The sequence below is a fragment of the Eptesicus fuscus genome, chromosome 12 (assembly GCF_027574615.1).
Source record: "Eptesicus fuscus isolate TK198812 chromosome 12, DD_ASM_mEF_20220401, whole genome shotgun sequence".
Lineage (NCBI taxonomy): Eukaryota > Metazoa > Chordata > Mammalia > Chiroptera > Vespertilionidae > Eptesicus > Eptesicus fuscus.
Genome location: NC_072484.1, coordinates 91,104,772 through 91,176,860, shown reverse-complemented (window position 1 = coordinate 91,176,860; position 72,089 = coordinate 91,104,772).

Here is a 72,089-nt window from a genome sequence, read left to right as displayed (position 1 = left end):
TCAAAATTGGTGGTTTTCAAACCCAGATCCACCTGATTTCCAAGTTCATGCTCTTGGCGTAGCTGTGAGCCAGTCCTGCGGCCATGCTCTCCGGAGCTGGGCACAACGTATGTCCTTGGCATAGCCAGTTAGCACATGGGACATGCTGTGCCTGCCAAGGAGTCCGTGTTCCAGAAAAATGGAAGACATGCTATGAGCTAGAGCCCAGCATTCCTTATGGGCACAACATGATAGACAATGAGCACATGTCACCCCCACCCTACCCCATCCCCAGGGAAGAAAGAGCAATTGAAGACTGAACTGTAGCAATATCCTATTTTTACATCCAAAGGAACTGCCGTAGACCCATGATGAACATTTAGCTCTCATAATTCTCCTGTTTTTTATTCTGTGTTTTTTTTTTTTGGAAAGGTTTTCTGTTTCTGACTTGACAAGCCATCTGCCTTGTTAGTTTTGCTTCCTTTTTCAATTTTCCTTTTTACCCTTAAAACTAAACCCTAGAAGCAGCCCACGGTAAGGCAAAGAAAACTAATGAAGATAAAAACGTGCAAAGGACCGCTGCTACCAACGTCCATCCCTGGTGCTTTTAATTTGTCAGTTTGTTTTGCTTGATTGAAAGTCCACCAAATGAGAACATAATTTTGATGATGATGCCTGTATGCAAATACAATTATTCACTATTTCTTAATACAAATTTGCAAGATGGCTTAATTTTACAAACCCAAAGGGAAATGTAATTATACAATGAAAACAGTTTGTCTTTTCCAGAGAAATGTCTTAATAACTTTTATTTATATACTACTTTGTAATTGTCAAAGCACTTTCATCTATCTCATTTGATTTAATCCTCATATCTTCCTACTCCGGGATTAGACTGGGTTGTAGTTGAGGGTGTGATGGTGGCTTGCACAGGATTTGGGAAAATTTCTATGGATTCCGCCAAGTGATCCTTTCCCTTTGGTTAAGCACTGGGACTGCAGGAACCCGCACACATCTCCTCATCTCTCCCGTGGGCCACAGGTGAAAAACCGCGTTAGCTACAGGGACAAAACAGACCAACCTGCTCCTTGGTCAACATTTGCATTTTAAGTACATTCCATTATCTGAGAAGGTCTGCCCTTGACCTTTTCAGACTCGCCAAGAACTTGTGGGACAGAAAACCATCCGTGAGCATGCAATGAGAAGCCTTAGGCACACTGCTTCATATTTAAAGGCTGGAAAATAATTACTTTGGCTACAGTATTAGCAAATTTTTGCTTATATCCCCTGTGATCTAGGAGCAAATTACTTTATTAGGAAATCATTAGAGTATAATTTGCTCCTATATGCTTCTGACATCAATTTTCATTTCTTGTAATGAAACTACAAGTTCTCATGATATATTATTACTGTAAATAGTATGTTGACAGATATTGATTAGGAATTGTCATTAACCCTAACACCTACACCTTTCTTAAAAAGTGTCTTAATTTACCAAGGTTATGCCCCAGCTCAGCCCCCTTCACCTTACCTCAGCATAAATCGATCTCTCTAAGGGCAGACTAAGATGAATCTCATCTGAATTTCCATAAATATTTCTCTTTGTGTTGCTTGTTTTTATTCTTGAAAGACAGGAAAACCCAGCTGAATGTGTGTGGATCATTATGAGTGAGTTTCTTACTGATACTGGGATATAATCTGAGCAAAGGCAAAGTCATAGAGTTTCAGAAGGTCAGAATTAGTGGGGAAGCACAGTACTCCCCCTTACCTGTGGGGGATACATTCCCAAGACTCTCAGTGGATGTCTGAAACCATGCATAGTACCAAGCCCTATACACACTGTGTTTTTTCCTATCCTTACACACATTCCTATGAAAGAGTCTAATGTTCAAATTAGGCTCAGGAAGAGATTAACAAGAACTAATTACAAAATAAAACAATTATAACAATCTATCTATACTAATAAAAGGGTAATATGCTAATTAGGATGGACATCTTCTGGATGACCTTCCGGATGTCCTTCCGGACAAAGCCGCAGCAGCTGTGAAGGGCCCAGGCTCAGGCCGGCAGTGGCAGCAGCAGCGGGGTAATGGAGGTGGTGCCTTCCCCTGATCTTCCAGGTCACCTCCTGCAGAGGGAGGCCAGACTGTGGCTTAGGCTGGGGCCGAGGCAGAGGTGGTTAGGGGTGATAAGGCCAGCAGGGGAGCAAGTTAGGGGTGATTAGGCCAGCAGGGGGGGCAAGGTAGAGGTGATCAGGCCGTCAGGAGGGCAAGTTAGGGGTGATCTGGCTGGCAGGCAGAGGCAGCTAGGGGCAACCAGGCAGGCAGGCAGAGGGGTTAGGGGCAATCAGGCAGGCAGGCAGGCAGGGAAGCAGTTAGGAGTCAGCAGTCCCAGATTGTGAGAGGGATGTCTGACTGCCAGTTTAGGGATCGGGCCTAAACCGGCAGTCGGACATCCCCCGAGGGGTCCCAGATTGGAGAGGATGCAGGCTGGGCTGAGGGACCCCCACGCATGCACGAATTTCATGCACCAGGCCTCTAGTATATTATAATAAAATTATGTGAAAGTTGTCTCTCTCTCAAAATATCTCATTGCACTGTATTCACCCTTCTTCTTGTGATGACAAAATGCTTATGTGATGAGATGGAGCGAGGCGAATGATGGAGGCATTGTGACAGCATTAGGCTGCTGTTGACCTTCCACTGATAGGTCAGAAGAAGGTCATCCACTCCAGGTGACCCTGGATTATGGAGCTGTGACCACGTCGATGGTTGGATGTCAGAATGTCCAGGACAGACCATGTTGATAGCTGGGGAAATTTAGTATTTTCAGACAGTGGTTGATTGTGGATAACTGGAACTGCAGGAAGTGAAACCGCACGTAATCAGAATTAACGTATGTAATTGTTAGAAGGAAGGCTGAGAATCAGGACTTTTAAGGGGCAAGAATGCACAGAACCCCACACTTAAATGTCCTGTTACAATCCTAGTCTTGTCATCAAAGATATTCCTTAAAAGAGAAATACGTCTTGTTTTTCCAACTCTACCAAAACTTTTACCTAGCTGTGATTTTCAATATATTTTGTCCTTAGTAGATTACAATTCTCAGGAAGCTCAGCCCAAGAAAAAAGGAAGGAATTCAATGATGAGCCCTTCAGTTACTTGACAAATAGAAATCTGAATGAGAAAAAATTATTATTTCAGAATGCATACTTGTTAAGAAAGCATGTGGATGTGATGAGTTCAGACTAAATGGTCTGTCTTCTCCCACACTATGCTTTTAAATTCATTAATTTGTTCAAGGTTGAAAAATAAGTTTGCACATCCTCCTGTTCTTCATTGGCCCTGCTTCCACTTGGCTAGTCAGGTAAAAATGGGGCCCCTGCCCTCTTAGCAGCAAAGCACGATTAGAGTAGAAAGTAGGCCTGTTAAACATCTGCTCATCTCCATTACTTGGGATTCAGTTGGTGTCTTACTTCAGAAACCCTTGAAATTCAGCAGTTCTTGACAATCTGTAAAAACCCCATTGCCTCTTACAAGAAGCTGTAGCTTATATCTTATTATTTTCTTAGAGGCACATGAGTTCATGAAGATTTTTTAAAATATGTATAATAGGAACTTGGCTTTTTATACCTTCCCATGTGTCACTTGGTCACGGAAATCATTAGATAGCTTGCTTTGTGGTTCTTAGACTCTAGATGGAAGAAGAAAATGTGCATATCTATACCCAATTCTCTCTTTCTGCAATGAGGAAAGGCAAGCTAAAAGGCAGTCATTTAGCTCCTGAGAGAGCTGGAAATAAAATGCAACCTTCTTCGTGATGAGACTATTATCCACTATAGCACGCTGTCTCATAAATGCACCTCCTGAAAAAGGACGTCCAGGAAACGGAAACTGGACCCTCTTCTCTGGAATCTCCTCTTGGGTAACCTTTCTTCCAGCCCAGGTCCCCAGCACTGGTGTCCCCAACGCTGGGGGGGCCCAGGCTCTCCTCTGTCCAGGAGCTGGAACAGCATTCCAACTCCTTTTATGGGGTAGCATGAGTTCAGACCAGTATTACTCATAAGCACAGATACAATATTATTGAAGTACTAGAGGCCTGGTGCACAAAATTCGTGCATGGGGATGGGGGTCCTTCAGCCTGGCCTGCACTCTCTCCAATCCGGGACCCCTAGGGGATGTCCACCCACAGGGATCGGGCCTAAATCAGGAGTCAGACATGCCTCTCGCAATCCAGGACTGCTGATTCCTAACTGCTTGCCTGCCTGCCTGCCTGCCTGATCACCCCTAACTGCTCCCCTGCCAGCCTGATTGCCCCTAACTGCCTCTGCCTCAGCCCCACACCCGGGACCCAGGATTCCCTCCTCCAGTTGGCCACAGGCACCTGGGACCCGGGCTGGCTTTGCTCAGGTCAGACCGTGGGTGGGCAGCTTCACCTGGGCCGCATCCTGGGCCGCAGCTGCAGGTGCTGGTGCCCGGGACCATGGGTCAAGTGGCTTGTCCCAGGCCTGGCTTTGTTAGGAAGGACATCTGGAAGGTTGTCAGGAAGACATCCAATCTAATTAGCATATTACCCTTTTATTTGTATAGATTCTTAAGTTGAATTCTAAAATATCTAAGAACAAAATTTTCATTATGTTCCAGTCACAGGAAATAAAACTGGCTTGTTACTCAAAAAACCATTTACTCTATTTCAGCATGTCCTCAAAAAAAAAAAAGAAAAGAGAGAGAAACCCTTATAATTAGTATAATCGACACAGGAAAAGCATTTGACAAAATTCAAGGTTTATTCCTAAAAGATGGTAAGCTAAGATTGGATGTGAATCTGTTAATCTGCTAAAGACCATCTAGGAAAAAAAACAAACAATCACACTGAATGGTGAATTCCAGGAATAATCAATTTTCTTGAAAATATTGGAAATTTATTTGTGTGACCAGCTGACAGCCTCATGTATTCTGGACAACGGTCACAATGTAAAACAAATGCTGATAAGTGGGTGATCAGTTTTCCATCTGAAAGTTTTTACTACTTAAAAAAATTGTTTTAAGACTTGGAAAAATATATATGGTAACAAAGTTATTAATATTTGTTGAGAACTCACCATATTCTAGGCACTATAACTGATTTATGCACATCATCTTTTTCCATTTTTCTGACATATCTTATGGAGTAAGTTTTATTGTCCTCACTTTAGAGATAAAGAAACTAAGAATCAAAAAATTTGTTTACCCATGGAGGCAAAGCTTGGAAATGAAAGAGCTGTGATTCACACCCAGATCCTGTGACGGTGAAACACTATGGCATGTTACATTTACACTAGTGGCCCTGCGCACGAATCTGTGTGCGAGTAGCTTGCTGCCGCTTGCCTCAGCTGGCCACCCGCCCACCGCCAATGGCAGCTCTCCACTGCTGGTAGCTCCCTGCCCCGCCTTCCTGGAGCTCTCCGCCCTCTGCCCCACCCTCCTGGAGCTCTCCCCCCCTCATAGCTGGCTGCCCTGCCCCCTCCTGTAGCTCTCTGCCCCCTGCTTGTAGCTTGCTGCCCTACCCTCCTGCTGATTAGTGATCTGGTCATTACGTGGTTGTCGTTACGCCTCAGGGCGTAACAGATAATTAGCATATTCCTCTCTTATTATATTTGACTAGAAGCCCGATGCATGAAGATTTGTGCTAGAATGAGCTTTCCTTTCCCTGGCTGCCGGCACCACCATTCCACTCCTGCCCAGCCCCTTTCTGCTCAGGCCCCAGAGCTGCCTCTTTCTGCTCCAGGAGCTGCCTCTTTCCACTCTGACCCCACCTTCCCAAGCTGCCCAGAGGCCCTGAGAAACTGGGGGTGGGGCAGAATGCCTGTGTTGTTGCCATGGTGATGACACAAGAGTCCAGTCACTCGGCGCCTGTGTGTGCAAATTAACCACCATCTTTTTTGGGTTAATTTGCATATCACTCCTGATTGGCTGATGGCATAGCAGAGGTATGGTCAATTTACATGTTTGTCTATTATTAGGTAAGATGCTTACCAGAGACTGTTGTCAATGATATACATTCATTTGTTCACTCCACAAATACTTGAGTACCTACTACATACTCAAGTGCTTTTCATTCTATCCTATAGCTCATTTAGCCCTCAGAGCAACCAGGAGAACTACTTTTTACTATCCTCATTTTACAGATAAGAAATTGGCTAAGAGGGTGTGACTTACAGCAGTCTATGGCTAGTAAAAGGCATGGACCAGCTCAAGCCCGGATCTGTTTTACTTCACAGCTTATCTTTATATCAAAGCTTTTCATTACATCATGTTCCTTTTTGTACTTGGAGAATATTAAGGAGAAAGATATGCTGGGGAACTTCTTTTGTTTTCCCATAGGATCATGTACTAGAGCCTGGATGGGTGGCTCAGTTGGTTGGAGCATCATCTTGTGCACCAAAAGGTTGTGGGCTCAATTCCCGGTCAGGGCATATACCTAGGTTGTGGGTTTGATCCCTGGTCAAGGAGTGGGAGTGTATGGGAGGCAACAAATAGATGTGCCCTCTCACATCTTTCTCTCAAAATCAATATCTTTGGGTGGGGGGGGGATGTTAAAAAGAATGATGTCCTAGGTGACATTAATAATTTGCCGTAATTCCCTCTCGGTGTCTTGTCTCCCCATCTTTCTTGTGTGGCTCCGGAAGGCAAAGGCAGTCTGCATCTCAGCATCTGGCACATGTCCAGGCACAGGGCTGTTGCATAGCATGTTTCATGATTGAATGCATTCGGTGAATTTTCCAACTAAAAACACCAGGAAAGATAGGTAAATAAATGTTTCTAGAATATTCGAGGAAAGAGTTTTTGTCTACTTGGTATCTAAAGAGGGCAGACACCTGGAATAAGAATCAGTAACTCAGGCTGTCATTTCTACAGGATAATAGAGTCTCAAGGAAAAGAAGTAGAGTGGAGTCTAGGCAGATTCTGAGTGTGCTCTCCAGGGCCCAGAGATGAACATGCATCCCTGAAGGCAGCTTGCTCCGGGCATTTACAGGAAGATTCGGAGGGAGCTGCAGAGAGCTGGGCCCCCCTTCTCCCCAGGAGATGCACATGAGGGAGCAGAGGGAGCTGAGAGGCAGGCAGCGCAGTCGGGGCTCTCAGCGGGCCCCTTTCTCTGAGGCCGCATCAGTCCTGGCTGTAAATGCAAGTGGGGGGCTCTGAAGCTCTGAAGCGGGGGGCTCTGCCTGAGGCGATGGAAGGGGAGCAGGACTGAGCAAGGCCTTTCAGGATCGGAAAGTGAGAGCCTCAGAGGAAGGGTCTGGGGAGGGCCTGAGAATAGAAATGGGGTCAAAGGTCGTCGCTATAAAAAACGTGGCATAGGAGACAAAGCAAGTGCTTCCAGAGCTTGTGGACAGTCATTCTCATGCCTGGTAATTCTTGGCACCCTAATATAAACAGTGTCACACTGAAAACGGTCACTCGCTGGCGCTGGAAAATGCAAATGTATTCCAAGTGCCGCGAGCAGTCACAGTCAAAGGCAAAGATCACTCTCCAGTTAGACCGTAAGGCCTTTGAGGGCAAGAGACCATGACACGTGACTTCTGTCTCCAGGAGCGTACACAGTGCCTAACACATTAGAATAAAAATCCACATATACACACATGCATGCATGCACACACACACACGCATGCTCACACACACGTGTGCACACACACACACAGGAACCTGGAGAGAGAGCAGATGCCCGTGAAGCATATGACAGTTGCTGCTCTCAGAGGGCTTACAGGAATGGAAGCAGGAAATAGATGTTTTGCTGGGTTGCTCTCGGTAACACTGACCAGCAGTTAGACTGTTCCTCAGGGAGCAGGGGCTTCTTCACGTGGGGAAACAGCCTCTCCCTGAGCGTGAGCTAACCAGCAGCGACAGACAAAGGGAACGCCGTGACCCTGAGTGAGCAACACGAGTGTGAACGGCGGCGTCAGGGGCAAAGCCAGTGATCCGACGGGAAGGGCACAGAGAGGGCCAGGGGCAGAGGACCCCCCGAAGATGGGACCCAGAGCAGAGAGCGAGCATCAGAGGAAGCAGGGAGCCGAGTGTGGACACCGCGGGCAACAGAGCACACAAAACACGCGGAGGCGTGCACCGGGGAAATGGGTGCACGTGGGATTAGCTGACCGAACTGCGAAGAGAGTTTGCCAATTTTCTGCAACAAATAATAGAGCAAGCCCATGGAACAGGAAAACCTAGAACACCAGAGCTGAGACATCAAACCCATAAGCCCTGCCCAGGGAGCGGTCACTGACCAGGAGTGAGACCCTCAACACTTAACTGATCACCAGGCTGACGCGGACAGGGAGGATGGTTCGGTGAGAGTTGTAGAAAGTGAATAAAGCTAAGATTAGTAACAGTGCGTTTAACTATAGAAATGCTCCTGGTCACCCACAGCGTGAGGACCTCACAGTGAGGTATCAGTACACAGCGACCAGAGAGGCTCAAACACAACAAAAAAGGCAATAACCCCGCCCCTGGGGAGGATGCAGAGCAGCCGGACCACCTGTGCGCTGCTATGGGAACGCAAAGGGATACAGTGACTCCGGGAAAAGCTGCGAGTTCTTCACAAAGCTAGCATATGCTTAGGGTGGTTGCCACCGTCTAGCAGTTGCACTCTTGGGCATTTATCCCAGAAAAAATGGAAACGTGTGTTCACACAAAACATATTCTTGAATGTTCACAGCAGCTTTATTTAGCGTCAACGTGGAAACAAACCCAGTGTCTTTCAGGGGTGAATGGTTAAACAAACTGTGGTACATCCATACCGCACAACACTCCTCGGCCAAAAAAGGCACAGGGTATTGAAATATACAACTTGGATGAGTCTCAAGGAATGGGAATGAGCGGGGGGGAATAAGCCAATTTCGAAAGGTTACTACGGCATGAGTCTTATTATCTAGTATTCTTGAAATGCCAAAGGCAGAGATGAAGAACAGATTAGTAGTTGCCAGGGACGAGGAAAGGGGTCAAGAGGAGGGGCCTGTGGCTGTAAAACATTTATTTACCTCTCTTTCCCGGTATTTTTAAGTTGGAAAATTCACCGAATACTTCAGATAGAACTGTTCTGAACTTTGGCTGTGGTGCTGGCCACACAGATCTGGACATGTGATAAGCTTGCATTGAACTACAGACACACACACACACACACACACACGTAAGTGCACAGGGAAAAAGACCATGGAGTTTCAGACAAGACCATCCCAAGGTATTTTTTGTTAGGAGCAGCTGTTACCACACTGTCCACAGAACAGCATCAATGCACAGAGGTGGATTCACATAGAAGATCTATGTAACGGTTGATTTGGGACAGAAAAAGAACTAGGTCAAGATCTCCCGACTGCTAGGTGTGAAATGGCGAGGCCATTTTAAAAAAGCAAAACCAAAAGAAATAAAGCAGCGTCCCTCCCAACGTTCTCATTCCTTTCCTTCCGCTCAGCACTGTCCTGCATTCCGCCGTGACCCTGAAGTCACAGCAGCGGGTGGCCCCCTGACGCCTTTCCTGACACCCCAGGAAAACTCCGTGTGACCTGCACGGACCCTCCTGGCCAAGGGCAGCTTCTCCAGCTCAGTGACATCTACCAAAGCATTTCCAAGGTTTTGTGCTTTTTTATTGAATTCTGTTTAGCAGGAGATCTATTCTAACGCATATAAACCCCTTAAAAGAAAACCAGACATAAAATAGTATGTTACTAATGAAGATTGCATTCAACGTGTAAGAATACCTGAGTGTTAGGAAACAAAGAAATTGTGTTCGTTTTATTTCTAGGTGTTAAGAAATACTGTGTCATTCAAGAACATGTGACAGTCTAGTTTGAAAAAAGTATATAACAAATGAAAGGGAGGCTACTCAAGAGAGGTTCATTTCTGAAAAGGTCAGCTATAAAAAAAGAGAGAGAAAAGATTTCTTACTCCCAGGATCACCAAAATAACACCATTTCCTTGTCAGGATGCCCATGTGTGAAGTTTTATGGCGCTCACCACTGAATGGAACAAATACAGTTAGAAGACAATAAAGTTAGAAAAGAATCAGTAACAATGTTATCGGCAATAATAACACAGAAAATTGAATTTTTTTGCCCTTTTCCAAATACATATTTTACTTTGTTTTCTAGGTCAGGCACTTTAGGAGAGAAGGTAAAACGGCTTTAAAAAAGTGCTTCATGAATATGTATAACAGAGGTGTTTAAAATATAATCTTCCAGAAAATGAATGGCCTACTATTCCTATGAAATTTGCAGGAATGTCTTTGATGAATGTTTCTCATTCTGCAGACCTAATTGCCTCCTCATCTATCCACTGTTAAGAACAGAATATAATGAAATCTATTCTTTTTCATTTAAAAGGGCCCCTTTATTTTTGCAGATCACTATTGTAAATTACTTGGGCATCAATTGAGGAAATAGCTGGGAACACATTCTTATTTTAATGTAAGGGATACAGATTTGCAGATGAGGGGAACGGGTAATGAATTCGTAGAAAGGGTCTGAGCGTTGCTCTGAGCACGTAGCAGATCTTGTTCTCCACGGAAGGTGTATTTTTAACACACAAGACCATAAGTCATGTGTAGATGTGTCTTCAGGTTATCACGTTTGAGTTTGGAGGGCGTCCTGAGCAGACATTTCATTCAAGTTTATCTCTAAGTTCTCATCATTGGACCTTTGGGTATAAATTCATGACCCTTGAAAAGTGTATTCAAATTTCTAGGAAAACAGGTCTATGTCAGTGTTAGACTTGCTCTGTCCTGGGAGCAACCTCTTAGGGTCCTGGGAGCCCCAACAGGGCCCTCCTTTGTTCTTAGTTGATGGCTCAGGTTCATTGAAGAGAATGAATGAAATTCTGTCCTGTCAGGTTTCTCCCAGGAGCTGGAGAGTCCCCTAAACTGTATGGCAAACAAGAAGCAGGGAGGTGGGGCTATCTGTTTAATGGGATAGAATCTCTATCTTTTATCCCCAGTTTGAATTAAATATTTTATTTTTTTAATATATTTTATTGATTTTTTTTTACAGAGTGGAAGGGAGAGAGATAGTTAGAAACATCGATGAGAGAGAAACATTGATCAGCTGCCTCCTGCACACCTCCTACTGGGGATGTGCCCGCAACCAAGGTACATGCCCTTGACCGGAATTGAACCTGGGACCCTTCAGTCCGCAGGCTGATGCTCTATCTACTGAGCCAAACCAGTCAGGGCTGAATTAAATATTAAAGAAATGTTTTAGAGCGAATAAACTCATGGACTTTAGGGCACTGTTGTTGTTCATTGTGGACACCTTTTGTTGTCACTAGTTGTGAAACTGGTATTAGTTGCAAGTACACATAAGCTTAGCGAAGTAGAGCAAAATAAAAGTATGCAGGTGTATAGTTGATTTGCCAGAAAATCTAAATCATTCACAGCAAATCAAAGGAGGGGGGAAAGCATAAAAAATATTGGTCTGACTCCTGAAAATTTTGGATGATGAAATCTGTGTCGATCAGGGCTTCAGAAAAAACTAAAGGGTGCAATTTATCAGCGTCAGGACAATTATAAAGCTTGGTAGTGTCCAGGTATAAACATAAGATGGGGAAGTCCCTGAATCTAATTGCACTGTTTTAGCTTATTGATGCCCACTGTGGATGGAAAGGGGCCACGTACTAGAGCTGACTAGCTCAGGGGAGGCATGCGTGGCAGCCTTACACACTCGGACCTGAAGTAACCATGTAGGATGGTCTAAAACGAAAACTTCCTCCCTGAAAGGGAGCCGTGTCGGGCAGTCATGTCCCAGGCCAGTATCTTTCTCCTAATTTCTTTCTTTTTTTTTTGTGGTGTTGTAGGATTTATTCCAGTGAGAATAGAAGGCAGCCCCTGGGTTTCCAATGTCCCATCTTTGTCCATCCCACAATGGAAAAAACAAAAAACAAAACACAATCTTGTCTTTTTCGAGGCCAAACAAAGGCCAGTGTCTAAAGTTTCTGTTTGAGATTAAAGCTTTGGAACCAAGGGTCTGTCACGGGCCTCCAAGGCTAGTCTCTTCCTTGACAAAGGTCCGTCTTTACCTTACCTGAGCCTGTTCCCTCTGCATCTCTGATGAGAGACCTCTGGAAGGTCAGAGTAGCCCCTTCTCCCAGCCCCTCAGGGCACAACCCCCAGAGCAGGAGACCTCAGAACCCCTCATTGTTATCTTGTCCCCCACCCCATGCTGCCTCTCTGTGCTGTAACTTGTCACCTATCCTGAACCTACTCGTGTATTAGTAAAAGATTTCATGGAACCTTCCTTAGGGCTCCTTCCTTGACTGCAACGTGTAAAATAAGGCGCAAAACTGCATTCTCTGGAGCATTCTCTCAAACTGTTGAAATTTTGCTTCCTGACAATTGTCATCAGTTTTACTCAAATAAGCTCAGACACATTCTTAGAGGTTTGGGCTTTTCTTACATCAACACCATTGATTACATTTCTTTCCCACAAATGGTGTTTCTAAGATGCTACCCCTGCGTCCTCAGATGGCACCATTTGCCTCCACCAATCGGGTGCCCTCGGCAAGGCCGCCCTCCGCCTGGGCACTGCCAAGCTCAGGTGCAGGGTGCTGGTGCCTTAGCGATTTGTGGAGCATTTTAACCTGCTCCCTGCTGTGGTCCACTGAGGCGCAGTTTGTTGATACACGATTGAGTAATGACACCGAACAACTGCTTTTCTAGAGAACGGAGCCCATAACAGAATTCCTTAAATTCACATCCTCAATTATTTGCTACAGAGACATGTAGATTCACTTTATTGCTCTATTAGCGGCGCCCTGCCATGCCTGTGCCACCCTCCAACCTGCTTCGCCAAAGAGGAATTACGTCTATACATTCAAACTCTCAGGGCCCCGAGGAGTGTCCATGTATAACATTTATTTTTAAAACAACCAGAATGTGGGGAAACAGTCTTTGAGATGCAATGTGACAGATGGACAGAGAACTTCACTAGCATGACGGACGGGTCCTTTCTGCTGCCCTCTGTGAGTGGCTGCTGATCACAATCGCTTCTGTAGCCTGCCTGCAACAAAAGGATGGTTTCTTTTGTCCTGAAATCTCAGGATGAGCGCATTTGTTCAGAGAATGAAGGGGGGCAAATTAGACCGAGCCACCGGGGCATCATAAGTTCACAGCAATCACAAGCCCGTGTTCTTTCATTTTTAAGACACTATCACTTTAAAGATGCTGATCCTCTCACAGTTAGCTCCCTTAGCCTTTTGTCCTTATTGAATTAACTGCCTTTTCTTTTAACCTTGGCTCCGGAGGGGACCTCAATTTAAATCTTTTCCGTTTAATTCCTTTAATTGGCATATTGTCTGGTCTCACGTTCTCCTCCTGGGTCTTGAACTTACGCTCCTTTCAGTCCTTAAACTCCTGAGCTGTATTTTGCAGCTTTGAGTGACAACGAGCTGCATCTGTAGACAAAGCATGTGCGTCCTTATCTTGCACTTCCAGGCGGATGTTCAACAATGAGCCCGCAATCCCCGCAGTTTATCAGCCCATTAAGTAAACCTGAGGGCAGAGCGGCTTGATGTGAAAGCCATCACACTGACATCCGGGGGTATTGGTTCACTAATTTGAGCATAATTTAAGAGCTCACAATTCCAAACGATGCTAACTGAATCAAAAGTAGATGTGATTTGTCTTTTCAGGTCCTCCTGCTTAGGAATGAGACAGAGCTGGGGTCACACCACCTTGGATCTGTGTCTCACCTTCACTATTTATTAGCCAGGTAATCTTGGGCATCTAGCTCTCTAACCCTCAATATTCTCTTCTATAAAATGGGAGTAAGAAATAAAAGTTCACTACAAAACATAGTTTTGTGATGAGGACTTAATGCAATAATCCTTGTAGAACGCACAATATAATATCTGGCACATGGTAAGTAATCATTGCTGGCCATGGTTATCATCATTGCAGCTATGGGTGGTGTATTTATATCCTAACTGCAAAACACATTTAAATCCCACCTTAGCTGAGAACTCAAAATTAGATGGAGAATGTCATCTTGAGAGATTGGCTTTGCACAACTTTTTTGTCACTGTGTATGAACATACTAACCCTGACAAGCTCAGAGGCCTGCACGGTGGGCCTTACAAACTCGGAAGTGGAAAGTAACCACATAGGACGATCTGAACACAATAACTTCCAATTAAAAGTGAGTCCTGGCGGTAGTCACATTCTAGGCCTGTAGCTTCCTTGACAAAGGTCAGCCTTTACCCTAACAGAGCCTGTCCGCTCTCTTTTTGCATGGAAGATAACATGCCCTTGGGACGTCAGGGTTTCTTCAGACCCCTCAGGGGACCACCTCACACCACACCAGGAGACCTCAGAAACCCTCGTGGTTATCTTGTTCCCGCATACCATCTCTCTGTGCTGCACACGTGAACTATCCTGTATCCATCAATACAAAAGAAGTACATGTCTTTCCATTTTAGTCTTTATTCAGTCTCAGAGACTTCCCCCACTTTGCTTTCTCCTGCCTCTCGGATCTATCACCAATGAATTTCATATAACCCCTCTCGCTAGTATGTCTCCTTTTTTGATTCTAATGTGTAAAGTAACCTGTAAAACTGCCATTCTCCAGACCATTTTCTCAGTCCTTTGAGATTTTGCTTTCCAGCAATTGCCGTCAGTTTGGCTCAAATGAACTCATAAAAATTCTCTACAGGTTTGGATGTTTCTTACGTCGACATCACTCCCATAGAGAGACCACATCATACCTCTTTACAAACTCAGGCTCAGAACAATGCCTTCTGCCCCCAGAAAAGGTGGTATAACCATTTATTATCAACAATAAATATATGAGAAATCAGGTTTTATTTTCAACTTATTTTTAGGAAGAGACCAAACCTAAAAGCAGATGGTGGGTTATTGCAAAATTGTGAAGCTAATTAGAAGGGGGAAGCTAGGGAAAGAAAAGGAGAGATGAATCTATATTTGAGCCAGTATTGATTACCCATAGAAAATAAAAATAAGAATTAAGTGATAAACACAGATCATAACGCCCACCCACACAAAGTTCCACTTAATATTTAAATGACCCCATTGCATTCAATTATGAAGTACTTTAAAAATGAATTTGGAACATAATGTTCCAGAAAATAATCCATGAGAGAAATTGATATCCAGCCCACTGATAATTGTCAGATGCTTCAGTGATAACATATTCGAACAGGATGCCAAGCTGTGTTTCATCACCGGGACTATGAAGATGATTGCAATGGACAGTGCCCTTAAGGATTTTATGTCAGAGAGGTCAGAATCCTCAGGAACTCCAAGCTCATTCAGTTTCCTGGGGAATCTCTGGTGATGACAGAGGACAAAACTGGATTGACAGTGCTGTTTGAGAATCCAAGTGGTCGCCAAATTTAAATTGTAGGGGTTAACCCAAGTTCCGTCTATCAGAGGTTCAATCTTATTTTTACCTTCATTTCTTCTCATTAATATATGTCTTGCCTTATAAAAATAACAACATCTGAAACTGAATTCAAAGATTCATAGCATCTATAGGAAATAACACACTTGTGATATTACAACTACTTGAATGTAACTGGATTCTGGCCCTTGAAATCATATTAGAGAGTTATCTTCTTGCAACTTCACATGGAAGGCAAAACAACCATCATATAAATATAGTGACTCTAGGAAGAATAAATTATGGTAATCATGCCTCAGGCCAATCATTTCACAAACTCAAGAGCCTAAGCTAATGAAATTAACAAGTAGGACATAATCCTCAGGTAAGTAAGTCACCTTGATTTTATCCCAGGGCTCTGCCCAAAAGCAAATGGTCATCTGGATTTATCTATATAATAAAAACCCAGTGGTTGCAACGCTGTGATGACCAAAGACCGGTCACCAGGAGGTGCCTTGACACTGTGTCCCGCGGTGTGCCAAATCTGGGTCTCGTGCGATTTCGCATGCTGGGCCCCTAGTATGGATAATAAATACAGGTACGAAAGTCTACTGTGATTTAGAAAAAACACACACAAATTTTACTTACAGTCCTCAGAGATGCCAGACCAGGATTGTTACCTATGAAATGGAAGAAAATGAAATAAGTAAAGCATTATAACAATTAGGGTTTTGTTTAGTTCTGTGTAACAGAAGCGCAAGTAGTATATCTTCACTGAATAGACCTTTAGTTTCCTCACACAGGAGATGGCCAGAAGTAGGAAGCCCATGTTTCACACAAGGACTCTACAAAGCCCCAGGGAATCAAACGCCTCCTCCCATCCTGCTTCTCCAGCTTCCATCCTCATGGTTGCAAGTTGTCTGCTCCACCTCCAGGGATCTGTCCCTCCGGATATGACAAAAGGAGGAGGACAAAGTCAAAGGGCAAATGCAAAAAGATATGTCATTTGAGTATTTCTCCTCAACAAGTTTTCCCACAAGACCATTCAGTGACTTTCACTTACGTGCTGTGTGGCTTCCTGGCCTGGTATCTTGGGAAGCTGAGTTTTCCAGTAAGGAGGAACGCGTCTAGAACATATTATGGGCTGGTGAGGAAAGGGAAGGAGAGAAACTATTCTAGAGAGGCAATGAACAGTGTCTATCAAAAATTATTTTTTCTCAACATTTTTTTTCAATAAGCAGTATTTTAAAATTATTTCACAAGTCATATAATTTTGTGAGTAATAGATTCAGAGATTCAAATGGAAATAAGCTTGAATGCCCTAACTTACGTAGGCCACAGGAGTTATCTTGCTCTTTAATGTGCAACTAAAACCTTCAAATCTCATAATGACTTTAGGAACTCTAAATTATTTACAGGGAATTTGTCTTCCATTATTATTTTTGAGAATCCAAAAAGATCACTTATCTTTTTCACAAATTATTTTTGGTTTGTCTCCTGCCATAGACTCCCTTTTCTCTTTTTGTCACTTCTAGGTAGTTCATAGTGGCTTTTTCAGACATGCACACATTGATTCTCCAAAGCACAGTTAATGCAAGCTTATAGTTTTAATCTTTGCTGTTTTTTGTTTGTTTGTTTGTTTGTTTGTTTTTAAATTGATTCTTGACTTAGCATAAGAGACTTAAGCTCAGAAATGGACACCTTATGTGAGATAGCAGACATCACTTCTGGAACCCAGCAGTGTTCATTCACTAGCTACCTCTCTTCCAACTCCATTGCAGAGGTTAGCTCATTTCTTATCATAAAAGCTTTGTGCTCATAATCTCTTCTCCTTAAGTCTAGAAAACCCTTTACCTTTTCTAACCTACTTAAAAGAAGGTTAAAGCAGTGATCATTATAAGAATCTAGGCATGGATGCCCTGATACTAGAAAACTATGAAGTACATTTTAAAGCTGATTCTCTGAAACTTAGTCTTAACATCTACATTTAGATCACTTTCCCCATCCATGGCTTTCCCAGGAGTAATTTGTGGGGGGTGAGGGGGGAGAGCAAATGAATATTTTTACCTTGAAATTTATGAATAGAACTAAATAGGACCCTCCTAGAATAAATCGAGGGCTTGCCTCAAGAACCAATTCCAGCTTAGCTCTGTAATATAGAAATTCCTTAACACCTCTCAAATATCAATTTTCCAGCTGCCACAATTTCAAGATTATTTTAAGGCTCTAACTTGAATAGAAAAACAGCATTAGCTTCTGTAAAAATGCAGCTTATTCACCTGTTCAGGAGTCTGCAATGCTATTAACATCCGATGTCAAAGAATCTTGGCCCTGCATGGATCACAGACACCTTCTAGTTGGGTCATTTATTTCAATTTGCGACAATTAAACCCTGAGAGGGTACCTAAGATCACCTGATGAATCAATGATCCAACCAAAATGTAGGCCCTGGAGTTTTAAACCATTGTTCATTGACAGTCATACCTAAGGTGACGGTGAGCTCTCACTCTGGCTTCTAGAATGTCCAAAGGCTGTACTTTTGGGGCAGAGGAAGAAACTAGGAAGGTCATATCTATGATAGAGCTCCTTCTGACCCCAGCGCTCCTCAACAAGTCAAGAAAAAAGTCATTAGCCGAAACCGGTGTGGCTCAGTGGATGGAGCGTCGGCCTGCGGACTGAAAGGTCCCGGGTTCGATTCCGGTTAAGGGCATGTGCCTTGGTTGTGGGCGCATCCCCAGTGGGGGTGTGCAGGAGGCAGCTGATCGATGTTTCTCTCTCATTGATGTTTCTAACTCTCTATCCCTCTCCCTTCCTCTCTGTAAAAAATCAATAAAATATTTTGGAAAAAAAAAAGAAAAAGAAAAAAGTCATTAATCATGGGACTCACAGAGTTAGGGTTGGGATCCCACTGATTGGTTGGTGCTAGGGTAGGGGGTACTTCATCATTGCATCTGGTCCTGATGCTAGCCATGGAGTTGTTCTGTCCAATTTCGCAAGGGTTTGTGCTATGGGACCATTGTGCTCTCCTGGGTCCAGAGCTAAAAACCTGGACCCGGGCCAAGATGTCACGTTTAGTTGGATTGAAAACTCTGTCTCAAGAGTCAATAGATCCAGGACCTTGCTTCTACGCCTCTGGGTGCTGACAAGACCTCATTGTCCCGAGGCTTCAGGGTTAAACAAGCGAGAGGGAGGTGGATGGGTCAGTTTGAGTCTAAAGAAAAAAGTCAAAATAAAAGGCCAGATTAAAGAAAATACGGTTTCTGAGTGGTTTTAATTTTCTTGCTAATTGTCTCTATCTCTTCTCTCCCTTAGAAAGTCAGCTGCATGTAGACAGATATTTTTGTCTCCTTTGTTCACTGCAGAGTGAGCAGTACTGCGTGTAGAGTTAGTGCTTCATAGATGTTTGAATGGATAAGGAAATGAATGAAGGGATTGCAGTGATTACTAATATAGTGATTAGTCCAATTAGTTATTAGACAATCTGCCCCTGAGTACCCTGGGCTGGTAAACACAGCCTTGAGTTTAAATGATGGGTTTTTCCAGGAGGGAGGTGCTGTCACTCATCGGATGCTCAGGAGGCCGAATTCAGTTCCGCCATGTATTAAACACATGAAAATATGTACTTTTAAATGCTGGTTTAGAAAACCATCTGAAAATGCATGGCTTTTCATATATAGTGGGTGCTTCTGAGGAGGTTTTGTGATGATAAAATCTCCAATAGCAATTATGCATTTGGCTAGAAAACTTGTCTGAACATAACCTTCCAGAAAAAGATGCACTTTAGACCATCTAATAAATAAAATGTACCTGAATTTAAACTTTTTTCCTACCAAAGAAACCCCACAAAAAACCCACATTAAAATGAAAGGTTTCTAAACATAAATCCAGTGCCCAGGTGAATTGGCTGCAGGTTTATGGTCAACAGTAAAAGCTGTCATCTGGCTTGTCAATTACCCACAAACGGGAAGGTCCTCGGAGGTCTTCTCACAAAGGACCTTAATGACTCACAAAAAGGCTGCATCAGAGTACGTGTCAAAGAACAGCTAATTAATAAGTGCCTGGGAAGGGAAGACCCACATTAGTGTAAATCAATGACATTATGGAGTACAGTGATGATCTGCAACTGAGGATTTGCATAATCAGTCATTATAGTTCCCCGTTGCCTCTCAGGTCAATAATGTGCAGTTTTAAGACATGCTAATACATATTTACTCATTAAGCCACAGCGCTTTGTCAGAGACCAAGCAGGTCTCTGGCTGAATTAATTTCTATTTAAAGTATAATAGCAGATAACTGCTTCACAGACTGGAAGTAAAATACGTAAATTCAGAGACGTAGATGAAAGATAGATCATTTAGCAACATCTTTGTGTTTCTGATTTGTGTTCTATAGACAGCCTATGAGCTCCGAAAACATCATCATAATTAGAGGCTCGATTGAGACAAGGTCTTAGATCTGTATTTGCCTCGGATTACGTAAAATGACTGTGAAGAGGCTCTCTGGCACGCCTGGAGGAGGCAGAGGGTGGGAAATAGGATAGGAGGGATTAACTTGTTACCTTTTATTTGGTCACAAACACACAGCGGTCTCAAAGCAAAAGGCCAACAGTGATGAGAACAAATCATTCCAGGCCCTCACTATTCCCTATGACCCTTAGAAGTGAAAAATCGCTAAATGATAATTACTTTGACACTTTCAAGTGATGAGTCTAATGCTTTTGCTTCTAAAGTATCACAATCTATCACAAAAATGAATGCAAAATGAGGCTGGCCACTTGGATGGGGCCAAGCACATTGACCCGTGCGTCTATGGGAATGGAACACTCCCTAAACCATGTGTTGGCCGGTGGGACTTACGGGAAAGATGTATGGTTAAGTGTTAACAGTGCCTTTGGTCATTGCCAAAGTCACCTGTACGTGGAAGCTACACACTATCTCACTGCTGGTGATAGAAGCCAAACTTTTTTCCTTCCAAATGATAGGAGAAAGTTTATTTGGAAAGATACCTACCAAGGTGGTAGAAGTCAGCCTGCTGGAACATGTCCCGGGAGCAAAAGCAGGGTCCTTGGAGCTTAGGAGAGAGATGGGCACAGGGGCCTGGAAGGCGAGGGCCTGCTCCTGAGGAAGAGAGCACGCCGAGCCCCTCCTTGTAAGATGCACACAGTGGGGTGGCTTTCTCTCAGAAGCCTGTGGAAACGCTTCAGGTTCCCAAAGGGCTCTGTCTGTGGGGATGAATGGCCCTCCCGCTTTAGTGAGGCCACAAGAGATAACCCTAAAATTGTGGCCCACCTGGGGGAATTCATCACGTCCTGATGGCAAGGCAACCCTGTCGCAGCGTTTGGGGCACCGACACTTCATTTAGGGAGTCCTGTCAATCCCTCATTTGCATGGACACTCACTTCTCTCCCGAAAGACTTTCATAGGAGCTATAAATCCGCCTTTTCCTTGCGAACACCATGCCGAGGTGTAAGGCTCTGTGGACGGATTACATGGGGATTGCTTTGGACAGTCCGTCCATGTGTGCAGTCAGCACCTCTCAATGACCCTCCCTGTCAGAATTTGGTAACTCAAAGGCGGGACAAAGGACACAGGGGAAAATATAATAGAAACGAACCAAAGGTCAGAGAAAGCTGATACATAAAAACATTACCTCAGTTGACTGTGATTGGGAAAGATGGCATAATATGTTTTTATGTTGTCTGAGAACTTCAAAATCTGGCCCAGAGAAGAATTTGGGGGGATGTGATAAAATGGGTTAAAATCTATAATTTTGACTTCTAGAAAAAAAAATGGTGTGGGATCAAGTGCATTAGAAAATTTTAATTAGTAAGTTAGATAAACGTAAGGGCTGTGGCCCAGGTGAAATGGTTTCGTTCTATGTTAATTCGCCATTTTAAATTGCAATGGGACACATGTTTCCTAAGAGAGAACCAGAGAAGGGAGGAAATGGTGTAGATGTTAGCCTAATCCCCACAGAACTTTTTTCCGTGGGCAATGAATTCGTCACTAAAAATGAAACATCACGTGAAATCAGCTGGCGACAGTTCTAGAGGGATCATACCCAGAGGCCAGCCTTCATGTGAGACCAGTCCTCTTTATCCTTGGAGTTATTTCACTTCTGTCACTTCCATAGGCTGTATCTTGCCTGAAGCATCTCTCTCTCTCTCTCTCTCTCTCTCTCTCTTTTTCTCTCTCTCTTTTGCAGACCAATCCACACACTGAGATTGACTAGAAAAGCTATATAGTGGGGTGGGGATGGGAGGGTGAAAGTGGAAGAGGGTATAGGAGGGGATCAATAGTGATGGAAAAAAATAAAATAATAATAATAGTAAAACAAAAAAACCTGAAGTCATATTTTGAAAGGTGCCACAGAATTTCCTAAGCAAGGAGGATGAGGGGAGTCGATGTTCCATATAGAACTGCAACCAGTAGTTCCTCTGGCCCTGGAGGACTTGCCATTTGAGTGAGGGGCAGCAGCTGAGTCTCGAGCTCTGTCTGGGTGGGAGCTATTGCTGGGGACACAGGAACCATCAGGGCTCCCAGGGCTCGAGGGGCTGGGTGATAAAAACGGAGCGTTGGCTGGCCGTCCACTCCTGGCAGGTTTTCCCTTCAAGCATTCGCTGACTTCTGAAGGGACCCAGAGTGGGAGTACAAAAAGCTAAGCACTGACCTCTCAGAGGCAGAGTGGAATTTTTTACTCTTGTGATTTTGAGAAGACAAAGATTAGCGTTCAGAACAGGTCAGGGAGAAAGATCTCAATTAAAAAATGCCCCAGGCTCTGAGGTGAGAGCCCTAGAAGGCTGTGAGGCAGGAACAAGAGGAACAAGAGATAAACCTAAAATTGCCAAAGCTACAAACCAGTTTACCTGCTTCCTAATTGGATGAGGTGGTTAGCTCCCTAACCCCACCGGCTGAGAAAGGGAAACTTATTTCTCTTTGAAAAAAGGCAATATCATTTGTAGCCACTTTAGTTATTTCACACAAAATGTCTATCAGTCCATATTTTAAAATTACTAGACATGTTAAGAGACAGGACCATAGGACAGAGAGAAAGGAAGGAGACTCAGAAGTATCTAGATATTAAAGTTAGTGGATAAAGATTTTTAAGTATAATAAGTATGCTCAACAAAATAGAGGAAAAGATGGAAAAGTAGATGAAAAGAAAATTTCATCAAGTAATTGGAATCTAAAAATAATCAAGTAGAAGTTCCAGGAATAAAAAACAATATCTGAAATTAATTACATGAGTTAACATCAGCAGGCATAGCAACAGATAAGATCTGTGAACTGGAAAATGATGTCAAAACTTCTACTTGGCATGGTACTGCAGATCCTAATTAGTGCAATAAGGCAAGAAATTACAACAAAAGGCATACACTTGAAAAAGGGGACGATGCTTATAAACTGCAAATAACGTGATAATGCAAAAATAATTTATAAGCAACTATTAGGGTAAGTGGATGTAGTATTGTATTTCTATATATCAGCAACAAAGCAATAGAAAATTAAATTTTAACATTTTTATGTAGCACTAGAAACATCAAATATTTAGAAAGAACCAAGTAAATGGAGGGATACATTACATTCATGGATAAGATTAATTATTATAAAGATATATTCCAGGTTGATTTATGGATTCAAGAAATCCTAATTAATCTCCCAGCAGTTTTGTGGGGTGTGTGTGTGTGTGTATGCAAATTGACAAGCTGATTCTAAAATATATACGGAAATACAGAGGCATAAGAATAGTCCAAGCAATATTGAGGATAATTATCAGATATCAGATTGTCTATATAACTATAGAAATTAAAATAGTGTGGTATGGGTGCAAGGACAGACAAATGGATCAGTAGACTAGAAATAGAATAGAAAGCCCACGTGTATATAGCTCCTTGATTTATTACAATAGTTACATTGCATTTCAGTGGGGAAACAATGGCCTTTTTGTTCTAAATGGTGCTGAGTCAGTTCAATGTCCATAGTTTTAAAAGAATCAATCTCTCTACTGTACAGCACAGTGAAAAAAAATCCATTTCAGATTGATTGAAGGTCTAAATGTACAAATAATAAGGCTTCTTAAAAATAACATAAAAAACGCCTCTGACCTTTGGCTCTGAGGCGATCTGGAAAGACTGATATTAGTAGCAGAATCTGGAGAGAGCCCCACAGAGGGTAGGACATCTTGGAGGACACACTGCATGGCTTGCCTGGCACACGAGGGCTGAGGCCGGCTCGGTGAGTCAGTCTGACTAAGTGTAGGCGGGTCCGAGAGGCAGGGAAAGCATCCAGGGCCCAGATGTAAGGGGGGCCTGGTGATGGAGGAATAATGAACTCACCAGAAATCCAGGAGCAAGTCCAGGCCCACCTGGAGGTTCCACATCGAAGATGCAGACCTGCTCACACCCTCCCCACCCCAACTGGGCCCGAGTCCAGGCGACTTGGTAACATCAGTTAAGCGACTCCATCTGAGGCCGCTTGTCTGGTGTTTACCTGGGAAACCTCTTGCCTTGCTCTCAGTTCACAGAGCTGCATTGCTGGACTCATCGCCTCTTCCTCCGTTTTTAGTCAGCAGAGTTGCATCTTCACGTCTGTTTGCGTCGTCCAATACCCTTCTCTCCTGATCTCCTGCCTCCCGCTGGCAAAACCCTCTGTGAGCTTACCATTTGCAACAGCATGGATGGACCTGGAGAGCATTATGCTGAGTGAAATAAGCCAGTCAGAGAAAGACAAATACCACATGATCTCACTCATTTGTGGAATATAATGAACAACATAAACTGATGAACAAAAACAGATCCAGAGACAGAGAAACATCGATCAGACCGTCAAACCTCAGAGGGAAGGTAGGGGAGGGTGGGGGTAAGGGGGAGAGATCAACCAAAGGACTTGTATGCATGCATATGGGCCTAACCAATGGACACAGACAACAGGGGGGTGAGGGCATTAGAGGGGGGAATGAGGGGGTAATGGGGGGGATCAGGACACATATGTAATAACTTAATCAATAAAGAAATTTAAAAAAAGAAACATAAAAACAAACAAACACCAAACCCTCTGTGATCCCATGGGGCCCGCCACTTAACCCAAAGTCATTTTCTGAAGATCTTCAGCCTAATCACGCCTTCGAGGTCTCTTTTGTCCAGTAAAGGGACAGTCACAGTTTCTGGGAGATTAGGAGCAGCACATCTGAGAAGTGGGGGGCAGACACCAGTGTTCAATGCAGCATCGCCAGGCAATGTTTCTCCATTGCACATTTAAGATAGGGCAACGGAGCGTTTAGGGCATCGTTCCGATGTTGAACTATGTGTAAGCATTTTAGGAGTGGCTTATTTTTCAACCAAGTAAATTATAAATAGCAATTATTAGATAGCAAGTACTTTCTTCAGAAAAGCTGCTAATACACGAAAGCAACAGGAATGCATTGAGCTTCAGTTCCTTGAGAACCGCATGGTGATAGTTCTCCAAGGATACCTTGCTCTTTACCTCGCTGGTGAAGAAGCAAAAGGAGCCTTGGCCTCTGAGGATAAAGAAGAATAAAAATAGAAATAAAACATTGCATCGCGACCACCTGCCGCTTGAAGGGTTTAGGTTTACTGTTTGAAAAGCTTTTCACAAAACTGGGAAGGAGCGCTAATATTTGAATCGATGTCACTCAGATGTCTTTGCAAGGCAAACACAGCACTGCCATTGGAACAACCAAACCGCTGTTCAAATTAATCAGTGGGAACTTGATCAATTCCACTGATGTAGAAAATTAGCACTTTGCATGTTTCCCAGATTTTGATTTCATTTGGGCGTCTGGTCATGAATTATAACCACCCTTCTTGGACTCGAGCTATTTCACTCGAAATCCATTATTTCTCAGGGAATTATGAGCCTTGTTAGGGAAAAGCCAGCTATTTCCATTTTGAGCATCTGCACGGCAGCTCTATTATTAACACAGAGCTCATTTTCCACAGGGGAAAGAATTAGATTTGTGTCTTTGGGGCCGCGGGGGGTGGGGTAGGGGTAGGTGGTGGTGACTGGAGCTTTCGTGAAACAACCAAGCTCACAGGGTGGCTTCCTTGGACACAGCTGTGGTGTCCGTCTCTGCTGCAGGGCGAAGGGACCCTGCACTGAAAGACCTGGTGGCCATATGTGAGCAGTGCAGGGCTGGGACGGGCCTACAGCACTGCAGACAACGCGGGCAGCTGTGACATCCTCCTCCCCACAGTGAGACACCAATGTTCCAGAGGCAGGCCACAGCCGATTAGCACTGAGTTCTAGAAGCTTCCAGGGCTAGTCTTGCTTTCGGGATGTGCTTTGCATCACTGCCTCACGGGTCAGACCCCACATACGGCCCGCGGTGCCAATGCTTTGTGCGGGCTCCCTACTGCTACCTCCCTGCCTCCCCTCTCTTCCTCTCCTCCAGCTTTAGCCCATTGTTTCCTCAGAAATGGGGGGAATTAACAATCTCTCCAGGCCTGGCCCACACCCCACACACTGCATTGACTGGAGGGCTCCCCAGCCCAAACGGTGTGAAGAGCCCAGTGGCCGGCTCAGTGATTTCCTCTGCTCCCTGCTCAGCGGCGCTCCTCCTCAGGCCGCTTCCCAGGACTCAGCCCAGGCTCACCGCAGGCCGATCGCCTGGAAAGTGCAGCGTTATTCCAGCCGAGGTTCACTTAGGAGGAGTGACAGCTACTGCGGATGTGACCTGGAAAACAATCATTATACACACGCCAATTTGGAGTGGAAAAAAATGTACTTTCTCTTTTAGCTCTTGGAACGAAAACTGAGGCAACTATGCACATTTTTTCAGGCCAATGGACCCCTCATTTTGACTTTTAGATACGTAGTTGGTTTCATCTAGTGAGCATAGCATTTCATGATCTGAATTACCCAGAACCCCAAATTATTTTATGTTTCCTCGTCACATTATGTGTTTAAGCTCAATAACCAGGTTGGTTTTTAAACTCCCTTTTCTCTGATTTGAGCCACTTACTTAAAGCAGCATATAGGACATTCAGATTTCTGAGTTCTACTATCAGACTAAATCAGTTTAAATCTAGGCACAGCCATGTATTAAATCTGTGATTTCAGGCAAGTGACTTAAGCTATCTAAGCTTAACACTGCTTATAGTAAAATGGGGATAATAAAAGTGCGTATCCCTATGGTTGCTTTGAGGATTACTAAACAATCCATACCAAGACGTTAGTAATTTCTGGCACATAAAAGCACCCACTACATATAAGCCATGCTTACAATTCTCAGATTTTAAGATACTGGTATAAATTCGAACCTCTTACCCACAGAAAACAGAAGCTTCCCAAATCTACACATGGGTTTCTAACTTCCAACCATGGAATAGCCAGAGACTTACCCCCAATGAAGTCTCCCCTGAAAACTACCACCCACTCAGGATCCAAGATATTACACATTACCCAGGGAACTTCCTCTTCTGGTCAACAAATTTGGGAATCTCCACCCTATTCTTCCTGGAAAATACTGGGGCGGGAATTAGATTAAAAGCAGCTCAGAATTCGGAGAGTCCCCACTTTAATGGCAATGGAGAAGACGGCTCTCCGGGGTGGGCCACACATTTTAGGCTGCTCTTAGTACAAGTACACATGCTCAGCTGTACATTGGGCTGACAAAGATTTGTAGATTGGAACCCTCTGAGAATGTTATTGCTTTGGAAAAGTTTACTGGGGGTTCCAGCAATCGACACACAAGCCAACCTTTTTGGGTATACTAATGTAAATCTAATTATTGGTGGGACTAATAGTTAGGTAATACAAATAAGTGACATTTACTCAACTATAATTATGTTCCAGTACTATCCTAACACCTTATATATGTGTTATGTTATAAGAACCTCAAGAAGTAGGTAGGTAATATTATTCTAAGTGTATTACTGGATGAAGAAATGAATGAATGTAAGAATGATAAACAGACATCTATAAGCAATTCGACCACTCTTTGGGATTTAATAATTATAGATTTTTGGAAAGCCCACCAAACATTCGAAACACACTAGAGAAGTTTCCCGAGAGAAAGTGCTAGTAAAAGGCTTCACAAATAAATGTCTGTTCCACTGGGATGAAAATATAAACCAATCTAATAGCTGAGAAAATGAAATGTAGTCTACAAAGCAATAACTAATATCAGGCTATTCAAAAAGGAGAAATAGTTAATAACTCATGTTATATGATTAGGAACTCTCAAAGTCATCTAATTTTGTCAATTTTGTGTGTCCCTGAGAGGACTAATGAAACTAAGAAATTGTATCTTTCATCTCCGAGTGAATCACTTACCTTCCGCTGAATAAATCCACTAATAATGTTAAAATCCATTCGCAATATGAGAGACTCGCTCCTCCAAGAGGTGGGTTCTCATCTATTTCTGACTGCAGTGCTGCTCTAATGAAAACGTTATAAGGGATGCGCCTAGCTGCAAGGAAGTTCTCCAGGCAGATTACATTAAACTTCAGAGCGTGCACAGCTCTGCTTGCGCATTTGATGGATTTATAGCCTCACATTCACCGTGAAAGAGTGGTTATTTACTCTGTTTTATCTTGTGACTTTAATTTGAAGGTTTCTCTATCCGTGCTGATACTGGTAATTTTTAGTGTGTGCTAGAAATAATGACTGTATTTATGACACATGGAATATTTTTATTCTGTGCTCCCTCTATAATGGGGTCACCAAGTATTTAAGCACGCAAAAAATTGCAGTCAGTCTGCTATCTATGAACAAGCAGAAGGCAAGGAATTTTAGGGTGAAATCCTAATAAATAAGGTTTGGGGTTTTTTTGTTCCTAAATGCCAGGTTTAGGTAACAAGACAATTTGATGGAATAAATTGAGTCTTTCTTCATAAAATGACTTCTCCGGGAAGAGGGCTTTATATATTATGGATGTAGAAAATCAAGAAAGAAGTGTTTGGAGTTGACGGTTTATTATGCATGCATTACCTCATGTTCTACGCTCAATGGCAGCAGACTGTGGGCCCCCCAACCTCCGCAGAATGCCATCACGCTGCTCCCCCACGGAATGGGGTACAGAGCGAACCTACCAAGCCTGCTGCCTCTGCTAATGAGACATCCTGGGTGAAACGCTTGTTCGTTAGAAACCTAAAAACAGAAATAATGGGAATTGAAGTTCCAAAATGTCTCAACACAAACACAGTACAAATCACAGCCAAATCAAATTTAATAAAGAGCCACATATACTCAGACCATTTAACCATCAGGTAGCGAGGGGTCCTACAGTACATAATGCTGTCCACCTCACTTCTAGGACATAACATCCAGGGGATGCCTTAATTAGATAGTGACTGGGGAGTTCAAAGTGACGGTCAGTAATGGATTCACAGCAGAGGCAAACATTTTGTTATTTCCTCAGTAATGTTGCTATACACAAATTAATGCCAAATCCAAATAAAATAAATATTTATTTTAGTTTGACTGATTTTTACGTATGGAAACATTTATTTTCAAGAAGCAAAAATGAATTTTTAAAAATCAAGATCACATAAGAAGCACCAAGGAAAATATCTACATGCTTCCAGGGAAATTTGAACACACTCCCCCTCATCCAATCTGTAACTTTATTGTATTAGAAATTAATCCTCATTACTTTTTCCAAAGGATAGGTTGTGCCAGAAGATAAAATGATGCTTACTGTGCTTTATCATCTAGTAACTACTGGGCAAAGGGAAGGGAAGAAGGAAGGAAGTGAGAGGAATTTTATTGGATGTCTTCTAGGTGTTAGATACTTTCCTATTTATAATGCAACCAACAAGGGGCTGGGCATTGTGCTTTCGATCACCCCACCTAAAAATGAAATGTGAAAAATGGAGGGCCAAAGAAGTTAATGAATTTGCTTATAGTCATGGACTATAATTCATTTGTTTTAATAAATATTTAAGGAGTAGCTACTATGTTTTAGGCATTATTCTCTGTGGCAATGAAATAGAGAATAATGTCACCCCCATCTGTCCCCCCTGGTGGCCTGGTTGCCCCCAACTTCCCCCCTTTCAAAATCAACTTAGGCATTATTCTCTGTGGCAAAGAAATAGTGGTGACTCAGAAAGTTCTGTCCTTATAATAATAAAATTCTAATGAAAAGAGATGATCGGAGTTGTGATAAATGCTATAAACAAATCAAGAGGGTGTGGTTGCAATAGAGAAGAACTTAACAAGGAAATTCGCTAGTTGGAGGGCTGTTTGGAGGAGGTAATATTTGAGTGAAGATAAGGAAGTACAGGGGTCAGTCATGTAAAGCTCTGGTGACAGTATTCCAAAATAAGCAATGAAAGTGAATAGGAAGCAGGAAGCTGTTTGGTGTGTATGAGGAGCAGAAAGGCTCATCTTGTGGGACTACCTGCGTTAAGGAGAGAGGAGTTAAAGTAAGGCTGAAGAAACAGACTGTGGCCAGGTGTGGTGGTACATTATAGCATGCTAGAGGCCTGGTGCATAAAATTTGTGCATGGGGGGAGGGGGCTCCCCTCAGCCCAGCCTGCACCCTCTCCAATCTGGGACCCCTTGGGGGATGACCAGGGATCAGGCCTAAACTGACAGTCGGACATCCCTCTCGCAATCCTGGACCACTGGCTCCTAACTGCTCACCTGCCTGCCTGATCATCCCTAACTACCCCCCTTGCTGGCCTGGTTGCCCCCAACTGCCCCCCTGCTAGCCTGGTCACCCCCATCTGTCCCCCCTGGTGGCCTGGTTGCCCCCAACTTCCTCCCTTTCCAGCCTGGTTGCCCCATGCAGCCTGCTGCTCAGTCATTACTGTGAGGGCATCCTGGACAATTTGCATATTCCTCTATCATTAGTATAGATTTGGATTTTATGATCAATATATTGAGAAGCCATTAATGATTATCTGTTTATTTTTTGTCTTAAAAATGTTGCCTAAGTTGATTTTGGAAAATGGATAATAGAATTTCTGTTTACAGTAATGACTGATAATGTGTTTCAGAATAACCCTTCTTCTGGGCACATGAAGAGATGGGCACGACATAAAAATCACCTGTTGGGGTAGAATAGAGGACTAACAAAGCATGAGAAATGATGGGTCTTGAGACTCTTAGAAAAGGAAAATTAGGTAAAAGTGAGCCAGACATTTGGGATAGCATTTATGCAAGAAGTTTGGCAAATGCCAGAAGAAACAACTGGGAGATTGACGAGTGGAGCAGAAATTTTATAGCTCTCTTAGGTAGGAGAATAAATATTGCACTTCAGTGTCTTTCAAGGATGGGACCTTGGATAAATATGCAAGACTTTAGATTGAGACTCTGAAGACTATATTCTATTGGTAAGTGTGAATGAGAAGCAGAGCAGTTGTTAAATTTACCATGCCCAGCTTCAAATAATCTCAATTCCTGTCATTGGATTAACATGTCCTGTAACTGCCAGTGACCTAGAATGTCTGCCGAGAGCAGATGTAAATCTCCTTAGATAAAGATAACATTATCCTAGACTTCACATTACTGTATAGTTTCTCATATACATGTACATTATGGACAGTCAAGGAGACAAAACAATGCAGTAAAAACTGTGATAAATAACAGACAATAGAAAAATATATATTGGGGGTCCTGAAAATGGAGTTTGTCAGACATTGACTCTTAAAGAAACCATAGACTGTATTGAGAACTTGGCAGGGAACTGAAAATTATAAAAATAGGCTAATGGCAATTCTAGAATTAAAAAATACAATAACTAAGATTGCACTGGATTAAGGAAAGAGCCGGTTTAACAACAGATAGACATGGAAAAGGAGAGAATAGGCAAATGAAAAAGATAGTTAAAAGAAAATAATAAAAATGAAGGAGAAACAAGAGAATGGAAAATATAGTAGTCCCTGTGCCACACCAGCACAGCTAGGTTCAGTGAGCCTGAGGATGGGTGGTGAAGGATTAAAGAAGACAGACAAGAGAATACAGCTGGGGCTAGGTGGGATCACTGTACCTGGATGAGGAAACAGTGACCCAGCCTGTAAGCCAAAGCTTTATTTTATTGTCAGAGCACACAGAGCAAAACAAGGGGAGTGGTCAACATGTTTACAATGTTCTTATGAGTTTCACCTTGTTTTGGCAGCACTTGCTGCACCTCCCACAACCCATTAGCTACCTAGGATGGAACTAGGGAGGACTATAAGGTCAAGCTTAATTATGCTAGGAGGGCTCTGCCCTCCAAGCTGGGACTTGTTTGTGGTCCTGCTGAGGCTTGACCCTATAGCCGCTCCCTACAAGTCCCCCCTTATCCACAGGAAATAAGTTCCAAGAACCCCAGTGGATGCCCAAAACCACAAGTAGTGCTGAACCCTATAAGTACTATGCTTTTTCCATACATACACGCCTGTGATAAAGTTTAAGTTATAAGTTAGGCACAGCAAGAGAGTAACAATAATGACGACAAATAAAATAGAACAATATGCTTGGGAAGGTCTCACGCACCCCAGAGGGCTCAGTGCAGCCCCATGACAAAGGGCAGGAGGTGGGTGCTGACAGTCGCTGATCTTGCATCCGAGCCCACACACTGCGAGTAAAACTTCATAGATTTGGGGTGATTTCTTCTTATCTCTCTTCCCTTCATTGTCTCAAGGGATGAAAGCAACCATGGGGCTCCCTTCTCTCTCTGAAATTCTTCATTCCATCAGTTAGCTTTCTTACTTTTTGCTTTCTCATGAGTTAAAAATATAAGCTATGGTGGCTGTTTTTTTTTTTTTTCAGCTATTCCATATTGCTCTTAATGTTAGTTTGAATATGATGAGTGTAATAATTTTACATTTTATAAAATAACAGTTTGGGGGTTTATATTATTTTCCTTATGGAGCAAATATTGCATGCTTCTTCCCTCTCTCTATAATGAAAGAAAAAAAAGTTGTATGTAGTAAATTTAGATGACTTTCATGCACATTATAAATAATTATTTAGCATAAGCAATTTTTGAGGAAAGAAAAATAAAAACTCATTACAGCTACAAAATTACTTTCCTTGAAAATGCTTAATTTGTTTGGTAGAAATAAGCTTACTATGCAACATGTATTTCCCTAATAATTTTTAATCCTTTGTGCAGGGAATGCATCGTTATAAAGCTGCCCAGGGACACCAGAGGTATCATTAAGCCCAGATAGGGAGGCACAGAGAAAGAAAATTGCTCTTCCCTATAAAATAAGAAAAATGATGCAAGTGCTGCTTTAGGAAGACGTGACCCAAACATGATTCTGGCACCCTGGCCCTGGTCTCGCTTATGTTGATAATGTGACCAGAAACCCAAAGCTAAAATTAGGGGAGAGGCCTAAGCACACAAAATCTAGGCAAGGTGGTTGCAGCCAATGATTGTAACATTACTCTACCAACAAGTATAGGGCTCATGATTTTTAATGTTTGTCTTCAGATAGAGTCGAAAGCAAGTTATATGTGTCCAAGGTCTTACCTGCTTTGCTGACTATTGTATATTTCACACTCATTATAATCCCTAGGACATGGTGGAATCTCAAGTGATTGAAATAGTATGACAACATAAATATATCAATTTCTCACTTTGAGGTTAGAATCAGCTTTTCTTTATAAGACAATACTACTGACAGTGATCTGGTATTCTACTCTATGACTATGTAGATCTGAAGAATGAAAGTTCAGATATAAGAAAACGTTGAGCCCTGGCCCGTAGCTCAATGGTTAGAACCCTGGCCCAAGAACAGAGAGGTCATGGGTTCTGTTCCTGGTCAAAGGCAAGTACCTGGGTTGCAGGTTCAATGACCGGCCTGGTCGGGGCACGTGTGGGAGGCAACCAGTCAAAGTGTCTCTCTCACATCAATGTTTGTCTCTCTCTCTCTCTCTCTCTCTCTCTCTCTCTCTCTCTCTCTCCTTCCCTCCCTTCCACTCTCTCTAAACACCAATGGAGACAGTATCCTTGGGTGAGGATTAACAAAACAAAAAAAAGGAAAAGTTGAACATGCTTGGATCCATGGAGGACCTCACTTCCTACTCTAGTTACCAGGTGCAGGGCGAGATGATGGTGGACTGAGCTGAGAGCCTACGGAGACGCACGGTGCTGTGTTCTCTGCACCACGTGAGACAAGAAGGCTGGTTGTGGAATTAGATGGGAATTCGAATTCTGGCTTTGCCACTTATAAGCTGCATGACTTTCAGCAAGTTGTTGTTGGTCCCTGAGCCTCCGTTTCTTCATTGTCAAATGGCGAGAGTGGTAGTATCAGCCCATCGGACTCCTGTGAGGAGTAAATAAGAAAACGTGTGAGCTCTCTGCACTGCACTGCACACAGCATGTCATAAGTGACCGTAGTAGTCATCTGTGTGGTGATTATTATATGTTTACTCTCTTCACCCACGCATAGGCAACGAGCTTACAAAGAATAAAATATAGATGATTTATTTCCCACAAAGTAATGCATCAGCAATCTTGAAATAAGATTATCACAGTGAGTGCCCGCCAGTGTGGCTCATTTGTTTGTCTATCCATGCACCAAGGGTCACCAGTTGGATTCTGGTCAGGGCACATGCCTGCCTTGTGGGCTTGATCCCCAGTAGGGGGCGTGCAGGAGGCAGCTGGTCAATGTTTCTCTTCCTCTCTTTCTCAAATTAATAAAAACATATTTTAAAAAAAGATTATCCTGGTGAAATTTGCTCCTTATTTATAGCTTAAGGAAAGCTTTGCTGTAGTTATCAGAAGAATGTTGTTGTTGTTTTTCTTAAGAGATTTAAAGTTCTGTTCTTTTCAACCCTAACTAATGTGGGGAGTTTTCGGGATAGGCAGTGTATAAAGTCCTGGGTCAAACCAGACACCAGTTGTATAGTTAGCCCACACACTTTAGGTGGAGCTAGGAATTCCTAAAAACAGAAAGAAACCCAGTTGTTAGCCAAATTATGATTCTGAGAATGCTGGGATGCGAACGCCATAGCTCTTGAACAAAAGCGAGAACAGATGACATTCATGGGTGGCACTGCGACGGGCTCAGATGTCATGTGCTTGCTTTCGCCATCACACCATAGGCAGGCACGTCAGTCATCTCAGTCGGCATGTAAAGAGCCCCTGCATTGACATGCTCTCTCATGTGAACTTGGAGGGTAACTTAAAAGAGAGTGGGGTCAGGTTTGGAGTTGACCACACGGGAGTGATGAAGACAAAGGCAATCATTGGAGGCAAAGGACTGAATAAAATGACCCCAGAGGAGCCAGAGCCCAGGCCAGATCCTTAGAGAAAGCCTAAACATGGGATTGACCGAAGCAAAAGGTGCCAATGAGGGAGAGGGCAGGGACAGCTTTTCTAGAAGAGAGTGGACACCAGTCCTGTCAAATGCTGCAGCGCCGGGGCCTTCCGATTTTCCATGCACCAGGCGCTCAGGGAGAGGAAGGAAAGCTCGTAGGCAGTCTGGAAGCGCAGCGGTGAAAGAAGTACATTATTTGTATTGAGGTGGCGTTGTGTGGGTACAGGCTGCGTGTGGGGAGGGGCGGTAGCGTAAATCATGGGGACAGAGCTTGATCAAGGCCTCCATGCCACATCTGGTGCCACAGCCATGCAATGGAAAAGCCGAGTTTTATGCAAAATAAGAGAAGACCGTCATAGATCCCGGCAAAGCGGCCTTTGATGACCTTTTCGGTGAGGACGGAGTCCAGGAATTATGTATGGAGATGAACTAGCAATTTTGCTAGAAAAGTAGGCAGGAAAGAAGAAAGATGGAGTGGGAGCTGTATTGCAGGGAGGAAGAGCGGGAGAGGGACACAAATGAGAGTGAGCAGGAGTGACGATACTTGAGGGCAGAGAGGCGTGCAAGGGGCAGAAAGCCACATTCGCTGCCACTGATTGTGTCGCTGAAGGAGGAGGCCAGGTCGGCTGAGCATGAGTGCTCTGAGCTGCAGTTGTGAGTTTGAAACGAATGGAAAAGGCTCGGATTACGTGCTGTACAGAGTCCGCTCGGTTAAGTAGGGCTGAATAAGGGGGATGATGGGCACGCAGAAAGCCTGGCGCAGGGTGAGTAATAACTACAGATGGCATTGCACCAAGTTCAGTGGACTGATTTTAACAAATGACCCAATAAGATAGAGTCTATTATTACGGTGAGCAATAAGACCTCATGACGGGTCATTGAGTCGGAAGTTAATCTTCGGAAGTGTATCTGTGGTTCCTTTCATAACTTTAAATGCTGCCTCTAGACAGCATTTAAAGAGGAATGGCTTAGAGATAGATAAAAGTATATTTAACATTCAATCAAAAACTACACTTTGTTTTCACAGAAAAAATAACCGCTTTTTAAATTCAATGGACTTATCTTCTATAATAATAAAAGCATACTATGCTAATTAGACTGGACAGCCGAACGACCTTCTGGATGGGACATCCTTCCGGGTGAAGCTGCGATGGTGTGAGGGTCAATTAGCACATTCCCTCTTTATTAGATAGGATTAATAAGGGGAGAAACAGGAAGTAACAGAATAGAGGGAAATAACAAAATACTTATGTGTATATGAGAGAAATGATGCATGCCCGCATCTGATTAACATGGCTTAAAAGGCTTGTCTATTCGTCAGAAATAACAATATAAAAATTACAGCTCTTAGGTAACAGGCTAGCATAGTGAGGAGGCCTGTGACAATACTCTCTGAATGGGACCCGCCATGCACCAATAGAAATAGCTTGTTGAAGACTTTGGCTGTCGCTTCCCACCTACATTGAGGACTGCCTCAACTTATGATGAGATCCTTCCATCTCTTTAAAATACTAGAGTTATGGGGTTATTTTTTCACCTTGTTCTGGCAGATTCCAAAACTCACAATCAAGTCACGTGTCCTCAGCTGGTCTCCGTTAGCACATTCGCCAGGACCCATTCAATTCTGGTGCTCAGCCCAGTACTGAGAGGCCAGGGACATGTGCCCCCCAGGAAAGTAGCTACCACATGGGGCACGGAGAGGAATGATGGCCATGTGATGGGCATAGGACCCAGGTGATTAAAATGAGATAATTTAACAGCGCATATCTTGGGTGAGAGGAGAATGAACGTTGAAAATGCAACCCATTAAATCACAGCAGAAGCCAAGGAAGCAATAAAATCCTTCAAATGCCTCGTAGCTGGAGGTCATTCTGTGCGGCCAACCAGCCGACCCCTGGATGGAGAGAGGTTTGTACAAAACCTCATGACCTGGACACAGGAGCAGAAAAGCAATTGCAATACTGACCCATCGTGCCAGATAAAGGTGTCCACCGGCAAAAACAGATGGCAGGACTGCGGGCACGGGAGAATGTCCGCTCGGGTATTTTTTATCAAGCAAGAGGAATGGGGAGAGAAGCATGTCGCTAATCTGGGAGCAAAAGCAAGAAGATTGGCAGCCTGAGGACGGACTGCAGTCTGCTCCCGAACCTGTTTTCACAGGGAGAGGACGCCAGGTGAGGGCAGCTTCTTGGTGAGCATGGCCACTGACGCCTGGATGCACCGTTGGTTTAGCTTTTGGTTTTGTGGTTTCTACGCGGCAATGTGGCTAAAAGAAAAAACAACTAAAAGCCTCAGGCACAAGACTTAAGCCCCTCAACTCCAGCCTTATGGCGATCCAGTCCATGGAAGACACTTTAGTGTGTGTGGATTTCAATGGTCAATTTATTGCACATCATAGAGGAACTTTAGGAGATTTCTTTCTAATCCATGTTGCCTGGAAAAAAAATTCAGAAGACATTAAATTTCTCTAATAACACAATTGCAAAGGGGAGCAGTCTAAATGAATTGAGTATCACATTTATAAAAGGAGGTAAATTGAATTTCATCTTCTGACCCAGAGTTATATGCACACAATTAATAGTTAATGAATACAGAGAAATATAGATCCTTCTAGACTGAATTTAATATGGAGAAGAAGATTATTTATGAATGAGTACATTACATAAAATTTGATATGACCAAAATGCTTTAAACCCATTAAGATTGTGTGATTAAACCTATAGATTGAATTTGTGTGCACTTAATATATACCATAAGAGTTAATGGTAGTTAAGGCCAAGTTTCCACTCATACACACTTTGACTTTGTAAGGTTGGAATTAATGAGATTTTATTACATAGGGCCTAAGTATTAGACCTTTCTAACATTACAAGGAGAGGCCTAGCTACAATGTGAAATTATGTACCTAAAAATCCCTGGAGGTAGGTATTAGCAGGAAGAACAGAGCAGATCATTCACTAATTCCTAATCCAAAGGTTTGGGAAAGGAACTTTCTCAAAGTGGTAGATACTAATCTATTCACTACTTAAGTAATATGCATTCCACCTTATGCTCGGTGAATAGGAATAAATGAGTGAATGAATGAATAAATGAATGAATGAATGAATGAATGAATGAATGAAAAGCAGAAATGCAATTATAGTATTGGTATATACTAGCATTTACCCCCCAAGACTTAATAAACTATTGGTGACAGTAAATGAAACCTCTCCAAGATCATATTAACACAGTGGATTTCCACTCCAGAGATGCATCACATGACAATTCTGAGGAGGCAATTACTGCATGCTGTAATCCCACTGGGCTGTGAGGGGTAATTCACACCTGTGGGCATGCATATCTTTTGGCAAAGTCCTCCCGGCTGGTGTTTAGACAATCATAGGGCTGTGGGTTTACTAGTAGAGGCACTGCCCTGAACTTAAACTACAATATACCATTACATTGCATTGTTTCTTTTAAGATTTCAAAATCGCATGACACAGCACCTTATTGAAGTCTGTGATGCATGTAGTCCACGCTGCCTGTTTTCTTCTCACCAGAAGCACATCCTGGGTCCTGTCCAGCCTCGTCCACTGTCCCAGGAGCCCTGCTGTGCCATCTCCCTGCATTTCACGTTGCTCAGAGGGCCTCCTTCTCATCCCACTCCCTCTGCGTTCCTACCACCCCATCTGATCTGGCCGTTCCCTGGGCTCTCCAAGATTTAACAGTCTGAAAGCTTAGTCGTCCCAAGTGTGGGTGTGCAAGACTACTAATGATTAATCAAATCCCCCCCCCCACACACACACACCTGCTAAGCAGCTTTCCATGGTTAAATCTGAATATTCAGATTCAAATAAAATTAAGTGAGCACGAATGATATGGGGCAGTCTCTGATATTATGAGACACCATCTTCCTAACTTTCTGGAGACTAGACAAGCTTAGTGAGAAGGCTAGAATGACTTGCTCCAGTCACCTGGCTCAGAGACTGGATGCAGAAGCATCTCCTGTGACGACTATCGTGTACCCTTCTGTTGTCATCTAACTCGGTCTCACAATTAGGAACGAGCAGGCACTGACCGCCAGGCCCACGCTTGACCCTGGAGCTCTGCACTGTCCCTTTGGTGCCCTCTAAGCTCGTGTGAACACAGCTTTGGAACGTGGCTGGTGCACATTGAGAGAAGCTGAAAACCATACATTGGGTTTCAAAGGCACATTTTTTTAAATGCGAAGTATTTTATTGACATTTCTATGCTTTTATGCTTTTTATGTGTTGGAAGGATGTTTGAGATAGACAGGGTCAAATAAAATCTCTTGGTGAAGTTAATCTCATCTGCTCCTTCTGGTTGTTTGATCGAGGAGCTTGCCTATATGGACATCCAGTTCCTGGGACCCCCTGCCTGGCAGCGTGGCCTCCTCTGGGCTTGTGAGGACTGCAGACCCCTGGGCCTCGCTCAAGAATTAATCAGAATGCACATTTCAACGAGCCCTCCCAGCTTCCCAGCTGTCTGCATTCCCACCACAGCTCTGGAAGAGCTTTCTTACTTCAGGGAAGCTTCAGCTCAGACACTGGTCTGACCTTGGCCATCCCGTGGACTCAGGGTCTATGGGAAAATCTGGTAGGTCTTTCAGCACCTGCAACATGCCTTCATTTGAGGGCTAATTCAATGCCTACTAATATGGATTTCGTTGAATAATCAAGTGTTCCTTTTCTATTACAATACCTGCTTTTTCCCTGCTGAAAGGATAATGGCTACACAAACTGCCTGTGTGAGCGTACTACTAAGAGTTAAAAAATGGATGTGCCTCAGGCACTGAAGACAGCAGGTGACAATGGCCAGGTGAGCAATAGGGTAGGTGAGTTTCCTGTAGAGACTCTTTCTTTCTCTTCCAATTGGAAGAAGAGGCTGGGCTTGAAACAATGTCTGAGGAAGCCCAGCAGTGCCCTGCGGCCTCACCCTCAGCCAGCTCTCCTTGGGGAAAGTCTGTGAAGGTCATTGCTCAAAGGAGCCGGCAGACAGGCCCTGCCTTCCTCTGTTTTGCAGTTTGCAGGTTGAGGGAGAAGGGAAACTGAGCCATATTCTTGTGTTTCTTTTTTCCTCCTTCTTGTTACCAATAGTTCTCATTCCGGTTTACAACCTGCCACTACTTAGAGGAATTGTGATTGAGGCTGTTGGTTCTGAAAGCAAAGTGTCAAGCTAATGAATTGCTAAAAAGAAAGCTGGTCTAATTATAGCCAAATGGTAAAGGATCTCGCTGATGATTGCAGCTGATTAGGGGTAGGCCGCTGTGCTGGGCCGGGGACTGCAGATCATCCTTGCAAGGAGGTGCCCACTGCCTGCCAGGAGGGGCAGGGCCTGAGAAAACAAAACCCTTGCAGCTGGACACCATTATTCGCAATTGAAGTTATGCCTTAACCTTTTGCACTCGGATGTCGAGATTAAAATTACTCTTTGAATGTATCAATAATTTGAAATATAAAAAAAATCCAAATAAATAAGTTTGTATGAAAAGAAACTCCAGTTTTTTATTTTACTGCCGCGCTTTGTAAAATCTGAGGTATTTAAAAAATTAAATCCCGAGTAGAATAAAGGAATCGAGAAAAAAGCAAGCGAGTGCAAAGGGTTAAAGCAGGCGTCCTCAAACTACGGCCCGCGGGCCACATGCGGGTGTTTTTGCCGTTTTGTTTTTTTACTTCAAAATAAGATATGTGCAGTGTGCATAGGAATGTGTTCATAGTTTTTTTTAAACTATAGTCTGGCCCTCCAACGGTCTGAGGGACAGTGAACTGGCCCCCTGTTTAAAAAGTGTGAGGACCCCTGCCTTAAAGTTTCCTATACCCATCAGCTTGAGATTGGCCTTGTCCAGTTACTGCTGACTAATGGATTGATCTCCGGTTCAATAAATAAATATTAATCAGCTATGTTCACCCAGGGGCCACCATAGTCTGACAGTCAGGCTCATGTGCATAGAAGGAGCACCGATTTAAGCTACTGCAAACAAAAGGCTATTTATTTATGATGGTCAATACAATTGTCTGTCTTTTCCAGGTAGTCTCTAAGGTCCTGAGGGGCCGTGAGTATTAATTTTTATGGTGACATTCCCAAGTGTCGCTACAGCTCTGGGCACATAGAGCGTCTCAGGAACATGGTTGAGTGAATTGATGAGCGAGTGGATGGAGCCCTGCTTCCCAGGCAGCCCATCCTTTGGACGTCTTTGCCTCCCGCCACCTCCCCAAGGCCAGAGGGGCTGCTACCGAGTGAAATTGTCCTCACCACTCAAGGGTGCCGAGATTTCTCTTCTCCATCCACCACGGGAACCGTGTCTGCCTTCTCTTAGGGTTTCTGTGCTACTTGTGATAATACCCTCTTAGCAGAGCAAAGCCAGGAGGGAGATTATTATTATTTGTTTGTTTGTTTTTGTTAATTCTCACCGGAGGATATTTTTCATTGATTTTTAGGGAGAGTGGGAGAGAGAGGGAGAGACAGAGAGAAACATCGATGTGATAGAAACACATCGATGGGTTGCCTCCTGCACGTGCCCTGACTAGGGATTGGGCCAGGGAGGAGCCTTTAACTAAGGTACGTGCCCTTGACTGGAATGGAACCTGGGACCCTTCAGTCCACAGGCTGACACTCTCTCCATTGAACCAAACTGGCCAGGGCAGGTAGACTGTTTTTACGTTTTTTTAAATATATTTTATTGATTTTTTAGAGAGAGGAAGGGAAAGGGATAGAGAGCTAGAAACATCGATGAGAGAGAAACATCAATCAGCTGTCTCCTGCACACCCCCTACTGGGGATATGCAACCAAGGTACATGCCCTTGACCGGAATCAAACCTGGGACCTTTCAGTCCGCAGGCTGACGCTCTATCCACTGAGCCAAACCAGTTTTGGCATATTTTTAAATAGCTTACACTTTCATCCTTGGCTTAAACCTCCTCTGCTTGGAATGAGGAGGGGGGGAATGAGAGACAAACGGTAAGTTATCCCACTACCCATGGACACCTCTGTCTTTCCTGAGAGAGAGGGCTCTGAAGCTCCAGTCCATGGTGCATCTATACAACTTTTGAGAGAACAATGTAGAGTCCTCAGCTTGAGCCCATTGATAGGGACTCGGTTTTCTGTGGCTTTATGACTAGGACATTTGGCGTCACTTTCATTTAAAAGGCCCAGTCCTTATACTTTATTTTGGCTGGGTATTAAAAGTTAGTAGTTTGTGTTCTATGACATTAAATATTTCGTAAGACCATATTATGCTGTCACATGAAATATACCAATATTTTGAACTTGTCTTCCAAAGTCATATTTACACACTCATTTTCTTATATGAATAAAGTATAAATGCACTCAACAGTGAGAATACAATGCAACGCTTACTATGGAGAAACAGATAACCTACATGAAATGTATGTCAAGAATAAGACTGTTATTACAGGGAGATGATTTAAAAACAAATCATGCTTCAACTATAGGCTTAGCAACTAAGTTGGCCTTAGGCAAGTTACTTAACTTACCCAACGCTTACTTTTCCAACCTATAAAATGAGGATAACGGTGACAATAATACTGTCCACTGCATAGATTATTGTGAGGATGAAGTGAAATCTATACTAATAAAAGGGTAATATGCTAATTAGACCAGGAGACCTTCTGGGAGACCTTTCAGACAAAGCCATGGTGGCAGGGCCGAGGTAGAGGTGGTTAGGAGCGATCAGGCCAGCAGGCAGAGTGTTTAGGGGGATCAGTCAGGCAGGCAGGCAGGTGAGCGGTTAGGAGTCAGAGGTCCCAAATTGTGAGAGGGATGTCCAACTGCCAGTTTAAATTGGCAGTCAGACACCCCCCAAGGGGTCCCAGATTGGAGAGGTTGCAGGCCGGGCTGAGGGACACTCCTTCGCCCCCCCCCCCACCCCCCCTGCCCTGCACATTTCGTGCATCGGGCCACTAGTTTTATATAAATATATATAACTTATGGTTGAGTGTCTGGCCATAGTACAAATTCAGTAAGTGGTATTTATTGTTCTTCTTGTTGTTGTAACTATTATTATAGATATTTCTAAATGAATTGTGAATATAGATTTACAAAATTATAGCATTGATTATTTTGCATTCTGTTATAAAACTTTAAATTTATTTTCATTACAGTCTTATTATATGCAATCCATCCCTCCATATTATTAATATTACTTTAGATCTCATATTTATCATCCAATTTTTTGTCTATCCCTTCTAACCTCATACTTTTCATAATTCTGATTGTTATGTCATTTAAAACTTAACTTATTTATAAAATGAGGGTAATATAAGCAGGCAAAATAGGATAATATTCATATCCCTAAATTTTAACCTTTGAGATTAATTGATAGTAAGCCAAAAAAATCAGCTCTCTTTGGGTAGTCATTCCATGTGTTATAAATCTTTAAATACTATTTCATGCTGTTAAAATTGCATTTATCATGTTATGCTTTGAATAACAGTGATTTTGTAAATTTCTTAATTTCTCTACTAGACTGTAGGCTACTTGTTATTGGGGAATATGATTTAATCTATTTTTTGTTATTTCTTTATTTAAACCACAGTATGTACCAAAGTGCCTTAATATGTACTTGCTCCATAGATGTTTTCTGAGTTAAAAAGATTTAAAAAAATGATTTAAGGCAAAGAGGGACATATCTTTGACTTAAAAATGTTATGTCTCAATTGCAAACGAAAGGCCACCGTCTTTAATACAATGTACAGCTTCTAGAAGGGGACCAACCCACCTTTGAGGTCAATAAAGCAGCAACGACCACAGGAAGGTCATCCTCACCTCTATTTCATTTCCCAAGCATCACAGGTCTCTTTTGACAATTCTTGCCTTGGTCCATCTTAGATTCCCCTGCTGTGAAGCTTAATAAAACCGTGTTTACAAAGCATAGTGAATTGTCAGGAGAAAGATGCTATGGACTTGCTGTATATTATATGCACGGTGATGTGATATTTCTGCTCCCTCCTTGCTCTTGCCTATAAATCCCATGTTATTCCGAGGTGGAAGCAGCAAAGCAATACATAATCTGAAGGGATATGAATGTAGAACACATTTCCATTGAGTGTTCCTGGAAGACTTTAAGGAAGTGTTTTCTTTTAAAAAGTATATCCCTTCTGGTGTTCCTTCTGAAAGGGCAATGAGCGAGGCTGGGAACCAATTCCAGGCCTGCTAATAATTAACTTTGTTCACTGAACTGTGGTGGACAAATTGAGTGACCTTGGATAATCACTTTGCATTTCAAACCTCAGTTTCTTCATTTGTAAAATATGGAGACAGAATAGGTGATCTCTCACCTTTGAGATCTGCCAAAGTGTCAAGCAAAGAGGGCAGTGTAATTTCTTGTATATTACTGTACCTGACATTACAATTATAATTTGAGGCTTCAAAGGTTAGGATGACAAATGAGTTCATGGTTTAAGCACGTGTGACTTAGAAAAGGATTGCAAAACTCAACTGATTGTCTTAAATGTTAACTGCCTGAATGTTCTACCACTTACTCTTTCCATTAGATACACTTGGCCATCCTCTAAAATCCAGCACTTGGCTATTCTCTGATGTCATTTTAATTTTATTCTCTACATGCTAGCATTCTCAATCTAAATTGTAAGCTTTTTAAAAAATATATGTTTATTGATTTCAGAGAGGAAGGGAGTGGAGAGAGAGATAGAAACATCAATCATAAAAAAAAATAAAAATAGAAACATCAATGATGAGAGAGAATCATTGATCGGCTGCCTCCTGCCTGTCCCCTATTGGGGATCGAGCCCACAACCTGGGCATGTGCCCTTGGCCGGAATTGAACCTGGGACCTTTACAGTCCGCAGACTGATGCTCTGTCCACTGAGCCAAACCAGCTAGGGCTAAATTGTAAGCTTATTAAAGAAAGGAATCCTGTCTTATGTTTGTTAACTTGGAAAGGACCTATCGATCTAAGCATTAGAGGCCTTGAGAAGGTAATGATCAAGTAGCTTTTATAACGATCTGATCACTGTATCAGCTGCCTTACCATTAACGTTAAAGATGAGCACCTTTCAATGCCCAAGTGACACATCATAATGAGAATCGATATGAGTAAGAAGCCTGGCTGCCACTTACTCAGTTTCCAAACACGTAAACGCGTGAGTTGTCACGGTGTTTTAGAGATGCTACGAGGATTAAATGAAAGATGGTGCGCGAAGCTGACACGTGTAGATATTTGATAAATGGTAGCTCTTGGTGTCATGATTAGCGTGAGCGTGCTGGCCGTGCCTTTGCTTTTGTACATTTACAAAGCTAATCAGCAGTCTGACTTCTGCGAGCGACCGGATCTCCCGAGGAGCCCCTTAAATATTGAGCTGCTTAGGGCAGCCCTGGAGAGTCGACTTGGTGACCCTGGAAACCTGCTTTGAGGACTCATAGCTGAATTGTTCATAAATCATTCATATTCTTAAAACACTCAGATACACATTCCTCCGAGTCCCAAAGTTGTCAGGTGTCTGACTCTTCACTAAGGATAAAAATATTAAAATAGTCGTATGCCTGTGGTCTGGACAGGCTTCTTGAAGCAACCTGAGTGCGATTAGCTTGAAAAACGGGGACGGAAAATTACCCAGTGTAATTTCTCTGACCAGAGGAAATAATTGCTGTCACACAGCCTGGACACCGTACAAACTTGTTTTACCCCTCAGATTATAGCTGCCATTTCCAATTTTCAAGTATGGTTAAGGCCTCAGGTTACCCACATAGTCTTTGAACTTAACATTTTAGACAATTATTTTTAGGGCAAGGGTTATACTGGATTTCATTTTGCTCTTCTGACCACTGGAATTCTCACTGTGCACTTGGTGTTAAAGCTGGTCGCAGCAAATTGCTTCTGCCAATACCTTTTGAACCATTGTCCCTTAGCTCGACTCTCAAGCACTCTAGACTTTTGTGAGCAAGTCATAAATGGTAAGGGCACCAGAGCAAAAACATATTAGAATTATAGACTAGTACAAGCAGAATCTAACCAACACAGGTTTTCAAATTATAAATTATTTTAAACCTGAATCTGTAAAGTTGTTTAGTATTGAAATGTGTGTGTTTTTCTTCCAAAAACCTAAGCCAGTGATGGCAAACCTATGACATGCGTGTCAGCACTGACACGTGTAGCCATTTGTGATGACACGCGGCCGCATGCTGAGGATGAAACATTTGCTGCTCCTGAGGATGAAACATTTGCGACTAGAGTCTTGGAGTTAGTTTTTTCCTCAAAGTGACACACTACCCTAGTTATGCTCAGTTTTTTGGCAAAGTTTGACACACCAAGCTCAAAAGGTTGCCCATTACTGACCTAAGCCATTGTGAAGAGTGCTAATCGGGGCCCTTCTTTAAGATAGCCTGGCAGAATGGTTTTGATGGGAGGACAATGTCAGCAGAACAACAGGTCAGCAGTCCAATTGTACTGGCTCCTAACCATTCGCCTGCCTGCCTGCCTGATTACCTCTAACCATTTCTGCCTGCCAGCCTGATCTCCCCCCTAACTGCTCCTCTGCCGGCCTGATCGCCCCCAACTGCCCTCTCCTGCTGGCCATCTTGTGGTGGTAATCTTGTGATGATGTGAGGGTGGCCATCTTGTGATGATGTGGGGTGGCCATCTTGTGACGATGTGATGACGGCCATCTTGTGGCAGCCATCTTGTGATGACGTGGGGGCGGTCATCTTCTTATGACTTGAGGGCGGCGCACTAGAGTGCGAGGTCCACCTAGGCTTTTATCAGTACAGATTTATTTGGGAGATCCTGAGGTCTTTCTTTGGCCCCAGGGGAACTTGTCAATTCAAGGTCAGGGGCAACCTGGAACTAACCAACACAGATTTTCAAATTATAAATTATTTTTTTGAAATAACATTGAATCCAGGATTCAATACCCAGAGAACATTCCTCAACCAAAGAGGAGCAGCAGTCAGTGGGTAAATATTTCCAGCTCTCCCATTTCTTGGTGGGAAAATTCTGAGCTGCATTCTACAGGCTCCTTGGAGTGTCCCCTGCAAGGCAGAGCCCCCGTCACACATCCATTACTGTCTCCCTCCCTTCCACGCCCCGTTCCTCACCTGTTCATCCTGCGACCAGCATTCACATATATCGCCGGTACTCAATCTTTTGTCTTAGAGACCAAATGCTACCTCGAGGCAACTTTTATTTTTAAGTTATTCCCACATTGTTTTACCTTCTATTTCAAGGCTCCACAGGAAACCTATTGGTAGCTAGAGCTGATCTATAGTGATTAATAGAATTTTCCCTTTGATGTAAGAGATGCCTTTTTCATCTTGGTCTCCACAGTGGCAAGCGTGTTCCATGGCGAGGAGCAGCTGGACATAAATAACTGGGGAAGGAATGAGGAATACGTGAGTGAAGGGTCTGACAGGCACGCAGACTAGCTGGGAAATGTAGCACGCAGCAGCCATGGGATGTTTATGCAGGACCAGGGCTTTAAGAAGCAATAAACAGAAATCACAGGAAGCAGGCAACTGCATCCATCCAAGAATAAACAGCAAGCAGAGGCAGCCAGGGTTTTAGGAGCAAGATTCTGCCTCCGAAGTCGCTCATGCGAAAATGCCCAACTTCAGAGTGGTCAGGAGGTGAGGAGGCTTGTCATCATGTCCAGCTAATCCCTAAGATAGTCACAGAACCAGGCTTGATTGGCTTCACTTAATGGATAGGAACGATAAGCCGCAGGGGAGCCAAGAAAAATGGCCGTGTTTATGCAGAAGGCAGTGGCGGGAGAACGAGGAGGCAGGTCGCCTGGTGCTCCAGCTGTGAGTGCTTCGAAGTGAAAACTCCTAGAAGGGCTCCAAGGGGTTCTTATTTGCGGGAGCCAGCCCCCAGAGTCACACCCCGGACCCCAGGGCCACTGGAGGAGCCAGTCCTCAGGTGGAGGAGTCCTGTCGAGGCAGAAACAGGTGGTGAACCAGCTCCCCTTGGAGCCCAGGAATCAGAATTTGGGGGCCACAATCAGAACACAAAGTCTTCTAGTTTCTTTGAAACAATGGAAGGAATGGCCTAACAGTGTGGCAACTGACTGATTTCTGACCAACAATATTTCTAAATAAGTAAATACATAAAGTAATAAATGGCATGTGCTATTCTTTCTTTTCCTCTTCTTTTTTGCTCTGTTATTGAACACATCTGCTAAACTATAATGTAAGCGAACTCTCTTTAAGGCAGTGCGCTACCTCGCTAGGACTCAGAACCCAGTGCTGGGTGGAAGGCATTATTGCTTCCATGGCAGCAATGTCTCTTGATGTTTGCCCTGTGGTCCCAGTGAACGTGATCGGCAGGAGGAGGGGCCGCTAGGAGAAGGGCGAGCTTCCCTGAAGACAGCACCCGGGGACCAGCAGTCATGTGCAAAGAAACACATAAAAGCTCCCCGGCTCGGTGTCTGCTCTTAATGGGACTTCATTAAAAATATATGTTTCTTACAGTTGCCTCAGCATGGCCGTGGGTTTTACACGAGGAAGTCTGAGAGCACTTAGAAGTTTCCTGCACTTCTCTGCTTTTCAATTCCCTCATGACAAGCTCTGCTAGACAGAAAAAGAACTGCTGGTTCATATTAACTTTCTACCAGGATTTATACCACTTTCTTTTCCCTTTTTTTTTTTCCTTGTGAAATATTCAGCTTTTTATTGTAGAACTAGAGGCCCAGTGCACAAAATTTGTGCACTGGGGGGGGGGGAGGGCGGGTCCCTCAGCTCGGACTGCACCCTATTACAGTCTGGGAGCCCTCAGGGGATATCTGACTGATGGCTTAGGCCCGCTCCCTAAGCCATCAGTAGGACATCCTTAGCGCTGCTGCGGAGGCAGGAGAGGCTCCCACTACTGCTGCTATACTAGCCATGAGCCCGGCTTCTGGCTGAGCGGCACTCCCCCTGTGGGAATACAGTGACCACCAGGGGACAGCTCCTGCATTGAGCATTTGCCCCCTAGTTCACCTCCTGAAAGGTCCCTGAATGCTAGACAAAGGTTAGATAGATGCACAAAAACTTGGGGAGCTTATTAAATACATCCCTCCCAGGTCTCCACACCTGATCATTCTGACTCTGTGCCCGCAGTGGCATCTGGGAACCTATATTTTTTAATAAACTTTCTAACAAATTCTGATACACAGCCAAGTTGGGGAACCATGACTCAGCATCTTTTTCTATAGGTGAGGAAACTAAAGGCTAAGATTGCAAGCTGATAAGTGACAGAACCAGGACTGTTACCCACATGTCCTGCTTCCAAGACGAAGACTACATCCTGACTGACATGGGCATTTTGGTGCTCTGGATGGGAAGTGAAGGAGGGTCTAGACCAGTGGTTCCCAACCTTTTTTTTGGCCATGCTCCCCCCTAAGCATCTCTAACATCCTGATGCCGTCCCCCCCACACCCGTGACATAGAATTCTTATTATTCAAAAAGTGAACTCCTATTCACAAGGAGGAAGCCTAAAAGGCCATGAACTTGGTCTAAACAAGCTTCCAAAGATCATGGCATCCATGAAAGAGAAAAATAAAAGAATGAAAGGACAGTTGGAGTACTGAGGAAGACATCACTAAGAAATTGTTAAAAATAATAATATAAGTGAGATAAAAAAGCAGATAAAGTTTCAAAACATACAATAGAGAAGTGAAATGCATAAATATGTCACAATATATATCTATAAACTGTAATGAGGCCCCTAGAGCCATAAGAAATGCAAAAAATTCACTGTTAATAACTCATTCTTGACTTGCCCCCCTTATAAATCAAACTGACCCCTTGTGGGGTATGTACCCACGTTGGGAACCGCTGGTCTTTTCATACGCCTTTTTCTTGTTTCTCCCTCAGTGGCTACATGGGGAGTAGCCACAGCAGAGAGAGGCTGGTCAAGGCAACAAACCAATTATGGCGGCAACATTGTGTGTCATCATTTTGGTTTAAATACAGCCATTCTGATGTGTGTGGTGTTATCTTTGGTTTTAACTTGACTGTCTACTGATATTGAACAACTTTCCTCATGCTTATTTCGTGCCATATCTCTTTGTCATGAAATGTCTGCTCAAATCATCTGCTCACTTTCTATTTCTATTACTGAATTATGAATGTTCTTTTTATATTCAGAATATAAGTCCTTTATTGGATTTGTGTTTTGCAACCATTTTCTCCAAGTATGCACCTTGTCTCTTTGTTTATCTTTACAATGCCTTTCAAAGAGCGGAAAATTTTGATTTCAACAAAGTCCAATTTATCCATGTTTTCTTTTACAGTTTATGATTTTTGTGTCCTATCTAAAAAACAAAACACTTTTCTCTAACTTACAATCAAGAAATTCTTTTATGATTTCTGATAGTTTTATAGCTTGGGGATTTATACTTAGGTCTATGGTACATTTTTAATTAATTTTTATAAATGGTGTGAAATATGGATCAAGATTCGTACTTTTGCATGTGAATGCCCAATTACATTTTAACCTTAAATAGTTCTCTTTGGGGATTGCTAATTTAAATGGAACTTAAACAATTACAGTGTGCAATTATTTTATAGGCAGCATATGGAAATACAAGAGACTATTTTTGTGTGTGTGTAGACCTTATATCCTGCAATGCTGATAAAATCTAGGTGAATAGATTCACCTAATAGACTTAGGTGAATTTTTATATAATTCATTTGAAAATTTCTGCATCGACAATCACATTATCTACAAGTCAAGATGGTTTAATCGCTTCTTCATTTTTAATCTTTCTGTCTTTATACATTTTTCTTTGATTTATAGGACTTTTATTATAATGTTAATAGGAGTGTTGAGAGGAGAAATGCAAAAAATTCACTCTTAATAACTTATTGCCTTGTTTTCAATTAGGGGAAAAACAATTAACAACTCAGTATTTTGCCCATAAAGTATGATGCTAATTGTAGGTTTTTAAATAAATGCAATATATGAGGTTAGAGGTTTCCCCTCTTACTACTAATTTGCTGAGGATTATTACGAGTGAATGCTGATTTTCCCGAATGCGTGTGCTGTATCAACTGAGATGGCTCTGAGATTTTCCCTCTCTGTTCTGTTAAATAGTGAATTGTATCCCTCAGCGTTCCACCAATCCCAGAGATAACCCCTGTTGATCTTTTCATAAGTTTCCTTCCCATCGTCTCTAATCTATAAATATAAGTTGCTTACTAAAGTTGAAAAGTAGCATTTATATAATTTATATATTTCCTTATCAACATTTTATTTAAGAGCTATTTCATGTCATTCAACTATTTAAGAATATGACATTTTTGGCTGAATAAAAATGCATCCTATTCATGTACCATAAAATTATAATCATAATCAAAATACTAATGACAATGACAATATTTGGAACAATAATCATTTGTACTAGTTACTGTTGTATTATTATATATGTTAATATTTTACTCTCAAAACAATTGCATGAGGTATATGATCCTATTATTATCATTATTATTATTATTATTAATTATTTACAGCTAAGGAAACAGAGATGCAGAGAGGTTAGACATTCAAAGTCTCAGGGTGGGACTCAGTTTCTGGTTTTGTAGACTATATAGTGTTGCTGACATTATACTATTTACATTGCCAATATACAATACTCACATATTCTTATTGTATCTCTGATTATAAACAATGCAATGATAAACACAGCTGGAAATAAATATTTAACCATATCTCCTACTATGCCCTTAAAGAAGCAATTAACGGTAAAGGTTTAGGGTAAAAATTATGGTTTCTTCAAGGAGGCTTGAGGCATAATGTTCAGTTGCTTTGTTGATACCTGGGAATATTTCAACCTAACCAACATAGCTTTATAATTTTGTTAATTTTTGAAAGTTTAAAAATAATAGCACGTGTTTTCATATTCAATGTGTTTCTATGTTTATTACATTTGTGTTTATGTTTCCTGCTTATTTTTCATGGTTTTTGCCAATATTTAGTGTGCTAAGATTTAAATGAAATTTTAATATATCATATCAAAAATGTGTTCTGAATATTCCGTTTCCTCTCAATTTTCTTTGCTGGTTCATCTTTACTTTTTTTTTTTTTTTTTTTTACTTTTTGGACACCGATTTTTAAGGTCAAATCAAATTTTTAATTTGCATTTTATATTTCTCACACATGTGATCAGAAGTTCCTTGCTTAGTCAGTATAAATCAAATATATTTACATATTTTATTTAAGTATTTTAGTTTTGGGTTTTTAATCTCATAAAATTTAATTAGTCTTATTGTATGCTATGCGTTGAGGAGCTAACTGGGCTTTTTCCTGAACAGTAAAGCAATGACCCTTGTACCATAAATACCTTACTCTTTTTTCCCTAAGGAACCAGATGACGACTCCATCTTAAATTATTTTACTCTCCCTCTTTTCTGCTCCACCAATCTATTATGACCTGAGCAAAGCAATGCAGTGTGGAATCATGGGGGGCCAGGTCTGGCAGCTCCACCGTTGTATGACCTTGACTGGCTACTGAACCTCTCTGAACCTCACCTTCTCATTGGCATATGGTTATTTTAAACATTAAATAAAAGAGAAACATATAAAGCACTTTGTTTAATGGTACATAATAAGCTCTTAGAAATACCTGTAGGTTTCATTGTTTCGGGTCAAATCTAGAGTTTTAGGTTTAAGTCTGACTCCTGTTCTAGCACTTCCTGGACCAACCAAACATTGAGAAACATGGAGAGCGGTAATGCGTGGTCTGGGAGGGGCCTCTGGATCCAGCTAAGGGCAGCTTTCTGGCCCCCAGGAGGTGGGAAACCTGGCTGATAGGGGAGCGCCTGCACGGACAAGTGGGCCCCTAGAAACGAAGCCCTGCCTCCGAACCCCTAACTGCCTCCATTCGATCCAGCAAGTCAGGGAAGGGAGCCAAGATGCTGATTGAACAGCATCTGCTGTGTGATGGACAGAAACGTCCGAGCATCCAACAGATGGATGCAAACATCCCGGGGCTCGGCCATGTGTGCCAGAGACCATGCACACATTACACGGTGCTCAGTTATCTTTCCGAGGGAAGTGTGGCCTTTTATTCTTAGCAAAAAAGGCAAACATTTATTTTTACCCATAGCTGCAACTCTCAGAACTCTCTTACGGTAGTAAAGTGTCGGGCCATGAAAAACACTCACCTTGTGTGTAGAAAGATGAATATATATTTCCATATATCATTTAATATATATATATATATATATACACCTATGTAATGTCCTTACAATTTTACAAATCGGTATCAACTCATGTTATATTGATTCTTTGGATTTTTTTTATTGATTTCAGAGAGTAAGGGAGAGAGATAGAAACATCAATGATGAGCGAGAATCATGGATCGGCTGCCTCCTGCATGCCCCTTATTGGGGATGAAGCCCCGAAACCCAGGCATGTGCCCTGATCAGGAATCAAACTGGGACCTCATGGTTCATAGGTCGATGCTCAACCACTGAGCCACTCCTGCTGGGCTGCATATGTTTTTTTCTCAAAATAAACCTTACATCTAAATATCAGTATAATTCAGCTACTGGTTTTCTTTAAAGAGATACCTAATCCTATCTAATAAAAGAGTAATATGCAAATTAACTGTCACTCCACTACAAAGAGTGCCCATAGCGCCAGGGCGGGATGCTGGCATCATCACAATGGTGATGACGCTAGCGTCCCATGCCCAGGCCACAGAGGGAGAAAGGGCTGCGGACAGAACTCTGGGCCCCTGGCCCAGTGGATAGAAGCCCAGCTGACAGAAAGCAGGTGCTGGGCCAGGGGTGAGCTCTGAGCCGCCATCGCGCGGCTTGGGACACACCAAGTGGACAGACACCCAGCAGACAGAACGTGGGCCGCTGGGCTGGGGGTGTGCTCAGAGCCGCCTCCCTGCGGTTCGGGGCACGCCCACGGACCAGCGGACAGAAACCCGGCTGACAGAAAGCAGGTGCTGGGCCAGGGGTGAGCTCTGAGCTGCCGCCGCGCGGCTTTGGACACACTAAGAGGACAGATGCCCAGCAGACAGAACACAGGCCACTGGCTTGGGGGCGTGCTCAGAGCCACTGCTGAGTGGCTCGGGGCACACCCCCGGCCCAGCAGACAGAAGCCCAACTGACAGAACGCGGGGCCGCTGGGCTGCGGGCGTGACCCCGGCAGCCCCCCGCAGTGTGGCTTGGGGCATGCCCCCAGCCCAGTGGACAGAAGCCCTGTGGACACAATGCAGGGGGTCCTCTGCGCATGAGCTGCAGAGGAAACACCTTTTCTGACCGCTCATTGGCTATGCTCCCTGTACACTGCCTCTCACAGTGTTCTTGGTAACTTGAGTAATAAGAATCCAAGAAGGTGATCTAGGGTTTTTCCACCACACTCCTGGAGGAAAAACTAAGGTCTGCTGCTGGAGGGGCTAAGAAATGTCATATCCTGCCCTAGCCAGTTTGGCTCAGTGGATAGAGCCTCGGCCTGCCAACCACAGGGTCCAGGCTCGATTCTGATCAAGGGCATGTACCTAGGTTGCAGGCTCCTTCCTGGCCAGGGCCCAGGTCAGGGCTCACGCAGGAGGCAACCAAAGTGTCCCTCTCACATTGATGTTTCTCTCTGTCTTTCCCTCTCTCTTCCAAGCTCTCTAAAAATCAATGGAAACATATCCTCAGGTGAGGATGAAAAAGAAAGAAAAGAAATGTCATATCCTATGAAAGACACATCTTGAAAATGCCTAAAGAAAGCTGTCATTTTTTCATGGTGAAGGGACTGGAGTAGGTGTTGATGAAAACACCTTGGCGGCTGGGATGGCTGACAGTGGCTGCAGCAGCAGGGTGATGGGGCTGGCACTTTCCCCTGATCAGCCCAGTCACCTCCTGCAGAGGAAGGCCAGACTGCAGCTTAGGCCCACTCCCCATCAGCTCCTGAGGGCTCCCAGTCTGTCAGAGGGGGCAGGCTTGGCTGAGGGACCCTCCCCCAACCCACCAGTGCACGAATTTTGTGCACCGGGCCTCTAGTTGCTTTAATAATATCTGATAAATTATAATTCATTGCAGACAAAGGACAAAGCATTAAATGACACAAGTGCCTAATTTCCTAAGGTCAGAGCCTTACAGGAGCGTGTGTTATGAGAGACACGGCCTTCCTGTCTCCTTCAGTCATTTGCAGCGTTTAGCTGCAAGGCTGGAAGGGAGCTCCGATCATCCAGTTCAGTGCCTCACTTTAGAGCTGAGAAGACTGGCACCCAGAGAGGCATTTGTCTCCCCAGTTAATAGCTTCTTCTGCCATAGACACTTCTGCAATCCCAGCTCGTCTGGGGTCATTCCTAACTCTGTAAACTCTTGAATAATTTGACTAAAAGTCCTAGTGAGAAAGCAAACTCAAAAATCTACAAATTTTAACTCATATATCTTTTTTTTTTTTTTTGCTTTAAATGTTGCATTAACATTGGCATTTGTTTACTCATTGAGCATCGCCAACTTTGGTATAACTCATCATCATAAGTGCCTGTCTTATTCCAGCTTTATAGTATATCCGTTTATGTAATTTAACAACAGTCTCCAAATTCCATGTATCATAGAGTATTTGTAGCAAGCTTTTAATCTTTTACCATTTTATTTTGTAAGTCTAGTTTTTGGTCTCTCATAAGAAATTTGTGTGCCATCAAATTGCCAGTTTATGCACTCAACTAGTGGACTTGGCATCTTCTTTACAATTGTAGCTCATTATTCATAAAACTTATTTATTTAATATGTAATATTTATCTCACCACCAGGCTGTAAGCTCATTCGGGAAAATAAAAGATTTCTTTATACTTTGCACAGAATTCTGACACATAATTAAGTATCAAGAAATATTTTTGGATTAATGAATGGAATACAGACTAATTTTAATATTACTATCAGAGAAAAGATACAGAAATAGAAAAGCTATACTATGTCACCAGCCAAATGCCTATAATGTTTTTTCAATGGCAGGTGTGACATGTTTTAAAATACATTTTATAAATTATATGTTGCCAAATGATCTTGAAGATAGGTGAATAATCACAATTTCATTAAACTTAATTCTTTAATAGTATTTGTTTGAGTTTAAGTCCACCTTTGTCAAGGTGGTCCTGTTCTACCAGTTTTACTAAACAAATTTTAAGAATAAAATTGGAGAGCAATCTAAAGTATATTTGCAAGCGTGGGACTCCGCCCAACCCACTGACCCACACTAGCCAGGGCTGGACTTTTTGTTTTCTAGTTACATGAACATCAATAGTAATTGTTTATTTTTAGTTTTTTCCCCCCTGAACTTTGTCATTTTTCCCAGCAGATTCATAAAGGCCATCGTTCTTTTTATAATCCCACATAGATTTTAATTGGTATTATTGCACTTCTCAAAGGGGTTAGAAACAATAGACATGACGTGCCTTAACTGGCACAAGCCAGTATGTATCTATATTTTCAATATCAACCATAGTAGCTGGTAAATGTTTAAATCAGTGGGTTAGTTTTTATGACTCTTTTTTCCCTTTTCTTTGCTTTCATTTCTTCCTTCCTTCCTTCCTTTCTTTCTTTTAAAAAATATATTTCTTTATTGATTTCAGAGAGGAAGGGAGAGGGAAAGAGATAGCAATATCAATGATGAGAGAGAATCTTTGATCGGCTGCCTCCTGCACACCCCCCACTGGGGATCGAGCCCACAACCCAAGCATGTGCCCTTGGCCAGAATTGAACCTGGGACCCTTCAGTCCGCAGCCTGATGCTCTATCCACTGAGCCAAGCCAGCTAGGGCTTTTTTCTAATGAAGTGGAGGTAATGGGTGTTGTAATGTTGTCAGCCTTGTGTTTTGCTTTCTACTTTGTGGTTGGTTGCCCCCTTTAACCTTCTCAAAGCAGCTACATGTCTTCAGACTGTCGGCCAGAGCCCTGCCAGCATCTTCCAGCCAGCACTGCGGACATGACTCAGCAAAGCTGAATGGCTCTTGGGTCCCCTGGGCGTTCCCCACAGCCAGCCCCTGCGGCACCCCGGGCCCGTGATGTAAAGGACAGCCTTTCTGCCTCCTTGTGAGGCAAGCGAGTGGTACCTCTCCCTCCACAGCAGTATTTGAAGATACTTCTGTGTCTGTGTATAACACGCGAGCTTTCCTGCAGGCCTTTTCCGTGTCCGGGGAGTGAAGTTTGCAGAAAGAAAGTGAGAGATAGAAGTAAACCCGTGGTTTAAACCATGAGACCGAGCACACTGTTGCCGATTGGATACCGCTGTCATGGGCCAGTCATTAATGACAGGAAAGGAGCAAGAGGAAGGTCAGACATACAGGCACATCGTGTGGGCAGCTGCACCAGGAAGCTGCATTTCTCACTCCCCAGGGGTCCAGCAGAAGGGAGACAGATGATGCCCAGTGAAGCTGGATGACACAGGGCAGGCGCTTGGCTCGCAGGCAAACCTGGGGACAGAGATGGCTGGCCAGAACAGGAGTGGCCACTGCAAGCCCATGGCAATTTGGGAATTCATAATCCCTTAAAGCAGTGGTTCTCAACCTTCCTAATGCCGCGACCCTTTAATACAGTTCCTCATATTGTGGTGACCCCCAGCCATAAAATTATTTTCGTTGCTACTTCATAACTGTAATTTTGCTACTGTTATGGATCGTAATGTAAATATCTGTGTTTTCTGATGGTCTTAGGCGACCCTGCTAGAGCCGAAGACCATCAGAAAACACAGATATTTACATTACGATTCATTAACAGTAGCAAAATTAAGGCTTAAAGGAATTCCCTCTCTTGGTTCTCGGCTCTGTGGTCCTCTTGCACTCACTCACGTTCCCTCCATAGCCGCATAGCCCTGTGGCCCTGTGGCCCCACATGCAATCGAGTGATGGACCGCCTCAGGGAACACAAGCTAAGCCAGCCGGATGCTGTGTCAGACTGTCTCAATGTGGGACAGAAACTCTGGACACGGACTCTGAGCCCTATTGAAGCCACAGCTGTTCTTCTTCCTCGATGGGACGAGGGGAAATGGGCCCTGGGCAACTCAGAAATGGAATTCCACGCAAATGGAGCTTTCTGCAATATCGCATCCTCCCGTGGGGCCGCTGGGCGTTCGTGTTCCAGCAGCACTCCGAGGACTGTACTTCCACCATAACAAACTCAACGGCACCCTGCCCTCTCCGCCTCCAAGTTCCCCCTGCAACTTAAGCTCTTCTTTGGTCCGCATTCTATTATACTCACCGGACTATAAAGATCAGTCCCTAGAATGAATTCTTCAAAAGAAATGTAGTTACCTCATACAGTTTCCTTATTGTTATGACCAGAACATTTTATTAGTTTCTACCAGTAGAATGTCCAAATTTGAAGAGAATAGTTTTTAGTTTTAGTAAGCAACCATACTTCAAAATAAAGTTATCACAAGCCTTTTCCATAACGCGGTATATCTCTGAGTTACTTTTGTGTCTTACTGTTATGGAATTCTTTCCAGGAGAAATCTTCTGCTGTGAAATATAACTGTCACCGATTTGAACTTACTTCACTACATAACTTGTCGGGTAAAATGGACATGGGCTCTTCGAATACACATCAAACTTCCTAGAATTCAGTCATCTTGTACTGAGTGTTTTCTGTGCGGTAGGCAGGGGCTTACTGTTTGAATTATAAAGGTAAATAACTTGGCTCCTGCTTCTAGGAGCTCACAGTGCGGTCGGGGAGAGAGGGACTCTCCAACCAAAGGCCACGTGCTAATGGCTCCAGGTGTGCCATGGGGACGATGCATTTTCCATGGATAAGAAACCATAAGTCCTCACACCTTTGAGAAAGAAGCAACTTGCAACTCTACTGCTGTGATGGAGCTATTGGTGAAAACAATGACACAGGATTAAAGTAATGCATCTAAGACCAAGAGGCTCTTGGTTGGCTGAGCTGTGCCTAACATTCCCACCCAGAGCAGAGGATATTCAGAAACTTAGAAGAGAGACTATAGAATCCCAGAGGCAAGAGAGTGATCATTAGACCGATTCTGACTTAATCCCACCCTAACTCCTGCTCTCCTATCAGCATACCACATGTTTCCACTCAAAAAGTGGCACATCAATGTTCTTTTCCCCTCCTTCAGTAATAGTAACATTTTATTTTTTATCTTTCATTCCTCTTGTCCTCTCCCTCTCTTTCTCTGTCTTGACACACACACACACACACACACACACACACACACACAAATGCATTATACATAATATATATTATATATACAGTAGGGACCCAGTGCACGAAATTTGTGCACTGGGGAGGGGTCCCTCAGCCCAGCCTGTCCCCTCTCACAGTATGTGAAATATAATTGTCACCAGTTTGAACTTACTTCACTACATAACTTGTCTGGTAAAATGGACACGGGCTCTTCGAATACACATCAAACTTCCTAGAATTCAGTCATTTTGTACTGAGTGTTTTCCTAGAATTCAGTCATTTTGTACTGAGTGCCAACTTATTTACCTCAGGGGATGTCCTACTGATGGCTTAGGCCTGCTCCCCGTTGGAAGCGGACCTAAGCCGCAGTCTGGCCTCCCTTTGCGGGAGGTGACCGGGCTGATCAGGGGAAGGCACCAGCCCCATCACTCCGCTGCTGCAGCCACTGCCAGTCACTGCAGCTGCCAAGGTATTTTCATCAACACAGACTCCAGTACCTTCACCATGAAAAAATGACAGCTTTCTTTAGGCTTTTTCAAGATGTGTCTTTCATAGGATATGACATTTCTTTCTTTATTTTTCTTTTTGTCCTCACCTGAGGATATGTTTCCATTGATTTTTTTCCCCTTCCCTCCAATCCCAGGCTCAGCCCCTGCCCCTCTGATCTCCAGCTCGGGCTGCCCAGGCTTTAGGCTTGAGCAGGGGCCCCCTCCTATTGCAGGCTCGACTCCTCCCCCCCACCCCTCCAATCGCAGGCTCAGCCCCTTCCCAAGCCTAAAGCCTCTGCCCGATGGCCGGCTGGGAGTGACCTGGGTGCCAAGGAGGTTCCTGGGACTCAGGTATGTATGCAAATTAACCACCATCTTTGTTGGGTTAATTTGCATACTCACTCTGATTGGCTGTGGGTGTAACGGAGGTACGGTCAATTTACATGTTTATTATTAGGTAAGATACTCATGTGAGATGTTACTCTCTAAAGATCTAGTAACTTTACATATAGAGCACCCTATAGTTACTAGCAGCTTGTAGCCTTCTTTTTCTCAATCGTATTTAATTTCTTAGATCCACCACAGTTAATGGCCTTCAAAAATGTGGTGCTCACACATTGGTTTAAAGCTCAGAGGTCGAGAGCATACAGGTATATCTTGCAAGATAGTGATTGAAATGACCCTCACTACCTTATTTATCCATAATCTGATCATTAAATACTGTTGGATTTCATTAATCATAGGGAAAAAAATCAAGACACTTTGCTTTATAAAGGGCCCATACATTAAGAAGGTCAAGGATATTAGGCACTCTAGGAGTCTATGAAATTGTCAACTGACAGAGTACTTAAGTAGTGTCTTTATTGCCAATTATATGTCCCTCCAGGAAGCTTCATCTGATTTCATTTTCATTTCACAATCAAACTGTAATTGCTACGCTCTCTCTGTAACTATTTATAATACATATCTAGCTATCATTGGGGTGTTAGGCAGTGCTTTTTTCTCATTCTAGAGTTTGCCAGAATGTTCTGTGTCCCTTTTTTTTCTCTCTAAGTAGAACTGTTAAAGCCATTTCAAGCAAATATAAGCTCCATTACACAAAGTTTATGGAAACTTTTCATGATCGCCTGGTCAACTTCATTTCAACCAAGAGCTGATCATTCAGTAAATCTTATTTAAACATTTCACAGAATTCAAACATCGCTTCCCTGAAGGCGTTGCAACAAGTTCAGAATCAGCATTTCTTGTCTTGATCACGGAGGACCTAGAGTTTTTGTGTAAGATTTTAGCTGAGGGAGTGATGAACTCCGGCACACAGCAGTCGCCTCCCAAAGTGATACCTTTGGCTGCCTGGCGCTAAAAGGGCAGAGATCAATAGGCTGCACATGGTTGTGATCTGGGAATTGAATGAGGGAGAATATATTTCTTTATACTGAGCACTTAAATGCCAATAGTGTGGCTGAGGGAATTGAAAGGACTGAGTGTCGGCAGACAGAGCAGTGAGGACCGTGTGGCCCTTGTCAGAATAGAAATTATGAGGTCTTGGCAGCAAAAATGAGAGAGAGATGACTTTCACTGAGAAGTGAGAAAGGATGACAATCCAGGCCGTGGCCAATGGCTCGAAGTGGCAGCAGAAACGCATACCTCAGCGATGACTGAGACTCCGCCGCGAGCTTTGGTACACACTGAGGTACACACTGAGGCTGCTCTCAAGACCTCCTCCCGGTGCAGCTGCTCCTCCCGACCTCACCATCCTCAGGCGCAGGAATGCATTTCCTCCACATGGGCCTTTGACAGCTGCCTCCTACCCGCTCCTCTGCCTGTGCTCTGCCCACACCTTCACCTGTCGGTGTAGTCCGGACATGGAGCTGAAGTGCACCTGCAGCGGCTCTGTTCCTGTCATTAGAGGGAACGGGACTTGGAGTGTGCGGCTCACCCTCATCTTCATCCAATGAACGTGGACCACTTAGGCTTACACAACTGAAAAATGCACAGGAGGGGAAGCTTGTGTTAGATCGGTAAGTGATTAATCGTCTGGCATCATAAGGCTCTCAAAGTATTTTCACATGTGAATTTTACAACAGTTCTGCAAAGGAATCCATTTTCTTTTCTTTTTTAATGTTTTTGTTGATTTCAGAAAGGAAGGGAGAGAGAGAGAGAAAGAGATAGAAGCATCAATGATGAGAGAAAATCATGGATCAGCTGCCTCCTGCACACCCCGACTGGGGACTGAGCCTGCAACCCCGGCATGTGACAAGGAATCAAATGGTGACCTTCTGGTTCATGGGTCGATGCTCAACCATTGAGCCACACTGGCTGGGCCGAATCCATTTTCAGTGACATATATGAGACTCAGAGTTTTAACTCTGGCTGAAAGACACAGAACTATTACATGTTAGTAACTTTCAGCAGAGTGCAATGTAGAAATTTGTAATTATAAAATAGTTCCTCCTTTTGTCTAAACTCCATTCCCCAATTAGAGACAATAAACTATGAGGTCTAAATATACCAGGATTTATGAGATTAATACGTAGAGATTTTATGGATTTCTTTCTCGATTTTTTTCCAATTACACTATGAACTTGATTCATGGTTTCGAAACTTTATCTTTTACATACCATAAACGTTTCTAGGCAATGGTCTCAAAGCAGTTTTTAACATTAACTGTTATCAACAATCAGGACAAAACAGTGGGCTTCCCATTCTTTAAGTTTATGTGACATCTGAACAAGTTGACAGGATGCCATGAACAGCCCAGTGGCTACCCGCATCTCTCCCTACAGACCTCAGTCTGCTGGGTCCTGGGAAATAGTTCCATCTCTAAAAGGCAGGAGGTCAAACTATTAGAGAAGAGATGGACCTAACACCAAAGCCTCTCTTTCAAGTCATGTCCAATAGTAATAATCTTGTCCTTATTGCTCAGACCTTGAACTTGAGATTCTCTTGCCTGCCTCCCTCCCTGCGCGCATGCACGTACACACACACACACACACACACACACACACATGCACACACTTCCAGAATCTAAGGCCTCAGGTTCAATTTCAGGCCCTCCTACTCAAAACCCAGATGCTCCACAGTGGGACTCTCACTGGACGTGACAGGAGAAGACCCACATTTCATCCCTAGCTCTTCCTCATGCCATCAGCACAATCTTTAGCTAATATTTATTGAGGCTTTCTGAAGTACACACATTATTCTAAGCACTTTACATGCATTACCTTTATTTCTCACAGCATCAATATGAACTTATTATTATTATTATTATTATTATTATTATCCCCATTTTACCTTTAAAGAGCAGAGACACAGGCAGGTTAGAATACTTGCTTAAGTATTCTAGTAGCAGAGTTAGGACCAGTGGCAACTCATTAATTCTATCTGAGCTTGCATCTTCATCAATGAAGTGGGGATAACAAGCCCCTCAGAAAGCTGTAATGCAGAAAAGTATGTGAAAATACTTATCCTCTATAATAATAAAAGCATAATATGCTTATTAGACTGGACAACCTTCTGGACGAAGCTGGGGCTGTGATGGAAGCCCTGTCCGGGTGCCAGCAGCTGGGGGAAGGAAGGCTTACTCTTGCATGAATTTTGTGCATCAGGCCTCTAGTATATAATAAAGAGGTAATATGCAAATTGACCATCACTCCAACACAAGATGGCTGCCCCCATGTGGTCAAAGATGGCCACCACAAGATGGCCAGCAGGGGAGGGCAGTTGGGAGGGACCAGACCTGCAGGGGAGGGTGGTTGGGGGCAACCAGGCCTGCAGGGGAGGGCAGATAGGGGTGACCAGACCCACAGGGGAGGGCAGTTGGGAGTGACCAGGCCTGCAGGGGAGGGCAGTTGGGGAGGGCAGGCCAGCAGGGGAGGGCAGTTGGGGGGGACCAGTCCTGCAAGGGAGGGCAGTTGGGAGGAACAAGGCCTGCAGGGGGGGGGTATTTAGGGGGACCAGGCCTGCAGGGGAGGACAGTTAGGGGCAACCAGGCCTGCAGAGGAGGGCAGTTAGGGGTGACTGGGCCAGCAGAGAAGGGCAGTTGGGGATGACCAGGCCTGCAGGGGAGGACAGTTGGGGGGCAACTAGGCCTGCAGGGGAGGGCAGTTGGGGAGGACAAGGCCTGCAGGGGAGGGCAGTTGGGGGTGACCAGGCTGGCAGGGGAGGGCAGTTAGGATAGACCAGGTCTGCAGGAGAGGGCAGTTAGGGGCAACCAGTCCTGCAGGAGAGGGCAGTTGTGGAGGACCAGTCCTGCAGGGGAGGGCAGTTGGGAGGGACCAGGCTGGCAGGGGAGGGCAGTTAGGGGTGACCAGGCTGGCAAGGGAGGGAAGTTAGGAGTGACTGGACCAGCAGGGGAGGGCAGTTGGGGGCGAACAGGCCTATAGGGGATGGCAGTTGGGAGGGACAAGGCCTGCAGGGGAGGGCAGTTGGGGGTGACCAGGCCAGTAGGGGAGGGCAGTTGGGGAGGACCAGTCCTGCAGCGGAGGGCTGTTGGGAGGGACAAGGCCTGCAGGGGAGGGGAGTTGAGGGGGACCAGGCCTGCAGGGGAGAATAGTTGGGGGCAACCAGGAAGGCAGGCAGAGGTCATTAGGGGCGATCAGGGTGTCAGGGGAGGGCAGTGGGGGTGAGATCAGGCCGACAGGGGAGGGCAATTAGGGGCGATCAGACAGGTAGGCAGAGGCAGTTAGGGGCAATCAGGCAGGCAGGCAGGTGAGCAGTTAGGAGCCAGCAGTCCCAGATTGCGAGAGGGATGTCTGACTGCTGGTTTAGGGATTGAGCCTAAACCAGCAGTCAGACATCCCCCAAGGGGTTCTAGATTGGAGAGGGTGCAGGCTGGTCTGAGGGAACCCGCCCATGCACGAATTTCATGCACCAGGCCACTAATATAAATACATTTTATTCTATAAGTAAATGATAAAGCATACATACATTATATGCTTTAATATAGATTATTGTTTTATATATTGTCACAATAGAGTGACCTACTACCAAACACACCATTTTACAGCCTGTAAACATTCATTTAGCTCAGGGTTCTGCAGATGTGGCTGGGTGTGGCAGACTGGGCCATGCAGCTGTGGTCACCTATGGGTTATTGTCCACTAATGATGTCTGGAGGTAGGCTGGCTATCAGCGGGCCGCAGGGACATCTGGGCCTCGCGTCTCCTATTCTCCATCAAGCTCAGCCTCAACACCATCTCACAGCTGAGTCTGAGGGGCCAAGAGGAGATGAAAATGGCCTGCACTTTCCAGCCTCTACCTGCAGCACACCTGTGATGACACAGGCCAAATCAAAGCCCCTGGCCCAGCTCAGAACCCAGGGACAGGTAAGGGTGATGGAGGCTAAGAGCAGTAGTTAGCATAATAAATGCGAGAAGCTCATCAGAAGGCTGATGGACATTTTCAGCAGGGCTGAAGATCTGCATATTATTACGTGCTGCCAAATAGCTGAGGGAAATTCCCCTAACCTGATAATCCTTTACTATTTACCAAACCTTACCTTTGATATGTATATCTGCTTTGCTAAAGGGAAAAATGTGTTAATAAAAAGCTGGGTCCGGAGATTCAGAGAGCTTTGCCACTAGAGTGAAGTTTCTGTCTTGCTCCCCCAAAATGTCTTCCAAATTTATATTTCTTGTCTCGTCTCTATTCATTTATGCGCAGCCCTTCTCCAGATTCCTGAACACTTGCTGCGAAAAGACTGTGGCCGAAGGAGGATGCCTAAGGATCCGAGGACTACTAAGTCACGTTGCAGAGGCTGCGGGTATGGGGTGGCGGTGGGGGGTGAAGAACTTGGATGGTTAATATAATCAATGTGCCCCCTAAATGAAATATTAAAGTCATCAGATGGGGGAGTCTTTTGAGAAGGTCACTCAGAGAAAGGGGTTTTGAGTAAGTGTGTAAGCCAAATTGTAGGAGAGCACATGTAGATCTAGTCCTCACTAGGCCTGACGTAAAGGCCCTTCTCCTTTTGCTGTTACGGATGAAGGGATCAAAGGAGGGCAGGATGCCACAGCGTCTGTGTCCTGCAGTGAAATTAGGGTCCAGGTGTTACTCTGTGCTCACAGCCCCGAGAGCAATGCAGCATCCTTCACTGTAGAGAGCACCTGGGAAGGCACGTGGGCATTTCTTTAAATTGTCAGCTGAACCCAAGGTGACAGGCAAAGCCACGCCCTGGGAACATGCTTTGCCAAAAAGGCAAGGGTGTCATCAGTTTGACCTTTGTTTCAGCCCAGGTATTCGGTAGTGGGTTTTGATATGTAAATCCAGTCAAGCACCAGGAATGCTCGGGCCTACTCAAGAATGCAAATAATCTTTATCTTGACTTTTGGTGAAACTTCCTGGTATTTGGGGGTATAAAATAAACACGCTGGATTGGCTCTGGGTCACTGTCTCTCCAGCAGAAGAGGGCAGTGGTCCCACCTGGTTCCCAGCTTTTTCCTTCCATTTTGTGTCTTGTCTTTTTCTTTTATTTCTCAATCCCCAGCTCCTCTACTCAGGAACTGGACCCGCTCTCTAGCCGCACTGGACGCGGAAAAGAGAGAAATATTTTTACATCACTTCGCGTTGGCCTTATCTATTGGGACAAGACTCCCAGAGCCACTGGCATGCAATTCACTGCACGCCTCATTCTCAGGAGGCTGAGCTCTGAGAACACCTGGTGAGGTTCCAGGTCTCAGTTACCTGGCGTGTGATCTCACAAGCTCACCGTCTTCAGAAGAAAGAACATTCGCTTCTCAGCAGCCTGAGGTTCTTTGAGGGGAAAACCCAGGAGGCAGCATTCCAGGAGGAATACACGAGCACACGGGTCACATCTGAGGGACTGCCAGGTGCGGGGCCATGGAACTGCATTGTGTGCACACTCAGAGTTGAATTGGTGGCACCGGGTCCAGACGAAATAGAGTAATGCCGGGCTTATGTGTAACATATTAACAAAGAGGTCGCAGTCTCCCCATAGCTCGGGCTTCTTAAAATGCTGTGTGTGCATAAAGGAGATGGCATCTGTGACCAAGGCAGCAGCTAGAGACATGCATGTGCACATAAGAGCAAATGACCATTTTAGAATCACACAGAAAAAAACGAGTGATGCCTTCCATGAAATGAGAAGGGCTAAGAATACACAGAAGAGATGCTCAAACACCTAACTGCCTCTTGTTGATTCTGCAGTGCTCCCATGTTGTAATTTTTCAGGTTTATTTCTTTTGCCACCAGTCACCTGATGGAAACCTGCATTTTCCTGTTGTTTCTTGTCCAACAGGAAGTGGAGCATAGAGCGATGTAGCCAAAGCCTGCGTTCTCCTCACACCCATGGCAGACAGCGCGGCTGTATGGGGGCGCTTCCTAGCGGAGGCTAGACCAGGCTCTGAGCCCACCTCCCTGCCTTCGCTCATGAGATTAGAACGAGCAGCGAAAGGAAGCCCCCGTGCCCTCCTGGCTCATCCCCTCTCCCCCCTCCCCCCTCCCTGCGGGTTTTAATTTAGCGAACGCCTACTCACCCCTCCAGGTTCAGCTCCCCACCACCGCCCCAGGAAGCCTTCCCGGACTGATCATTCTCATTTTGGTGCATCCGTGTTCTCATAGTCCCTGGAGCATACCTGCAGGAAAGAGCTATGTGCGCTAAGTCGCTTCTAGATTGATTTCTCCGCCTCTCCCATGCACTGGTCTCTGCAGGAAACACCAGTAAACCGAGAAGAGAGACCAACCACATGGCGACTGTCTGCGAGTGGCCACGACTCGCACAGCTCAGAGCTCAGAGGTGGCGCCTCCTAGTCAAGTGCATGTGCCAGGGCCTGCAGGTGGGTGGGGAGCGGAGACAGTGGGTGACCTTGGGAACAAAAGGCCCATGTGGACATGTTTCTTTTTGATCCAGGCTCCTCCCCCAGAAAATGACCAAATGTTGGTGAGAGTTTTCAGAGCTTATTCGCAGCAAAAAGAGTCTGGCTGGAAAGCCTCGGTCTTCTCTGACGGGGCACGGGGGCAGGTGCCGGTAGAAGGGCTTTATTTCGGGCCCCACGGGAGCACGGAGGCTAGACGTGTGTGTGTTCCGGCTGCTGAGTGGCGGGACAGGAGCAGTGGGCGTAGAATCCTCAGGAGACCACAGCTTACCTGAACCGGGCGACTTAGCATTCCTGAGCCTCTGTTCCTGCCCCAAGGACAACAAGAGCTACCCCTGAGGGGCTGCCATGCTCTGAGGGGTGTTGTGACAGCCGGCCAATCACTGCGTTCCTCTGAATGGGGCCTGAAGGGCACCTGGCAGTGTTAGCAGAACCCCATGGCTGCGAAGGCCCCAGGATAACGTTGGGATATCTCCCAGCATCCTTTTATTCAAGATGATGGGGACACATTAATTTTCTACTGAAATAAAAATGGATATTACATGTGTAAAATGCAAAATGCTCGTGAATATTTATGGCAAATCACAGGACTTCAAAGAAATTTCAGGCTCAGAACAGAGAGCAACAGACTCTACCCTGAATTGCCCGAGGGTTTCTATTTACCTTGCTCTGCTGTTAAGTTAAAAAGTTGAGAGAGCCCTGGATTAAGGTCAATGACTTCAAACACTTCCAAACATCCTGTAATTGTGGAAGATGGCCACAGTTTTAAATGTTAAGATTATTTGTTCACAACTTTTCCTTAGAAGCGAGTCTTGTGTATCAGTATCGCTTACTCATCCAAACCCCATAGAGTCTTATAGCCCAGGTATGGCGTTCTCAACATCTATTTACATAAGCATTTCCCCCCGACCCTAAGTCATTGATTTGTTGCCACTTGGGAAGCAAACTGCATCTCTTCCTGGCAGATCCCTGTCCGTAGACAATAGGAACGGGCAGGAGTGTTAGATTCTCTGCTGGAACAGACTCGCACACAAACAATAGGGGTGGCAACTCAGCCTGCAGAAGAAAGCAAACTGCAGCTCAGCCCGTGCGGCAGCATTTCCCAGCACAGCGTGCGCAAGATGTGACTCTGGGCCTGCCTTTCGGATCTAAGAAGACATTCCACGCGGGTGTTCTGTGAGAACAAGCAATGGCCGCCGCTGTGAAAGTCCATAGAACAAGCAGACACACGCTCACATCACTGCTTAGACGATACCCACAGCCCGGCCGGTGTGGCTCAGTGGCTGGGTGTCAACCTATGAACCAGGAGGTCACGATTCGATTCCTGGTCAGGGCCCATGTCGGGTGGTGGGCTCGATCCCCAGTAGGGGGCGTGCAGGAGGCAACTGATCAATGATTCTGTCTCATCATTGATGTTCCTATCTCTCGCTCTCTCTCCCTCTCTGAAATCCATAAAAATATATATTTTTAAAAGGATACCAATATGTTTTCACCTACACACACACACACACACACACACACACACACTCACACACATGCCTATGCAGTTGATTGTCAAAATAAGAAGCTGTGAGGTTAAAAGCCATCAAGCCAAAGAAACACTGAAGTCCAGGCGGGCCACAAACAAGGAAGAGAAGCCAAATACAGCACGCACACGGTGAAGAGAGAACGCAGACTTTTCCACGGCGGGACCGTGAGAAACCTGACACGGGGCTTTGTTATGAGCTGATTAAAGCATGTTTGCGTCTCCCCAGATGCCATCTGCACCTGCTTCTCATTTCGGGTAGAAGAGTCGCATTTCTGTCTCACATTCCCTGCGAGGAGGGTGGGCTGCTCGCAGAGTGTTCGCGATGTGCGTTTCAGGGCTGTCACCAGCAGCAGAAAAGTACCGGCAGAACAGGGGGGCCTTCGGGGACAGGGTCTGGGACGGTTGTAAATACCGTGACCGGTTTCCTTCACGTCCCGAACCTGCCAAACAGGCCCCAGAACAAGCACCGCCTGTGTACGAAGTTGCCCCGAGACCAGCTGTCCCGTGTCATCTGCAGACCGTCCCACCTCCTGCCTCCCCTGGAGGCGCTGATCGGGCCGCTGATTGTGAGAATGGAAGCTTTCCCTTCTGTCCAGGACTCCCAGGACGAAGGATGCTGCTCCCCCTAACCACGTACGTCGCAGGCTCGTCCGGGCTCGGTGCTCAAGGCGCACTCACGCTGGGTGAGTGCTGCGGGCCTGACGGTAAACGCTGTGCTTCATTATTTCCATCCAAGTGCGCACGGCCCTGGGGCCTGATGGGCGATCGGATGGGCTGCCTCACGCGGACACGGCCTCTCCTGCAGCCTCGGCGCCTGATGGAGTGGCTTGATCAGACTGGCAGAGAGGTGCCTGCAAGTCCAATGCCAAAGACCATGTGGTCGTGGAGAGACCCTTAACCCCACTGTGACTTCTCGGTGAGAAAATCTAATTCCGGACCCAAAGCTACTGGAATCAGATCCTGCGCCCGGCTGGTCTTCCCTCCGAGGACAGAGCGCTCCCCGCATTCGGGAGGAGGGGAGGGCGCTACAGAGGCCACGGGACCACGTCGCCTGCGTCACTACTTCTAAGGCTGACTCTCCTGGACTGTCAGGAGCATGACAGGTGCGTGCGCAGGGAAACGAGGCAAGGCATCAACACTGGCCAGTGTTCAAGAACATTCCGACGCAGGAGACAGGCCACACAGAAACAATCCACGTGGAGTTCACCTTGTCAATGTGCTCCCCGTTTCAGAGATGCCCACGGAAAGCTGGGCCAGACCGGCCTCCAGACACACACTGCAATCGGCCAGGGGTTCAATTCGGAATGAGAAGCATCCACTCAGTCGAGACGCAGAGTCGTCCAGCTTTCTGGTGCAGAGGCCCTGGAATGGGGGTGTGTGTTTGCAGGGTTTCGAGTTGATCTGCTTTAAATGACACCGAAAAGATGCATTCGACATGATGGGGAGCTGGAGGCGTAACTCAACTGGGAGAGCCGCTGGAAAGGCAAGGCTAACAAACTGGATTTGCTGTTCCGCTAGTGTAGTTACGTCCATTTCCTCCCGTGTGCGTGGGTCTATTCCCCCTTCTCGTTAAGAAGTCACAGATTCAAAAACTAGTCACTGGGTATCTACCAGGTATCAGGCGATTTTCCAGGGAGTAGGAATGTGATGATGGATGAGACAAGTAGGAGCTGGTCTGGCTGGAGCTAATTGTTTCTGGGGAGGCGGCCAAAGACAGGTTGGAAGACAGACAAAGGTTGCTCCAATGTAGTGAGTGCGATGAAGGGGGCACAGGGCTTCCTCAAGTAAACAAATGCTCCCAGGACATTTCCGTTCCACAGCATTGCCGCGGCGCAGAGGGGTGGGACTTAGAGAGAAACATCCTTTCAGCAGGAGAACAACAGGTACGGATGGGGAAGAGGAAAAGGAAAGGGCCGAGGGCGGGGTGTCCCTTTGCCCTTTCTTAGAAGCAGGGAGAGGACTGCAGACCTGAGTTGCTGCTGAGACCGCCCCCCGCAGGCTGCGCAGGGAGAGCTCGGGGTGGGCCTCTCACCAGCTGTCCTGCGGGTCCCCTCCTGGTTTCAGTCCATTCCCTCGCTTCTACCTCTCCAACCTGCTAGCCCGTGCTGCCCTTTCTCATTCTTCCCAGAATGCTCTTCTGTTGTATTTTTTCTCTCCACTGTTAAAGCAAAACACGTATTTATGACAGTTTGTTAAAGCGGGCCAGGCAGACTTTTTCAGGGAATTTGCAGGAAGTGAGAGAGCTCGGTCTCAACGTCGCAAACAGGACAAGTGGAGCTTTAGAGCCACGGAACAGGGTGGGGTCAGTGGACGGGGCTTCACTAAGAGTAAACGCCGGGCTAAAGGGGATTCTTGCTAGACCAACTCAACACATTCTCGCTGCAGGCAAGCCAGAGGAGAAAACCCCAGGAGAGGCTGCAGAAATTCAATCCGATTCTCAACACTCAGCTGGATACTTGCTGGAACTGGACTGAATGGGCCAAAGACAGAGCCCAAGATGGGGGCCAGGAGGGTTTAGAGGAGCCTGATCAGAGTTGAGTTCAAGGAGAGTGTCTTTTCATGAGCTCACGTCCAGCAAACGTTCCCTACAGCTCTGCACTCGGTCCTCCTGGGCAAGGCACCCTCCGTCCGTCCGATCCTGTGCCTGGGTAAGTCCTCCCGCCATCCTCGGTGCCCGAGAAAGCCGCACATCGCCATCTACAGACGGGGCGGGTCCTGGGTAGCACTCTCGCCCCAGCACAGGGCCAGTCCTTGTCTTGTTTGTGATTTCTGCCACATTATTCCAGCAGAAACCGAGAGCCATCTTTATTCTTTATTGTCCCCACCTCCAACTGATTAGCCATTTCTTCACATTCTCCCTCCACGATAGGTCCCCAATGCGCCATTGCCCACAGGCTCTCACTTAAGTCACCTCGCATTTCTCTTTCCTGGATCCCCTCACAGTCTTTCAGTGGGTCTCCCCTTCATTCCCTCCAAGCTTTTCTACACGTGGCTGGGGAAAAGAGCATGTTGAAAGAAAAATTGGGGGGAAAATAACAACCTTCAGTGGACTTTCCATTGTACATAGCACCTAATCCGACTCCTTGCTTTGGTCTATAACTCTGTGTAAGACTTGACCCCATCTTTCTCTTTAACTCATCTTATTCTAACCCCCTCCTAGTTCAGTTTGGTCTAACCCCGCACATGTCTCCCTTCCTTTTCCTTTGAGTCTCTGGGTTACTATCCCGTCTTTAGAAAACATCCCAAGAGTGGACTCTGCCCTTCTCTTCTCCGCCCGGTGTTCCCTACTTAGCTCTTACTGATGGACACTTGGTGTCTGTCTTTTACCTTGTCTTTGGCTGCCTCCCCCAGAAATGGTAAGCTCCGTAAAGACCAGCACCTACTTGTCTCAGCCACCATTCTATCCCTACTCCCCGGAAAACTGTCTGATACGTGGTAGATGCCCAGTGACTACTTTTGGAATGAATGAATGTCTCCAGCACCTTCCCCAAAGCTCCTTAGATAGGCAGTTCTGGTCAGAGCACAGCGGTCTTATTTCAAAACATAGTTGTCTTTGGTTTTAAAGTGACAGGAATTATTTCTAAC